The sequence below is a fragment of the Trachurus japonicus genome, chromosome 20 (genome assembly GCF_045865225.1).
Source record: "Trachurus japonicus isolate A0001 chromosome 20, Traja_1.0".
NCBI lineage: Eukaryota > Metazoa > Chordata > Actinopteri > Carangiformes > Carangidae > Trachurus > Trachurus japonicus.
This window is the reverse complement of record NC_140926.1, coordinates 9,522,589-9,594,677: the sequence shown is the minus strand read 5'-3', so window position 1 is coordinate 9,594,677 and position 72,089 is coordinate 9,522,589. Positions and strand designations below refer to the sequence as shown.

At 41.3% G+C, this 72,089-nt stretch overlaps 1 protein-coding gene and 1 long non-coding RNA gene across 2 annotated transcripts; one reads left to right on the top strand and one right to left on the bottom strand.

The window, feature by feature from the left end:
- Nucleotides 1-48,341: 48,341 nt before the first annotated feature.
- LOC146966439 (uncharacterized) lies at nucleotides 48,342-60,871 on the bottom strand. Its single transcript, XR_015034480.1, has 4 exons — nucleotides 60,650-60,871; nucleotides 49,679-49,782; nucleotides 48,855-48,911; nucleotides 48,342-48,492 (listed from the first exon to the last, which is right to left on the bottom strand). It is a non-coding gene; the product is annotated as an uncharacterized LOC146966439 (long non-coding RNA).
- Nucleotides 60,872-60,964: 93 nt separating this feature from the next.
- On the top strand, nucleotides 60,965-69,861 carry slc35b3 (solute carrier family 35 member B3). The gene is made up of 10 exons (XM_085763049.1): nucleotides 60,965-61,205; nucleotides 62,549-62,785; nucleotides 63,685-63,806; nucleotides 64,628-64,782; nucleotides 66,359-66,466; nucleotides 66,924-67,021; nucleotides 67,200-67,292; nucleotides 67,408-67,519; nucleotides 68,138-68,207; nucleotides 68,801-69,861. The coding sequence occupies exons 2-10, from the start codon at nucleotides 62,570-62,572 to the stop codon at nucleotides 68,949-68,951; spliced, it is 1,125 nt and encodes a 374-aa protein (XP_085619175.1). The 5' UTR covers nucleotides 60,965-61,205; nucleotides 62,549-62,569; the 3' UTR covers nucleotides 68,952-69,861.
- Nucleotides 69,862-72,089: the final 2,228 nt, after the last annotated feature.

Sequence of the window (72,089 nt, the reverse complement as noted above, 5' to 3'; positions counted from 1 at the left end):
TCACACGTATACACTGTGACCGCAGCATTTTGGGTTGAAATCCTCCACAGCAAAAAAAAAAGGGGTCCATTATGTGCTGCCGCCGCTGCCCCCTTGCACAATGTGATTAAATCAAACATGTATAGTGTGGTTAATGTGTGTGTTTGAATGGTATAGTGAAGTAGGTGGGGGTTGCGGTGTGATACACAGATTGTGTTGCACTGGTGCTGGGCTCAAGAGTTTTGGAAATAGTGCCATGGTAATTGCCACAGGCACAAATGTGCAAAGGCCTATGATTTTTTTTTTTTCTTTTTCATAATTTTATTCATTTACCTTCCTCTCTGGATAATTGTTTCTGTCAACCAGCGATGGCTTGATAAAGGATTTCACGCCACAGAAAACAGTTACACAGCTACTTTGGAAGGTGATTGCCAGAGACGATTATATTTATCACCTGCCTTAATATCCATAGTGTGGTGTAAATTGATTCATCCTGTGAGGATCACTGTCACAGGGAGCATGGTGTGAAGAGTTCTGCTCCCAATTGAGGCATCTGACATCAGACACATAACACTGCCAAATCAGCACAGACAACAGTCTCACATACTGACAGTAATGCTTGGATTATCACTGACGCTATTAAATCGTATTTAAATTACTGTCAAAAACATTAATTGACCGATTCCATTCTATAATTTTACTTGGTAATGTTTTAAATGTTTTAGTTGCATTATATAACATCTGCAACCACAGGTGTAACAGAACCTAAAATATTAATGTAGAGGGAGTGGTGAGGGTTAGGATTAAGCAAAGTCTTATAAAACTGAAAATAGTCCAGCGCTCTATCTTTAATCAGTAGTTGGCATTATATGGCCTTGTAATGTCAGAGTCTGGCTGTAGGCTAATTCTTGCATGTGAGCAACTTACTCCAGTTTTGACACGAAACAGTCAGGATAGAAATGTCATGTGTTTATATCAAGCTGAATTTCCTGTTACTGCAAACTACTGGGCCCCTAAATCAAAATATAATAATTTCTCAACATGTGTACTACAACAGTGGGTTGCACAATGTTGAAATGTGTGTGTTTGTGTTACATATCTTTTTCGCTGTTGGATTTACACTCATTTGTCTGTTGCCTCAGGTCATGCATCCATGTGTCTGCTGTGTCATTGTTGGACAGTAACGGGCTTTCAACACATGAGTAGACAACACTATAGTCAAGAGGTTGCAGTGTTTGAAATCTACGAGTCTGGTTTTCCACAAGTGCATTGTATTGCCCAGACTTCTTGTGTCGAAGACTGAGAATCGTTGGATTTACAAACACAGCAACATTCAGGAGGTGAAGCATCCAGAAAAAAGATTATATTATTATATGTATTATATCACATATAGAGGTGTTTTCCTGTTGACCTGCCAGTTCTCACACTGTCCAGACAGAAAAGTAAACTTCAAACATGATGAGAACATGTTACACTAAAATACAAAAATGCCGCACTCAACTTTCCATCCAAATAACAGACCTATGACAACAACTTTGTGACTTTGTGCAGCCAACATGGATTTATCATCCATCTTGTAATATAACATTTGAATTTAAATGTAAAAATGTATGATTTTACCAATTCGGTTCAAACTTAACATTTACATTTAACACTTACATTATTTGTTTTTAAATAAGGTTTAGTAAAAAAAAAGAAAAGAAAAGATTTAATACATAATTGGAGGATCCACCACTTTACAGTTCACAACAGCTGACAGGGCTCCTGACAGATCATCAGTTTGGGCCATTAAAAAGAAGAAGTTGCCCCTAAAAACGTCACTCACAAAGCTTTAAATTCCTCGGCACACCTTTACCTTTGCTGACAGTTTCCCACCCATTCAGACGAGTGGCCTGGAAGTCTTCTCCCCCTGCAGTTGAAAAACAAGTCGCTCTGCTTCCACTCAGAGAAGTCGGCTCTTTATTGGACCCTTTGTGGACCATCCTTTCTTCCCCCCCTTCATCAAAAGCTGGAAAATAAGTCAAGGCATAGTCACATTTCCCTTCTCTTTTATTGCTATTCTAATAATACTCCACATTCATGCCTCCATCTTTTCAATACACATACTGAGTGTGTGTGTGTGTGTGTGTGTGTGTGTGTGTGTGTGTGTGTGTGTGTGTGTAGACTATAGTGAGGCAGCATCTGTAGTGTGCAAACGCACTGGATGCACTGAAAGGTCTGAGCCTTCTCATTCTTTCCCATATGTTTACTGCTAGAGTAAGTCTGAATGGCTTTAACTGTGCTTATATAGATGGTCATATCCATTAAAAGAGCAAAGTGGCACAGTAAAGTTAGAAAGAGCAGAGGATAAAAAATATACAGTATATATCTGGCAAAGCTTCCTAAAATTGTGACTTTTAAAGGAGATGCAGAGGAGGAAGGCAGATGGAGGGAGGTAGTTTGCGTGTGCATATATGTTCATGTAGTGTGTGTGTGTGTGTGTGTGTGTGTGTGTGTGTGCGTGCAGAAATGTCTTGTTAAAACCTCTCCATACCAAAGCAGCTCAGGCCCCCTTTGCTCCGCAGAGGCCCGTAGAGGAGGTGGTGGCAGTGGAGGAAAAGAAGGATGTGAGCTGGAGCGTTGGAGGGCAGTTCCCTTCGCTGACTGGAATGAATGGTATGGAGCAGTAGTGACCATTCATGCATGCTCCTTTACCTCTTTCTCCCACTCTCCATCTCCCTCTGCCCGCAGTTTTCCCCATTTGAGAATTTTAGGTGCAACAACACAGAGCGAGGGAAACGAGGGAGAGGGGGAAAAGGGTGGAGAAGGAGACGAGAGGTTGAGAGGTATTTAAAAAAAGGAGGAAAGAGAGGGAGTGAGGTGAGTTAAGAGAATAAAAAAGAAAGAGAGGAGGTATGAGAGAGAGCCCACAGAGGACAGAGAGACAGAGAGAGAGAGAGGAAGAGAAGGAGTGAGGCAGGACTAGTCACTGGGCCACTGGAGTTGGAGAGCAGCACAGCGTGAAATAAGGCAGAGTAGCAGCTGAACCAGAAAGAACCCAGGCTGCTCATTACAAAGGCCTAGGCCCAGACTTCTACCCTGCACACAATGTAACACACAATCACACACACGCACGTGGATATACACACAAACGCACAAGACACGGAGGGGGAAACAAAAAGAGGAACTCGCGCACGTCACAGCATATGTCATTTGTTGGGTGCTTTTTACACGGGCATGCGCACACAGGCATGCAGTGTCATGTGCTTGCACAGCGTAGCCTTGGACAAAAAAATTTAAATAAAGTTTTTGTAAATGCTCTGTAAATTTCTGCTGTCAACAGAAAAAAGGGGAGTAAAAACTGCAGTGCCTAAGCAGCAGCTGATTTATCCAGATCTCCACCGTCTTCTTCAAATACCGCCTCGGTGAATATGTTCCACTTGTCCAAACTTTGGCACGCTACCCGAGAGCACGCAGAGAGACGGAGGAGAGCAGGAAGCCTCTCCCTCACGTTGTGTGACCCTCCTTTCGCATTGTGACAGCTGATGAAACATTTGGTGCAACTTGTTTATTTAGATTTAATGTCCTCCGCTAACATTCGAGCAGCTGCCTCTCAATACACAGTTCACAAACATTTCATTCAAGGGCACAAATAAGTGTGTTGCCAGACGGGATGATATTAATTTATAAGCAGAGGGTGTAAATCCAAAATCAAATTGCATCACAGTAGAAAAAAAAACAATTGTTGCAGTGCAAGAGGAAAATCCTTTGTCTTTATTTGTTTTAAATTAAAAAAAAAAAATGATTGAGATATTCTGCTGTGTATTTTGAACTGTGTGTTTTTTCTTATTCCATTTCATTTTAATTGTTAATCACAGTCTGACAGTTTTGCACCAGTCGTTGACAGTAAAACCAGTAAATAGGAAGTGACTCCATCTGCTCAACAAATAAATTGACTCTGATACAGTGCATCGCTTCATCAACATTTATAACGTACTGTTTCATCTCTTAAACACACACTGGAGCTGAGGGCCAGTAGTGGTGTTCAATCCAACAGGGAGATGTAAATATTAAAAGCAGATATATAGAGATGTAACACAGAATGGAGTGGCAATATGCTCAGATATTCTTTCACAAGTTCTCAAAAGACCCTCTCTCTCTTTTTTCTTTTTCTTTTTTTTTTTTGTACAATTTAAAGAGAAGAAGATGTAAACCAGTCCTGCAGTGGTTCCTGATCAACTCCTACCTTCCCCATTCTCTGACATATATTCTGTGAAATACTGCCATCTCTTGGTGCATCAAATGAGGACTTTTTACACTGGAGGAGCTTTGCTGGCTCAGAGCACTGTGACTTCGATGAAGTGTCAAAGGCCACTGGAGGCCAAGTCTCTGTGGAGTTCAGTATATAAAGTTAGATCCAAAGGCTGATTAAGCACCGAGAGTCACACAAGAGGAGCAGACAGTTGACACATTATTAAATCCTTCTTTTTTTAGTATGTGTGTGTGTATGTGTTTTTGCTAGACCGCTGATAACTACTACTAATTCTCGATATGCGTTCAATCGATTAAGAAATGCATTTCTTTTTTTTTATATGATGGTTTTATGCAGAAATGTGGTGGTAAATAAAAAATAATGGTAAGTACTTGAGAGCGCATCTCTTCCACTGCAAACACCTCTAGCACCCAAACCTGCCTAACTAGCACTTAATGAACCTGATTAAATAGATACAACCTTATCAAATAGATACTGCACTTACTGTACTGATACTTTACTACTGTCTTTCATTTCTCTGTCACTTTGGATAAAGGTTTCTGTCAAATGAGTGAATGTAAATGTAAGTTAAGTACCATGACTAAATCATTTACCTTACTGGAACACAGAGAAGTCTAGAAACAGTCAGAAGATATAACTCATTCTCACATGCACTCACTCCAGTAATGACCATGATAATAGAGTTTTTCCAGGAGCTGCTGCAATAAACTACTTTCACGATTTAACTCTATACTGTACACAGAAATTTTCAGTTTTCTCTTAAAGGATTTTACCATCCTCGGTGGACAAAATGTGAAAATGTACTTAAGTCTTTCAAACTACTCCATCAAAGAATCTGCCTTTTTTTACATCCTGTAAAGAATACTAAATGTCAAAACACGACTTAAAGGGTGTTTAGAAAAAGAAAAGAAAAAAAGAAATGGTTAAGTGGTTTCAGTCGACTGTGCTGTACAGTTGCTGCACACACACACACGCACCAAACTGCTGTAACCTGTCATGATGTGGAGGTTTTCGATCCCGCACCTTGCAGCATGCAGGAACGATTCGGAGGGTTTTCCTGAGCAGCTTCTCCGAGAGATAAAAAGGCACGATTTGTGTCTGCACGTCGAGGTTGAGACACGCAGATAAATGTGACATCTTCTGAAAAGGGGGAGTAAAAGTGTATTTCTCTTGCCGCTTCACAGTATATAGTACAGCTGTAATTCAATACTCCCCAGTCAGTGCTTTGCAGGGTTTCTTACAGAGGACTGTTGTGTTTCACAGAATGTATTTCCAGCATGGAACAGGTTGTTCATCACAAGGTCTGTTGATCTTAAACACACACACACACACTGAGCTGGGAACTTTGAAGTGTGAAAATAAACATTTTTACCTAACCACTAATCTTCTCTCTCTTTCTCTCTCTCACTTCAGCTCTCTCCCTCCCTCTCTCCCTCCCTCCCTCCCTCTCTCTGATGTCAGGCATTTTAACGTGAGTTTCATTTACAACTTTCATTTCAATTTGTCCCGTTAGTCCATTTGTTATTGTAGCAGAACCAGCGCCAGGGCCTCTGGTTAGTGAAAATGTCAGATTCTTTGATTTGATTTTATAGGATTTCAGCAGGGACTGAGGGGCTGTGTGGTTCTGGCCCTGTGCTGTGAGTGGAATGACTACTGTTTGCATTTAAACATCCATTTGAGCCAGATTCCCTCGAGGATTCATTTGTTTCACAGAGGGTCAATTACCTCTCACCACCCCGAGCCCTCCATACGAAAAAAAAAGAGAGAAAAAAAAGGGATTTTTCCTGTTTAGGTTAGGTGTAGGAAGAAGGTGCCTGACTGGGGTCACCCTTTTAATTAGGCACTATTTAAGACCAATAACAAACTGATTATTTGCTAAATGGCTCTTGCAAACTCGGCGGCTTGTGGTTGGCACGTTGAGCGCTACTCAACCTCGACTGTTTTCTGAAAAAGCGCAGATTACTAAAACGTGGGGTCACAAATCTGCTTTGATTGAGGTTTCTATGGATACAGATGTGTCCCCACTGACTTTATTCTCTCCCATAACCTCTCTCTGCCTCTCTGTTCCTCTCTCTGCCTATACCCCCTGTGCAGTGTCATTGCCAAGTGCTAAGTAAATATGTGCTCTTCATGTTCCTTGTTGCCTTTCAATATTTGGCAGCGTGGCAGCAGGGGATCAAAATGTGTGTATCTGCGAAATGTCAGTGGGTAAAAGGGGGATGAGTTTAGAAGCGGCACACACCATGAAGCACCTGCTGTAGAGGCGAGCAGCGGGGGGAAGCTTCATCTTGGTTTGATCCGAAATGAAAAAGGCTACAAACACAACGTCAACAGCGGCCCCCCCACTTCTTCAGGTCTATTTTCAATTTAGCCCCATTCAACAGATGGTGGTAGAATACCTCACCTTGGCATTTTAATCAGACTAGAATGGCATTTAGAGTTATTATGGTGATTATGTGCCACGGTCTCTTCCCTATTGTTGTTTATCCCGACATAAAGATGGTAATCTGAGGCCAAAAATCAATCAATCACAATTATTATCATTTCTAACTCACCTTAACCTGTCATCACTAATCAGATTAGATTTTATGGGAGACAATCCACGGACACATCTGCGTCTGTTTAAAGGACCATCATGACTTAATGTATTAAAAATGTGGTAATTGATAATGATGCTGAGATTATTAAGTTTAAATAAGAGCCTTTTCCGCAAGAACCCTTCACTCGGTTGTGTAATAAAAACAGTTGCCATGGAGGGGAAATGCGTCAGGCTGATTTTGGGGTTATGTATGACATCAAATAAGGTTTGGATTTTATGTGAAATGGCCTGGATGAGCGTGACCAGCCATGGGAACTATCTTTGGCCTCCAGGGACTGAAAAAAAGACAGGAAGCCCTTAAGAGCCACTGCAGGCTATCTCCTCCTCCTCCTCCTTCACCTCCTCCTCATCCTCCACGCCACTTGGCCTTTGTCTTTGGCATATGTGTGTGTGTCTCTGTGTGCACAGCCCTCTGACTGAGTGTGTGTGTGTGTGTGTGTGTGTGTGTGTGTGTGTGTGTGTGTGTGAGTTTGCATCTGCATCCTGTCCTTGTTGCCTGTCCCTGGCTGCACCATTGGAGGCAGCTGATGCTATCTCATGGCAGTATTGTGGCAGCCCCTGCTGCGAATTATCAAAGGCAGCTGTTTGGAAAATACCAGAGATGCCTAATAGGAAGCACTGATGGCCTGGATTCACTCTCTACCCAGCAAGCCCCCCCATGTCTGAGATGAAATGCAGCAGATCAATTATTGTAAGCGGCATGCAGACTCCATGCATGTCATATTGTCCCTGTGCTGTTGTGCAATTTATATCTATATCACAGTGAACAAGAAAAGAACATTTATTCTACTTAAGGGTGACTCATGTTCTTCTCTCTTCTCTCTTTGTCTGAATGTATTTTTGGCACAATTACTGCTAATAATTCCTGAAAAATTAGGAGGAAAAGACCTATTATTTCTATTATTTGGATTGCGCACCCAAGCTTATGGGGTTTGATTGTGTTTTGTTTGAACAAGTGAGTTAATGAATGCCAATCGCTGGATGCTGGTAGTTCTCGACGCATATCTGCTGATCTGGGGGTCCCAGCAGATCTTGGCTAAACACTGGGTGAGGCAAAAACAAATCTGTCTGTCAGTACGGGGTTAGGAGTCCTAATTAGGGGTCCTGACTCTCTGTCCGTGGCTCCAAGTCAAGCGTCAGTTCTCCCTGATTGGTACAAATCTCGTTTTTCTAAGCCTCAAAGGTTCGCGGACGGGGTCAGCGGCTCGCCATCCTGGTGATTTGCTTGTACCTTTAAAAGGCCATTGATTACGTAATTACAAAAGGGAAAATGTTGCACCGGTGTGGACAAGAGGGGGGGCAGTGGGAATTTAGGTTGTGCATGACAGAGAGGGCAGTTTACTGACAGGAGTCAGAGTTAGTTTGGAAGTAGTACCTATACGTACAGTAGTTTACATTCCCCTCTCATGTGCAACCTCTGTGTATTTTGTTTCCCTTCCCTGCTTTGTTGCAGGTTTGATATGAGCTACAGGTTTTTGGTTTATGTTGTGTTGATGCCATTAATATTAATCCTGCACATGTGAAATACAGAGAGACGAATGGCGGTGAACTCTGCGGGATCCACCCTGTGCCAATACAGATTTTAAAGGAGAATTCCGGTCATCTTCTAAGTAATGCTCTACAGGTCTACGAGTGCGACCATAGGAAAGAATCCAAGAAAAATATGTGCAGACCAGACCTAGCTCTCCTCCTGCTAGCTGTGCTACACTGCAGTTAAACAGCGAGGAAAACATGGATTTGGGATGATTTTGGATGGGAAAAATGGGGGGAAAAAAGTAGTTATATTCATACTGATGCCTAAATCCATGTTTTCCTCGCATTTTTGTCTTTGTTGATGGAAACAGTCCCGAGCTCGACAGTCGACTAGTAACGTCTACCCTGGAAGCTAGAGTTAACAGAGGTACGTGATAAAAACACACATGCAGCACTGCTCTCTCACATTAACTGAGTTATGCACACTCAGTGTTGTGTGGTAAGGAACTGGTGGATGTTGCAAAGCATGTGTAGTGATATTTTGAGCAGAAGAACTGCCCCCATTGCTTTGCTGTTTAACTGCAATGTAGAGCAGCTAGCAGGAGGAGAGCTAAGTCCAGTCTGTACATATTTTTCTCGGATTTTTTCCTATGGTCGCACTCGGGGACCTCGAGCTGTAGAGCCTTACTTAGAAAATGACCGGAATTCTCCTTTAACGTGTATTATTTTACAGGCCTTTGCTATTCATCCATTCATTCATGCCTGCAGGACGAGTACTGTATTTGTTGAATGGAAAAGTTGTGCAACTTGTTGGAGAAACCAGGTATGAGCTTCACAGCTTCACACCAACTTTTTGGTTACCATTAGATACTATCAGTTTCCTGATGTCTACTGAAACAACATCAAAAGGTCTGGACAAGCGTTCACACAGGTTTCTCATCACACACATCATTTATCCTTTACCACTGACTCACAATGGAAAGAGATGGTTTTTACTTCTGGGAAGCGCGGCCTGGTCATTTCTACACAATAACATCATCACCTTTCCTGTAACAGAGACAACCTGGTGAGATAAGAGTGGCCAAAGGTTTTTGGGAAGCCGGGTTGTTGACACGGTATCAGAATATCTTGTTCATGCGTGGTTTGATTTACTTCACCGAAACGTGTCGTCATATAATAACACTTTGGAAAACAATGTTTTTGACTTTTAGAGGTAGAAAACACTGTGACGCATTCAGAAAAGCCAGCTGCTCTGCGTGTCCCCCCCCTCCCCTCCTCTGTCTGCGTAAGTTATGGATGGCCTGGTCCACGACCGCTCACTGGGAGCAGAGGCCACATGCACAAAAGCAAAATAAACTGCAGGGGAAGGAAGTAGTCAACATTAACAAGGATCCAATAAGAAGATTAAATGTAAAACACTGGCGCTGGTAATTGATGTGCTCCAAACTGTGTGTACGTGTGCGCTCGGGCCTGTATAGGTGCGTGTGCCTGTATGAGTGTGTGTTGTAAATATAGGCTCGGTGTGTACGTGTGTGTTGACATAATTGCTCCCAGATCTGCGGCATAACTCCATAGGTTGATTAGCAAATGTCTCTACTGTAAATAGTTGCCACTAATCATGCAACACCATGGCTATTTGCATAAAAGGGGAGCAGCAGCAGACATGAACGCAAGACAGATTTGCTTTTGTTTTTTTAGGGCTTTTTTTTCTCCATGCTGCACACGTAATTCACAAAGTGACCGTCTTCCCATACTTATCATGTTTAACCTGGAAATTGCGAGGCTATCAGCACACCGAGCCTGGTCATTATGTTCGTATTGTTATTTTAGACTTAGCATAATGGAAAGGAAAGATTAGAGCAAATCTTGATTGTTCATTTCCTTATCCACCCACCAACCACTACAACTGTTTCTCCCACCACCGCTGTAAGTCATAATGAAGAGCAACATAACTTACTGTAAAAAAATGTGCTACCATAAAAACGACTGATCAAACACTGACACTCTAATAGAGTCATCTAAAAAATGAATCCAAATTGAAGTTAATAATCATCCATATAATACAATCTGTATCTGCACCAAAAAACATGACTAATGGTTTAATCTCTTCTTTATGTGTTAAACACTGATCTGTGTAAAAAACAAACAAAAAAACATCTTAAGTGAGATTACTACTTAGAAAATGACAGTATTTTCCTTCGGTAAATGTTTTTGGTTCTGCTATGTGAATAAACAGCAGCACTTTGGTTCCACCCCCTTAAAATGAGTTGTTGAGAAAAACAGTCGAGGGTCAACGCAGCACTGAAGAGAAGAGCTTCCAACTGTACCGATATTAATCATAACTAAGATGTACATGTACTGCAATGTAGTGTTAAATGGAGTTTCTTTTGTTTTGTTTTTTTTAAAGCTGTACCAATGTTATTTTTATAACCCGGTCACCTTGATATTATGTTTATGTTACTACATCAACAGGCCGCTCAAATTTAAACAGTAGCTATAGGTCCAGGGCTTTAGATTTCGCCCATAGGAGTGTACAAGCTTCAGGTGTACCAATAATACGACCCTTAGGAGCGTATCCAGCGGCAGCAGCTGCAGACCTCTGTCCTCATGGCTGCAGTAAGTACGAGGTTAAGGTTGTGCCTGGCTACGGAGAATAGAGAAACTACATAACAGCAGTCTCTTGTGTGAAAGTCCACTGTTGTGTCAAATCCATCCATCCCCTCCATACACTGCTCTATGTAGCTACTATGTCACCTGACTTCTCCCTTCGCTCCCATCATCATTACTTCAGCCTCCGGAGGTCACCTCACAAAAATAACTGAATTACGTTGTCATTGTAAGCCGCACAGATGCCTTATGAGGTCGATTTGTACTGGAGTACGTTCTTACTGTGGCTCTGAGAGCACAGCAACTTAAAAAAACACATGCAAAAAAGAAAAGAAAAGAAAAGAAAAAAAGACCACAATTAAAGTGTTTCCAGTGAACACAGGTGTGGGGTCGGAGGTGGGGGGTGATAGTGAAGGTGGTGTAATCCTAACTTTCTGAGTTGAACCCGTTGGCCTTTGTGCTGTATCATCCTCCCTCTGTTTCTCTGTCTGTTGTCAAAGTGATTCTGTATTTGCATTGTGAAGCTGCAGTGTGTTGAGCTGTCAGTGAAATGGCTGTTTAATATTACACTCACACTTTTCACCATTACATCATGCTTCACCTTCTCTGGTTTTTACCTGTTACATAATCGGATTAGCTGAGGAAACAGGATCCATTTGCATGTTCATCAGCTGGGTTACTGGTAACTGACTGTTCTGTCCTCACAACATCTACTATCCTGGTTTTATTCATCAGAATTTCTGTTTTGTGCTTTTTTTGTGGAAATGATCATAATTTCATGATGGCTGCTGTGACAAGAATGTGACATTTGTTGATATACTGTATTACTAATTCCATTTGTTGCACCACAGCCGCTGTGTGTGACCTTTTTAAACTCTGTATTTGTGCCGTGTGAGCTCTGGTCTAAAACCAAATACAAGAAATTCACTGTTCCACTAAGTAATCATCATTGCATCATGTGTGTATTTTTAGAAGTTCATCTTTTTCTTCTTGTATCGCTGTTTGTTCTCTAACATGGTTGTAAGAGCATGACTGACCAAAATAACAGTGTAATATATCATCAAACATCTGATATCACTTACATTAGCAACATTATCATACAGAAATCAAGAGTAAAAAGCCTTGTCCTCCTCCATATACTGTAACTCACACCTCGATATGAGTGTCCAAGCTTTATACAGACCAGATTGTTGGAAGTCTCCTGTGTGTGTGGGTAGTAAGCGTTACTGCAGGATCGGCGCTGAGTTTAGGCAGACTCTGTATCGCTTCATGATTTTCATTTCCAGACTACAACTGTGTATTTCACTGTACGGTAAGAGTCGCTTTTGTTAACGTTCATTACGTAAAATACAATAACACTTTACATTCAAACAACCGCTGCCATGTGAATCCATTAGCGCTCATCGGTTTGTCTGAAAATAGCCAGCGAAAAAAACTTAAAGCGCTTCTGTTTCTGCGAATTACAAACAAATTGTCTCTCCTCCAATGTAAACAAAATGCTTTTCAGTTTTCATAAACGGCGAGATAGCATGCTATACCATTGCTTTTTACATGCTGCCACTTTCAATGCTGTGTTAGGGTGACAGAAGCCCAAGGCAAAGTTAGAGAACACTAAATATACGCCATTGTAGTTAATAGATTGAACGAAATCCAAGACACTCTGAGATTATCTATTGAGACGCTGTCAAACGGGGACAATGCATGCCATCGCGGATCCCATACACTCTGCATTACTGTAAACCCATACACCTTGTTGTGGAGGAAAAAAAAAAAAAACAGAAACGCAGGGAAACGAGGATAAAAATAAATATAGGATAAAGATAACCTCAGGGCAAGGCGACTGGATTTAAGCAAACGATTATTCTTCCTATGCCATATGTTCCCTGTATACTGTAGATCCTAAATCCCATGTCCAAAGTACAATACAGCGTGTAAGGGTATGGATAGTGTCGGAATGTTAATGGTTTTCCGATAATTACCGCTATCTGTGCACTGTAATCCATCATTCACAACAGTTATAAACAAAAAATGTACATCTGTTTATTTTCCCTTTGACAGGCGCAGCAGGCTCTGTGCAAAGGTTGATACTGTCGTAAAGTTTACCCACTTCTTCTAAATAAAACCAAGGTAATCTCCGCTATGAACCGTGACTGGCGTCGCAGGATGCCGCATCAGAGGGTGGAGCGTCGCGGAGACAAGCATAGCAAATAATAAGAGGGAGATGGCTGTAAAAACAAAAAAGTATCGGAAATAGTGGTGGAATTGGCGGAAACGTGAGTAAACATTGCCTCCGCCCATTCCAACAACTGGATTTATGCTTCCGTTGAGAGGTTGTCCAAATCCTGTTGGTGGTCCGACTTAATTTTATACATCCAATTATACCAGGGGAAAAATTTACATCATTAAAACTCACAATATAAGTCACGCTATCTATTTTTTTTTTTCATTTTAAGCTCATATTTTCTCATCTGTGTCTAACTATCAATGGCTACTCCAAGAAAAACTGGAGCTGACACAGTCATTTAAACAAAACCCCGTCCCAAACAATGGCTCCTCTGCTGCTGTATAGTTGCCAAGCTTGACATGTTTAACCTTTTGCACAGGGTTTGGCCATCTTTGCTTTCAATTCAGCCACACGATGTCATCCTCCCCAGTAATGAAGACAGGGAAATCAATTGATGAATGAAAGATTAGTCTACAGACAGAAAGTTAATTAGAGGCGTTAGGCCAGAAAAAGAGCGAGACCAGATGGATGGGTCAGAACATATTACATTTGACATGTCAAGCAGCATAATTGCAATAATGACTTTTTATTGATGTTTGGGACATCTGTTTATTTGTAAGAAGACGTGTGACTGTTTCAGTGTGTGTATGTGTGTGTGCGTGTGTGAGAGAGAGATATATTTGAGCATCATGCATTCATAAAATGGTCTTTCTTTGTTTTTCTTTTTTTTTTGTAATTAAAATAACTTTCCAAAGTATTGGGATTACACCTTCTTGCCACGATTGTCCCTTTGATGATGATGCCAACTGAGACATTGAAATTGAAAGCCTCTTATGCTAATGGCAACATTCACGATTGCAGCTCACAGTTGGGGGTTACGTTGTGTAAAGCGTGTTGTGAGTGTGTGTGTGTGTGTGTGTGTGTGTGTGTGTGTGTGTGTTGGGGAGGATGATTTCGAATGCACGCTCCTTCATTTATTGTGTGATATCCAAGAAAAGCAACGTGTAATGTACATGATGCAATTACATGGACACATTCAACAAATAACTATGTTCTGCAGCACACGCTTGTACATATGCATTGTACCACACGCATTAACATCTCCTCTCGCATGCACACAGTAAACACTTTATACATTAGTGTTGATTATCACACCCACACACTGAATGACTGACTTCATGCATCCCATTCAAAGTGTATGATTAACTGTATTATGGCTGATCTGCAACACAGGCCTCCTTAGCATGAGTAATTGATTTGTGAGAATTATGGTTGTACACTGTCTTTTGCCTATTCATTAATCAAACAGACATTGTTTGACTAAAACAATGTAGTGAGTAATGATATTGATGAAGTCTCGTCTGCACACAGTTGTCTGGGGAAATGGAAATATAAAGCTTAACAGAGCAGATGTCTCATAATGCCGGAATTAAGTGATTAGAATAATCGCCTTTGTGCAAATAATCTCAAACAGCAACATCCGCTCTGCCACAGCTGATTGTGCATTCTTGTGATGCTGAGAATAGGCAGGCACATGCCTGTTTTATCGTTGCTTCAGCTAATTTCCCATAATCCACTCTGATAAGGCTCCATGGTCCTCGTCTACCTATGCTGCACAGTGATGTGATGCACATTAGTCAATTAATAGTGTGTTAAATGACAAGGTTCCAGTCAATTGAGTTCCTCTTGGGAACTGAGTTGCCATTGTCCTACGATTGAAAACAAAGAGAGATGGAGACAACAACAGAGATGCTGGGAAACGCTTTGCTACATTTTGATATCACTGCACACATGTCAGCTCCAAGGTTATTTATGCCTACCTCTATAAACTACTGATGTATTCTGGTTTATAGTGCTCTCCCATCTCCTGCTAATTATGTTCCAGAGCTCCCTCAACCAACATTATTAATATCTAACCATTCAATTGCATGCGAGTAACCTTTAATATGCTAGCACCTGTGAGTAAGTATGTATAACACATCTTATATTCACATATCCCATCCCCCAATCTCATCCGCTGCAGCCAAAAGGGTTCCGACCCACACATCAAATGGAAATCTTTAGTGCCACACATTCTCACCAGAGAAAAGAGGGGGGAAATGGCCCCCTATTATGCGACCCTCAGTCGAGACCTTACCTCCTGACAAGGGTATTAAAATGAAATAAATCAGCCATTAAGAAATGGGCGCTGGCAATTGAAACCTTATTAATGCGGCAAGCAGAGAGAGGTAGTCCCAGCGTGATGTGACAATAGCGCACCACAGTGCCCCCCCCTCTTTAATAATTGCATTTCGGCCAGTCTGGTTTTTTAACCCTTCCCCACACAGGGTGCAGATGACAGGTGGACACTCACTACAAGTAACTATTACAGAGAATTTTGAGTGTTAAAGCCTTTAAAAACAGAACAAAACGCCCATCCACGCCACTGCTCTTTCCGCTTAATATAATTTCAAGCAGCCGTTAATAGTGAGGGTCACTCCCTCAGTCAGCCATCAATACCACTGTCCACGTGTTGTCGGCGGCCAGGCCCCATCAATGTTCTATAGGTTCTTTTCCCATTACCTTCGCTGTTAGACTAGACACTGGGTGATGGATCATGGCCCTGTCTGGACCTCATTTGGGTGATGTATCACTAGTGTTCCCTGTGAAGTGTGTAGGTGATTATACACGGACACAAAGACAAACACAAACACTCATACAGGGTGAAAGACGACAAATCGGTCCCCAGCAATTTGAGGTTCCCACTTATGGTGGTGTCCTTGATATGAGCAAATGCATCACTATCACCATCGCTGTAGTGAAGTGCAGCCTCGGTAACGTTAAATAGACAAAATTCATAAAGGCAGCAGGCACAACAAATCCTTAAACCTGCACCATTTAGTCATTAAATCCAAAGTTTTTTCCTCTTTTTTTTTAATTTGACTTGTAAATGTGAATAGTTTGACAATTCTAAAAATATATGTAACATGAGTCAGATCACAGCTCTTAATTGTGTTATTTCCTTGCTCACCTTGGCAGAATGTGCTGTAGCAAAATAAATGAAGGCAACCAGGAGAGGTGTTAGTGCTTATTTGAAATTTCATCAGGAGTACTCCTTCACCTGTCACTGGTTATTGATATATTCATTAGAAGGCCCTATTCTCTTTCTCTGGTATCAGTTTCTCTTGACAGTGGCACTGTTGACAACATCAGTCAATGAATCACTTTACAATTATGATTGTTGATGGCCCATGACACAAACTTGGAGGGTATGTCATTATATGAACATTAAAGTGATACACAGGGATGCTGGGATGGAGGACCAGGGTGCTGCAACCCTCCCCCCACCCCGCTGATGCCTTCATTTAAAACAAGGCCCTGTCTTGTATGCCTTTATCCCTCACAATGATGTTATTACTTTTTCATGTTATTTTAATGTTACGACTTAACGCCGCTCCTTTTTCAATGGACGCGCCGCCGTAACACTTGATCAGACAACATCTGTGGCATTTCATTGATTCTCCTCATAATAGATGTCGACTTTACTCACTGTGTAATCCCTCCATTAAAACCCAAGGTGTTTAAAGGCTCGTTTTGATCCAGTACAGTTTGTATTATTATCACATTTATTTAGTCGACTATTGAACTGTCTCACCAGCTGTGTTCAGTTATTAGTCACATTGCACTTAAGGTCTTTGTGAGGGGTTATATGAAAAATAATCATTATCCTTAATGAAATTAAGAAAAATCTTAACAAAATATTGATATCCACTTCTGGTATATTAATAAAAATATGGAAATAGCAAGTACCATTGATGGGAAATAACACTTTTTGGCCATAAAACCTCTGTTGCTTGTAGCAAAATCTGTTTCTAATGTAATTAATGTAATTATTTAAGTACATTTTTCATAATGTTAAATAATCTTTGCTATGGAAATTTGTAAAACAGCATCATTATCCCTGTCACTGAGCACTTACAACATTTGCAAATGCTTGTTGATTTAGCACCCAGTCTAAGTACTACACACCACATTATCAGAATATTCCCACCATGCACTGCAAGTTTATACATAAAAATATAAAAAAAAAACTACCTGTGATGTTTATCTTAGTACTCATGGGTTACCTGTTTTCCCTCAACCTGCCTCATTGAGTTTTACTTCAGTTGTTTACTTTTACTTCAACATGTCAGGTCTTATACCAATCACTATGTGTCTGTAAGAGCAGTGAGTGAGACAGAGTGCACAAGTTTTTCCACTTGAGCTGCGGCCCCTCGTTCAGAGTGCGGCACGGTTCGCGGCCACTGTACATTTTAGTGGACGTTAAAACTGGCATCAGCGAGGAAATTGTTTTCGCTTCCTCTTCTATGATCTACATAACCACATAATGGAAAGCGGGTTCAGGAAGAAGCCCTTTGATTCTGGGAGACCGACGTTTGTGCCATCATCTGGCCTGCCATCCACCGACAACAGCGGTTTCTGGTTTCTAGTTTCCCATAATAACAGCATGAGCTACCAAGTTAGTCCAACCAAGTGTTGATATTTTCAGTGTAACCTGGATGAAAAAAAAGAGGAACTCTTCACGTATGTAAACATAATCAGTGTTGTCGTAATTTTTTGCAGGAATGAAAAGTTGTGGTGGACGTGATCTCTCTATGGGGTCTGTTTATTTTGTCATGCTATTGCTGCTAGTAAATGCGCCCCCCCCCCCCCCTTTGAGAGATAGACCCTCGTCTCCTTTCCACTTTGCTCTTCTTCCCAATAACTGCACAAACACACAAATACACACAGAAAAACACATGTGGCTGGCCTTGTTGCCATAGCAGGCTAACGGGTTGCGGTAACGGCAGATTTGATTGCCCGCCTGGCGCTGAAGTGAAGAAGAGGAGACAGGACTAAATGAAACTCCATCCATCTTAATGAAACACAATTATTTTCCACTTATTAATCATTGAAAAATCAATATGTCTCTTCTCGGCCCAGTGTCAGCTGGATTTGTCATTTGAGGCTGAGCTGTTATGTATCATCCTTTGATGCCAGGACAGTCATGAGTTCAGTCACCTGTGTCCTTTAGGAGGGAGAGGGGGAGACGGTGGGAAGGAGGGAGGAGGGGGAGAGAGAGAAAAAGAGAGAGGACCCTGGCAGGTTCCAGCGAGATAGAGACATTTGTAGTGGAACAAGGAAGAAGAGAGGGAAGAGAGGAGGAAGAAAAAGGAATAAATGAATGAAGCAGAGGGAAGAGAGAAGGATGAAGAGCTGCTCACTCTGTCTCTTCCCTATTCTGAGACAAATGGGAACTCATTAGTGGCTGTTGGTGTCTGTGTTTTTTCAAAGATCAATTTACTAAACACATTGTTCAGTGGCTCATGATTAAAGTCCAAGGCTTCATATTGACTTGTGAGAACGAATGCGAGGCTAAATAATTGAGCTTTTATGGTTTGATATCATATTTTTTATGAAAATGCAATTGATTTATTTCTTATTACCAAACTTTTGTTCAACTATTATTATCCAAACTAAAAAGTGTATTATAATCTATCAAATATATTTTCACAAATGTACAGTATTTGCAGTTCTACTCCAATCCTGTGTCTAGAAATTATACATAGATGCTACAAATGTGCAACAGCAAATGTGATGAAATGCACTTTTGAGGCCTTTTTTTATTAAAACAATAATGAAACAAATGTTTTGTTATAGTCATCTACTGTATGTATATGAAAGTAAAATAAAAAAAATAAAAAACTGAATACGTCAATACAATGTTCAGTGATAATGTTTGGTTTTTTTTCTATGAAATTTCCATTTTTGTATCCGCTCATGATTGTAACATGACTACATTTCTTTATGCTAATGTGACATCTCAAAGGAATTGGTTAACATTAGGAGAAGTTTTTTATTTATTTATTTATTTAGTATTGAAGTTACTTTAAGTACAAGACACACTGTGTATATCTTATTAGCATTTAACTCAATCCGCACACTCTCCCTCCTGTAAATTGTGGTCTCCAACATTCATCCTGATCACTGTTCAATCATAATTCATTAAATCATATCACTTTGCTTAGTGGGAAAAAAAAGCTTCTTACTGACCAAAACCCTGGGAGCAATGACATTTCCAGTTAAACATTAACGGGAAAAATATATAAATATAATTTATAATAAAGAGGGTTAATCTACACATACTGCTGTGGGCGACCAAACTGTCAGCCCGCTCTTTCGGTATAATGATTGTGATACTAGTGACTCTGTGCATCAACAATAAGCCAGGGAAACCAGTTTTGAGCTAAAAGGGGAAACATGTTTAAAAGTGCAATTTAATATCTGTAGGAGAAATGAATACATAACTTTTTTCTTCAAATGTACCTCATATTATCCGATAAGTTGCTTAGAGACAATAAAATAAGCCTGTAATTGTTGTGAGATCATTCGTAAATTGACCGAAAGACGCCTCAAAAAGTTGGCTATAATGTAGGTTCAGGGACAGATCATGGATAATGTTAAAATGAGAACTCTATGAAAAGGACTTTTGTCATCATGGTTACAATGCAAAACACGTGGTAGGGGTTATCGAACGCTCGCGGATAAAAAGAATCAGTGTGGACTGTTGGGAAACGAACAGCAGCCTCGTTCTGTCGACCCATCCAACGTCCCCGCCCTCCCTCCTGCTTACACCGACTCTGTCGCTCGATATACGACACCGGACTTTCCCCTTTGATTCAGCCATAATTATTACAGTCACCAGAGGTTGACTAACAAAAAAAACACAACAATGGGCCATAATAGGCTGCTCGCACACACAGGCAGTGGAGTCACGTTTAATAGCAGGAGAAAAAAAACATAATCTCTGTGTCTAAAGCAGTCTCACCAAGCTGCATATTATAGTAATGCAAGTTATTTAGTTTTAGAATAAGTTTGTGAGAAATAAATTGACTGTAAATTTGGGGAAATACTATTATCTGTGTTTGAAGAACCCTAGACAAACAGGTATTTCACTATATATTTTTGAATTAAAATTTCAATATAACTGTTCATAAGCACATTGACCTGTATTTCTGATATATTTGCATATACATAAGGATATTAACATTTAAATAATTTCCCAAAGATAACTGTTCCCCTCTCCTACTGCCTGTATCTGACATTTATAGTACAGCAGCCATTACTACGACTACTTCTATTATAACTTTTGCATAGAAATGTCATGGCAAGTGTTTTCATCCGTCATAAGTAACTTTCTCAAACTCTCAAAACAACAACACAAAAAAAAACATATGTGCATCTTTCTTGTTTTTCTCCTCAGTGGAGGAAAGAAATCCATCAATCTGCCATTCATCAATTTTATCGCCCATTCTCTCCTCCTCGGCCACCCCAAAACCCCAAAAGGAAAGCTTTTGGTGCTGTTTTGAAAAATCGTCCCGAGAAAAAATGATTCCAAACAGCTCAACCCTTTGTTTTCCCTCTCAATAAAGCAAGCGACAAGGCCGGCGCTTGATGTACGAGCATTGCGGGCGCCTGGGCGTGCTGCAGAGTGCATAAGCAAAGCCATGTTTCATGGCAAGCAGAGCGTTCCTTCCCTTCTTTACCTTCAACACACCACCCAGATGAGAATATAATGTTCTACAACACATAACTGCTTCAGGTCAATACTTGATTTGCTCCAGCATGTTGCAGAACCTCTGCTCTGGTAGGGGTCTGGGGATACATTAGGGGCCACAGAAACAGGACACAGAGGTGGTGGTGGGCTGACTGAGGGGGGTGGGGACATGGACTTGGGGCTAGAGCAACAGGGGGGTTTCTTCTCCGTGTCAGAGCTGGGGTGTCGATCGGATAAGATTCCCCTGAGTCCATGAAATCATTTCCAGGTACGTGAGTCTGCATGTTGTTGAGTGTGAGAGTGAGACATGCTGCTCTTCAGGGCCCATACATGCCATATATAGGCACATCACGTCAAACTGGTGGTCCATAAATATATATAGCCAAACTGTTTACATGCATGTCCAGTCCAGCGAAAACTTCAACTCCATCGCAAATCTGTGTGTCACCAATGAGCATCTCTGCAATTCCACTATGGGGTAATATTTGGATGCTGCCTGTGTGTTACCCAGGGACAACAATCCATGAGTGTCAGCAAGCGGCCAAATAATGGATGAGCGTGAGGCCGGTTGCTGACGATCCTTAAATATTAATGTTGTCGGACTGCAGTCCATCTCAACCCTGACACGGCGGTGAGAGAAAATCACTTGCCCTTTCAATGAGATAAAACACACTGTAGACATCGGTGTCCATACGACTCTATATATAGACAGATGAATGACATCATCTCTTGTGATGACACTGGATCTGACTGACATCTTGCTTCAGAAGATTTACAGTCAAGTTAAAAAAAAAAAAAAGCCCTCGGGCAAATAAAATAGTGGCAGGACTTTGTACACGGGATGGGTTTGAAATGTTTTGAGCCAAACTCCCTGAACTTTATTGTTCAGCTCTTTTGTCTTTTATTACTTTTATATAGAAGTTATATAGTTTATATCAATGTCTATTCAATTTGCTTTCATGGTGTCACAGTGAAGTTGACCTCTGACTTTTTAGCTATAATATGTCATCAATTCATTGTTTTATCCTTTAACATCTTTGTGTGAAGTTTTGTTATAATTAGAGCCGAGGTTTTTGAGTTATGGCCAGAAACATTTTTCGTGAGGTAACATTCACCAAGTGGACGTTTGTGACAAATTTTAATAAATTACCTCCAGGCCCAAAAACAACATGGCTCCAGACGCGGCCATCGCTGCGGCAGAGACATAATAAAGCCGTCACACTTTCTGTCTAGGCCCTGATTATTTTGGCTACTCTGTCTCCTGTCGTTCTCCATCCACACACCACAGGCCCTCAGTTTTCCCAGTGGTCTGTTTCCTAACTAACCCCCTAACTAACCACCGCCCACTCAGCCCCCCCTGCTTCCAGTTTCCTCATTATCCAAGACATTATTTAAAACTTGCCTTTTCCACCTGCTGCCCCACATCATGCTGCAGCGGACTTATTGATACGGTGCGGAATCACAGGTGAAAAGCAAAACTAAGTAATGGTTTTGTAACCTGTACAGTATCTTTCAGCCTGACTATTCAGGATAGTCCATCTAACTGCTGTGATATTTCCTGAAGAGGACGTAAAGGAGGTGAACTTACTGCCAAAAATCCTCCAGCATGAGCCATGAAACAAAATGTGAAGGTTTCTGTCATCTCAGAGTTTGTGGCCTCTGTAACAGAGCTTCCAAGCCCCATTGACCTGCAAACCTCCAGCTTGATTTACAGCTAGTTACACTGTTTGTTTCTGACCCTGAGTCAGCTCTCACCCCCCCGATGCTACATCTGAAAAAACCCAGTAGTCATCATTTCTTGGGACTCACCTCACCACTTGTAGAGTCAAACTGGAGAAAGGAGAAGCCGAGGTCCTCGCCAGTCTTCTTGGGTGTCTGCCCAGTGATTTAGTCTTACTGTAGCTGTCCACTGGTTCCCAGGCAACTCAGCCGCCGTTTAAATCCTGTGTCGGCCTCCCTAGACGACGCCTCTGCTCCCCCAGTTCCTCCCTGATCGTTGTGTATCATTGTGTCCTGCAGACTTTCGTTCTTCTGGTTACCCTACAGAAGCACCATGCACAAAAAAAAAAAAAAGGAAAAATGCACATTATTAAATTATTAACTCCACGCTGTTTGGAGCTCATATTTACTCTACAGAAATAACAATGGTGCACAGAAAAACATGTTTCGACAGGATTTGTTAATATTGTCATTATGACACATTTTATAACACAGTCTAGGAAAATTGCATGGATACATGAAAAAGCCTTAAAATAGCAACATAATGTCTGATAGTTGCCATTTTTAATGCAAAATTAATGAGGCTACTCTGGAACAAGTTTGCCTTCTGGAGGAAACTATTAATTTGTGGTGTTGGCCTGTAAAGTTTTTTTTTTTTTTTTTTCCTTTGGCTTATTTTAACACAGCTTGTCTCAGTGGTAGGCTTGAAGCTTCCTAAACCAAGTGCGGGAGTCTGTTTTTATTGTGGTGCTAATCCAGAGCCCCTGGGTCCCCTTGCCACATTGACCAGATGAAAGGCCTTGCCCAGATGTTTACAGCCTGTGAAAGTGGCAGGGAGCGAGTGTCGGATGCTGGCACAGCCGCCGACAAACAGAAAACACAGCAGTAAAGCCCCACGCTGTTTATGTAGAGTAAAGGAAACAGGAGGGGGAAAAGTGTCACAGGGAAATGATGTAGTTTTAACGTTTGAAGAGCATGCAGGTATGTGTGCACATACTGGGGTTTGGGTCAGGCCTATAGATACACCGCAATTAAAGACTAAAAACATACAAATACACACACACAGAAAAAAACACTATCTTCCAAATAGGTAACTGGTTGTAATGTGAAATGCACAGGCTCGGTGAATGAGCTCAGTTGGTTCAGGTCACAGCTCCTGAAGGTGTAACCTTGATCCCCGTTTGCCAGATGGCACTCACAGTGGCATTGCCATACTTAGCACATTGACCTCGGTGACACTGTGGAGAATTAGTGTGTGTCTGAACCTGCTTGAATGGATGCGTGTACGTGTGCATGTCTATGTGAATGTGACACTGAGAAGTCTGTCTAGCCATGCCAGTCTGTCTAAAGCCCAGGCCATCTGGTGCCCTCTGTCAGAGGACTTTTATTTAGCTTTTCCTAGATAGAACCTCAAAATTGCAGCGCGCACGAGGACGGACTTTCACCGCCAAGGTCGAGTCGAGCCACAGCAAAGCGGATTCTAAACTGAGGTGAATCTTTTTTTAAAGACGCGACGTAGCATTTTAGGGAAAGTTAATGTTTCCCAGATTAATTCTGAGTGGCTATAAGACCCAGAGGACCGGCAGCATCTGGGCCACAGGAAATATGTTGCATCGCTTTACTACTCAAATTAATTGTTTTTTTGTTTGGGGAAGTTTTTTTTCTTTTTCTTTTTTGGGGGCAGAAACAAGGATTAGGGCTACTTATTAATGACCTACAATGAAGTTAAGGCTTTCAGGTTGTGGTGGTTGGTGAAGGTTTGAAAAAAAATGTAGAAAAGTAAACCCATTTCAGCAATATTTCATATTATCCAAACAACACAAGTTTTGTTGCTGTGTGGTGCCAGAGGACAGTGTGCACCACAGTTTACATAAAGCACAAACAAGGAGAATACACAAATAAGATGCTCATCAGCCGGTCCCAGGACAGGTCACCAGTCTATCACAGGGCGCCCGGCGCATAGAGACAAACAACCACTCATCACGCTAACACTCACACCTATGGGCACCGGGTCTCTGGACTGTGGGAGGAAGCTGCCGTTCACACAGACAACATGCAAACTCCACACAGAAAGGCCTGAGGTTCCAAAACCACTTAAAATTCAAAAACAGCTTGTATACCAGATTTGGTTTTCACTTCTATTTTCACTTCTACTTCTTTTCAGATTTTTAAATATTCAACATGGAGCTTTCCCAATAAATTCCCACATATGTCATAAATAAACAGTTCATTCAGATATTTTAGATAAATATAATAAATTCAAAAGATATAAAGAATTAAAAAGGATTTCGGGGAGGTAAGGCTAAAAAACAGCAAACCTGTAGATAATGGGTTTTAATTTACTGTTTCTAAGCAAATATTCAAAGTGAGACCAGATGTGCGCATCCTTATTAACCCCAGTGTTATTGACCTGATCTTGTGCTTGATTATTTGTGCAAAGTTTGGCCTCTCAGGGCCGTTTTGTTTAGAGCGGAATTATGTAGATGTTTCCTCATTATTGCAATAATGTCTTGTGTACACTGGGATGCTAATAAATAAATGGTGTAAAGACGGGTCTGTGTGACTTCAAAGTAACATTTTCTCCCCTCGCCTCCTCTCCACAAACTCCAATTAGAAAGCCTCTCTAAATGAATGTGCTGCGTGTTTGCTGCAGCCACGCTCGCCGTGTGACTTAATCTGGATTGAGCAGGGCACCTTTCATTAGGTTATGCACGACCGCAATGTGTCTTGTCACTTTGCGGAGAGAGTAGCCGATAAAATCCGTTGAGCGGAATTAGATTGTCATTGATGTGTCAGTGAGATCGTGAGAACAACAGATCGATGGTTGAATCACTGCACGATATGTAAGAGATGCAGATGATGGACAAATAAACAACAGGAATTCAGCAGGGGAGGGGGGAAAGTGTGAGGATCTGTGCACAGCTGCACACGTCTGTATCACTCTCATACCCACATACAGCATGTGGAAAGACATGCATACACACACACACACACGCAGACACACACAAACAGGTCTTTTCTCAAACTTTAGCTTGGAGCGATCTCACAACGCTGAACAACAGAGAGTCAGAGAAAAAGGGGGGAGAGAAAGAAGCAAAACCAATTCCAATACAGCACTAATGGGCCACATCATGCCAATACAATAAATAATGGCCCTTTCAGCTCACTCAATAGTGAGTAAATGAAAATTTAACCTTTCATTAAATGTGGTCGTATTATTTCCCCACTTGCTTCCCAGCTCTATTTCCCTCTGACACTCTTTTTTTTCCTATTGTGTACAAGAACCATGTGCAAATGTTGTAATGTATAGAGTTGTACACCAGTGTTTAGTGGTGTATTGTCTGGTGTAATGTGCAGTTGTCATAGGGTAGGCCTACAGTGTAGTGAGGTATACGGATAAAAGATGGGGGTATTGTTATCTCATATACGGACTTAAATGACACAGTGGAGGTGCGCTAGTTATTATCATTAATACACTACAGTTTCATATCGTGTACCTCTTCCTAAATTTCCACTTCCTCCTCCAGCCCGTGCCGTTGCATTGTTGGGGAGAGGAGGCAATAAGTCTCCAGGCGTCCTGTCTGCTGGTAGCTGAAACGGCTCTGGGCCTGCTCTCCACTGTGGCCAACCTGCCCTCTTAATTAATTAGCGCTAGCAGGAAGTTCTGGCCCACAGGGGAGAGGAGGGTCCTCCAGAGGACTGGACAAGGTGATAATGTCCTAAAGGGGACACCAAGTCCTGTGTGCTCAACCAGCAAGCGGAACCCATCCAGCTTGAAACGAATACCGTAGGAATCATGGCTGATTTCTCCTCATGCATCTGCTCAGCAGGCCGCAACGAATCTGGAAACTTTATATTATAACTGTAGCTAAGCAACCCTGTCTCCTACAGTAGAAATGATGATAACATACTAATGACCTGTGCTACAGTAGGTGGGTGTTTTTGTTATACTAGGACACTGAAATGCAGGACTTGACATTGGAGACTATGTTTAGGCTACATAAGCACTTCAAATGAGACCAGAGATTATGGTTTTGATGTGTTAAAAACAGTAAGGACAACTTTTTAATATTTAACCAAGACTCGTATAATTTCCCCCACTTTTAACCCAAGAGTGCCAAAACGTAACCAAGACATGTTCAATCATGCTACGAGCTCATATTGTCTCGTAAAAAAAAAGCAGACGCTGTTGGAAAACAAATGAAGCACGTTATCAGTGATTTACTGATTTGCCTAATATCAACATTATGCCGGCTGAGGCAGAGATTTTCAAACCGCGAGGAGTCGACTGGGAGTCATAACGCGACGGCGCTGCGTGAGGTGAATTGATGCAGTTAGGACCAAAAATTGTGCTCCTTCTCAGAGTCATGAGTCAGTCAAATGATTATCTCCTGAGTTCATATCCACTCCTTATAAACTCCAGAAGTTGCCTGCGAATCACAAAGTTTTAAAGTTCTCTTGGGAATCACAGTAATCCATTTAGTAGCGACTGAAACACTTAATATTAGTTGATATTAGGGAAATATCATGGTTACGGTTAATAAAAAAGGCAAACATTAATTCCCAGTCTATAACATGCATAACTCCAGTCTCCCTAATTCCTAGGGCTATTTGGCCGATAAGCTCCTCATGGGAGTCTTCCAACACTTACATCGAATATCAAAGTACTGTAACCTAGTGCATTTAAGCTGCATTTCTTTTGGCACTAACTGGAAATGACGGGGCTCCAAAGAAAAGTCACAGACAAAGAATGAGGTTCGTTACAGTGCGACGTTGTGGCATCAACCTGCGTTTTAATGGAAAATTTACACTCAATTAAATTAGCCTCATGTGCCTGTTTACGTTATCTATAATATGGACTAGAAGCCGTTTCAGTCTATTATGTTCTGTGTTGATTTGCGCATAATAAAAGTCAAACATTCACACGTTTTGAGTTATTAATTGAACTGTGCACGCAGATTCTCATGACCCATGTACTCTTACTGTAGCAGGTGTGTGGTGTTGCGATTTATCATTGTTTTTGCTTGTGTGTATGTTTACGTGCACTCGAATGTGTGTGCAAGTGTATATGTATGTGTGTGTGTGTGTGCAAAACTTCTGTCTGTTTCTCCCTGTGTCTCCAATAATAAGCATGTGCACCTTTTTCTGCCCGCGGCCTTCATACACAATTTAGCCAGAAAGCCATAGCTGATCATGATTTAGCTTTTGACACAGCTTGCCCTGAAGCGGGGGGGGACTAATACAGATATCTGACTCCCAGAGCGCGATGGAGGGAAGGAGAGAGAAAGTGTGAGGCCTTTTATTGACTAAATGATAAAGAGGTTGGTAATGATAAATAACAGTCATTTTATTGTGGAATTCCCAGAAAAGACACACAATATATAAAAAGAGAAATAATAGATGAGGAAGTTGCACGCCGGGGTCTCGGCGCACTTGCTCCCTACAGAGCCGCCCATTGTTAAACTCCTATATTCCTCAGCTGGGGTGGAGGTCACAAATTGGGTTAGAGGACCTGCTGCTATGAATACTAAGGCTGATGCAGAGTGGCAGCGTCATCCCTGTCTGTGGCGCTAGGAGGAGGGCCCAGCCAAGACAGCGCCAGTCTTGCCCATGGGCATCTCTCTCTCTCTCTCTGTCACTATTTCTATACTGCAACTCTCTCTCTTACTTAGTGCATTTAGTCTCTCCCTCTCTCTCTCTTTTTCATCCTCTCCCTCTCTGTCTCCCAGCATGCTCCTTGCACTGTTTTCCCAGCACATCGGGGTGGCAGGGGAGGCCTGTCTCTGCCGCTTTTTCTCTCTCCGCTGCCTCTGCCGCCCGACTCTCCAGGTCTATCAGCCATCACCAAGACAAGATGGCTGACCCTCCGAGGACAGATATAAAGTCCTCTGCGGTGCAGTGTGACTGACATAACGCGCGGGAATCCGAGGGCTCATTTTGGTTGGAGGTGATGATGGCGCCGTTTTGCATTTACTGTATGGAAGAGCGATCCCCTCTGTTAGCAGAGAAAAATACAGCTTGTGTGAAGATATTAAGACCTTTGATGGATTATGGCGCCGGCTGACCATCACATAGAATTAGAAGATCTTCGCCTTACATTTTTGTTCCAGCTCTGCTACCCTATCTAGTGGGATGTTCCCAGGAAGTTGTGTTGGTGAGAGAGACTGGTGGCAGCTAGTATGTGTGTGTGTGTGTTTGCCTCAGGATACCTCTGCAGCTCTGCAGTTCTTGAATACTGAGTGGAGAGTGGCCCAGAAATGAGCAGTCAAATCCAATTAAATTACTCAAATTAAATTGTACAATGGTTATGGAATACCTGATCAAATTACTCACATTCAGGGGATTTCGACAGCAACCAATTAGTTCAAAGTATAAAGTTCACACGCTCAAATTAACACCAAGAGAGGACAGGGCCTTTATTTGAGGGAAATGATACATCATAATTACATCACGTTGGAAAAATCACAAATTACAGAGCATGCATTTAATAAGAAAAAGGAACTGGTTAATAGGTCTTGATAAGACAAATCTAGCCCTGTCAACGGTGCAATGTGGCTAGGTTGGCTAAATTAAAGAGGAGAACTTATTATTGTTTCAAAAGAGCTTAAGGGCTGATTGCTGCTCAGTCAAAACACAGGCACTCTGAGCGTGGTCCTCCCTGTCAAAAACAACGGCGAAAAAACCAACATAAAAGAGAAGGGGAGGGGAGGTGTAAAAAAAAAAAAAAAAAAAGAGGAAAAAAAACTGTCAGAGCAGACTGTAGTTAACTCTCCTCCTCTGGTAATTGAAATATGTTGAACAGGCTGGTCCGACAGTTAACAAGATTTAATTTTGAAGTAGGTCTTTCTCATTAGATTGGCCAAAATAGACACTTTGTCATTTCCTCAATGGTGATGGAATTCTTTAGAAACTCCTGGCTTAATTGTGCAAGGGACTTCCTGACCTTTTTACATTTTAAATTTAGCTTCTCAAGGTGCCTTTCCAAGGTGAAACACGTGAGTAATGAGATACAAAATCAGCCCGTTAATTGACTTTCAGCAAATTTAGATCTGCGAGACCAACGTATACATTTCTCCTCTTTTAAAAGTGAACCATTTTAGCTAATAAAGTTATTAATCTTGCCCATACAGTAATTATCGCTGTAATTATGCTGTAATTGCACATACATCAAGGCCACCTCATATAGCCGGGCAGAGCGTTTCCTGATGATTTTCCTCACGTCATTGTAAAGACACTGGTGCTGCCCAATGAAACTTATTTCAGGGGAACTGGTATGAAATCATCACGGGGAAATTAGTTTGGATTAAAAATGGTTCAGGCAGGAATTTGTTATGATTTAACAATGTAATCATAACTATTTCCAGCTAATCAAAATTCACTAAATACTCAATATTGACCTTTTCAATGATGCAGCTGCTTTCACACCTCTATCTGTTTGTTTTTCCCTTCTTCTACTACTATCTTACTTGTTGCTAAATGCTCCTTGCATCCCTGCTTGCACGGACGGCGCGTGGAGCCACAGAAGTACCATAAACTGCGTAACATGATAATGCTGCTTTAATTACCCCTTGGTCAGCCCACTTACAAACCTATTGCCGCAGCAGTCAATATCCCCAAAGATCCATTCATGCCTCGGCTGATGGTTAACTTGGGAGCCTTTGCTGAGTGCTTTAGCCTAATTGATATCCTTATTTAGCAATGAGCCAGTGGGAGTCGGAGGGGAGTTAAATGGAGCAGTTTACCAGGCAGTGAGCATGCTAAACCAGATCCCTGACACCACCGCCACGGTGAGCCGCAGCCCGGACAGTGATTTATGCTGGCTAATTTACTGTTTCAAATTGATTAACGCCTCTTTTGTTTTGTTTTCACTAATGATTGCTTTCACCATTTATCTGTTTCTTTCTTGCTTTATTTTTTCACCCCCAATAATCAGAAACTGAATCAGGTTTATTTATGGATATATGACATTTGACTGCTCCCAGGACACTAACAAACACAGGAGACGACCAGGTCACAAGAGAAACTGAGGCTTTAGCCGGTTCTTTGGGGGAATTTAGACCGACCCACTACAAACACATTCACACACCACCAAACATAATCAACAGGACCTTTTCTATGTACTGTCTCTGTATGTATTGTCTCTGATTTGTTTACACATGATGCAATATTTGAGACATGACTGCAAACGCCGCCCGCAGAGCTGCAGCAAAATTTCCGCGCCGCTTTCACTTTCGGCTGAGCAAAACAACACAGAACCCAACCTAGAATTGGCCCTGCGAGAACAATGCATATCTAACAGGTCAAACAAAGCTATCAGGAGCAATGGGAAAATCAGATTCTTCTTTTAAACTGGGTTTGTAGGTCTCTTCCTCCTGCCTGTCTCCCCAGATATGTCTCCCTTAACAGCTCAAAGTAATTAGCAACGACCACATGCCAAAGGTAGGGTAGCTACCGTACACAGAGTAGGCAGACCTTATCTTTCATTTGAGACAATGAGATGCACTGTGGGGGCTTTGAGGAGAGCTGGGAGCTATAAGGTAGGCAGCAGGCTCCCCCTCCCAAGGTTGCTTCACTGAGACAAGTTAGTCTGGGGACAAAGGATACCCGCTATATGCGAGCGCTGCACGTTCTGGGAGTTTAATTATCAGTTTTAGACACAACCCTTTTTTTTCTTTTTCTTTTTTTTACGCACTGCAAAAAAATTTGTCTTCTTCACATTTGAAATAAGATTCTTTCAAATTCCAAAAAAATATTTGTGGCCAAAGTATTTCTGCAAAGACAACCCTCTTTTGAGTGATGCCTCCATAAGTCCTGCAGGGCTTCCCATTAGTTACATTGTTGAGCACAGAGCTCAGACACAAAATGCACCCGCGACGGGGAGGGCAAATATGAGAGGGGAGGGGGTAAGAGAGGGAGAAAGAAAACACAATACTGAAACGACTGCACAGACTTCTTCTGGTCTAATGTTTCTGAGACATAATGGTCGTTATTGTGTTATGATTTTGATCCTACTCCAAAAAGAACAGGTGTAAAAATTATCTCCACGTCTCATATTTTTTGGCGCATCAAAACTGCAGTATTATTATTTACAGTATTACAGCAATCGGTGCAGTCAGTCTTAATAATAGCATCCAAAGAGAAGAATAAAATCTACCCATATGGTCCATATGGTCTTTGTATAGTTAAAACATACCAGTTACTCCAACTTTACTTCCTTTGTCTGACAAATGTCTGGAAAATGCAACGCTGCTCTTTTTTCTTTTCCCTTTTTTTTCTTTTTTTTTGAGGCATGAAGTCAATACTCAGACAAAGACAGTGAGATGAGAAAAGGGAATGACGGAGATTAAAAATGAAAGAGAGTGCCACTTTTTGTCCAGAGAGTTGTTTAAGCCCGCAGCACCTGACTGGTCCCTTTTTTTTTTCTTCTTTTCTTTTTTTCCCGTCTTTAGCTACAACTGTCTGGCAGCATTTCATCAAACTCAAACTTAAACACACTTTATACATCAGACAGATCTTCTATAAGTTAAAAGGTCCTCTAAAAAAATGAACGTTAAAAAAAAAAAGTTTGCTATATGGCACTTTTAAGTTGCTGGTTTGATGGGTGGAGAAATACAGGCGACACTTCTGCTGGCTCCAAACATGACAGGAATTCTTACTATTTTAATGAGACGTAGTGAAATTCAATTTCCACCTTAGAAAGTTTTGAAACCAGAGCTGTGATGTATTTCAATACTCTCAACCTGATGCCATAAACTGATAGCTGAGAACTACTGTAGACATCGCCTTTGCTATTCCCCCACGCAGCATTTGGATAGCACTAGAAACCGCTCAGACTGTTGCATACAAACACTCTTTGTCAGGCTGCAGCTCCAATTTGACATTAACACACAGAAACATTCCTGACTTGAGTGAACCGCCGACTTGACACGAATGATTTTTGCACATGCAGGAGGAGAGAGAGAGTGAGAGAGAGAGAGAGAGACAGACAGAGGGAGAGAGAGAGGTGTGGTTTTGGACAGATGAAGTTAAGATCAGTGCTCAGGGCTAGGTTGCTATGCGCTGAAATGCTAATAAGCTTCCTGGCTCTCGGTGCAGGTCGGCTAGCCTGTGCCGACTCGTCTTGACACTTCACACACACGCTGTCTTCCACCATTTTTAATCATTTTGATAGGCCTCCCTGGGATGTCATCCATTTAATTTGAAAGGGTTGAGCCACCCAAACATTTTCACCATCTTTAAATAGGGGTCTGCCTCGACATGTCTGCTGCATTGTGCCTCAACAGGGTGAAGAGCAGCAGTGTAAAATGCTGTTTAGGTTTCAGAGGGTAGTATTAGGGTCGGAAGTTGTGGGAAAGATGTTTGAGTGATGCTATGGTGGAAAAATAAAGGTAATAGGTGATTTTGAGAAATACACAGTTCTTTGTTTACATGCTTATTTACTTATCCAACCATTTAAATGCATCATATTTTAGCTGGAAAAGCAGATTTAACTGACAGAGGTAACAAAGACAACATATTAAAATGTGAGGCTAAATAAATAAATAAAAAATGATTCGACATCTGCTGCAATCCCACATGGAATAAACACAATAAGGGTCAAATATAATAAAAGGCAACATAATGCACCACTTAAGCTTTCAAATCAGTTTTGAAAATCGCTTTTTTTGTATCTGAGCAACAGTTTGAGAGTGTGTATTCCCTGACAAGAGTTTAACAACCACTGTCCTACTTTATATATCTTATAATTCTCTCTGAAAAATCTCAGAGCCTGCAGCAGCCAACAGAGTATGGTCAGAAATGAACCCTTGCCATGTTGTATGATTCATAGGGAAGAAATGACATATTTTATTGGAGTCTGAGAGATTTATTTACTGGCGTTGTGGTGGACGTGTAGGGGACACAATCACAATCACCGGGGATTTCACCATCCAATTTGCCAGTGTACTCTTCTATAAACATCAGTCAGTAGAAATGGGACAAATTCTACAGAAAATAATCATAAACAAACCATTACATTGCATTTTGGTAATTGTCAGGAGACGCTCTTGACGATGACTATCCGCTTAGAGTCAAAGGCAGAAAAGCCCAAAGGGCAAGTGGGGATGTCTGTGTGCTAGATGATATTACCGTGACTCTCAAGATAAAGATATCATACATTATTGGTTTAGACTGGCAAAGAAAAGGAGAGGGAGAGACCAGCACAAACAGATAGCGTGGGCGAGAGACAGACACATGTAGACGGAGAGGGAGAATGTACAAATATATTGCCTCTTAGCAAAAGGCGCAGATAGCTCTGAGCCCCTTGATGTCCCTCTATGTGAGACAGCTGGAGCTCGCCATGAAAACCCACATTCAACCCCGCGACAAGCCCGCCGCTTGTTAGCTTCTGATCCGCTTTTATATCCCCTCTACTACTTGCACCCTGCGCAACATGTACAGTAAAAACCATCATGTACTCGGGTCCAATTTAGCTGTATGCATCTTCAAGACGTAGTAAACAGAACTGTTGTGCTCGCTTTCATCAAAAAAAGAAAAAAAAAAAAACACAACAGTTGCAATCACGGTCACAAAGCAGCATGTAACCAAAAGCTGGGAAGGAAGAATTGACATAATTATTAATTAGTCGATATTACTGAATGGAAAAAGTCTGTCTTTGGTTTCCTCCCTAGAGCTTAATCGAACACAGCCAAGATGAAGCTAAGCTAAACAATACCAGGCAGTTAATCTCCACCACCATACAGTTCAGATGCTGATAATGTCCACGGGTCTTAAATAAGCGAGCGGGCCCATGTTTTTTAGATTTACTTGTTTGCTGTTGTTTGCAGTCTTTAAGTGGTCTTTTATTAAAGCCAGTCATCTTCCATAGAGCCCTAATGCATTTCACTATTCCGATGCTAATGATGGCCTAAGAACACATTATTCAGCATTAGTTTCATTTCCCTTTGAGCCTCAAATGGCGACAAACTGTCTTGTAACCATTAGTGCTTTAACTTGCGTAAGGCACGCCACCCGCAACCCTCCTGACGACACGGTGCAAAACGACAAAGGAGCCAATTCAGCTCACTAATCAGGAGCAAACAGCTGAACAGGACACTTCAAGTTTCTGTAGCAAGTGTTGATTGTTCAAAAACAAATGTGTAAAAGTTGCACAAGTTTGAATCTGCAGCCTGACATGAATGATGTGTGTGAGAGTGTGTGGTTTGTGCGTGTGTTAATATGTTCTCATACTTATCTAAAAGCATCTTGGCATGTGAGCATTAGTATGTTCCTGATGGTACAGGATGTTCCTGTTTGTGCTTTCATGTGTTTCAGTGCATATGTTGGAAAAGTTTATAGCATGTGACTATGTGTGCGTGCGTGTGCATGTGTGTGCATGTGTGCATGTGTGCGTACAGGCACAAAAATCCCCACTAACCTGCTGCTTGGCTACACACAGACAGAGTGGGACTGGTCATATTACTGTTCTTACCCTGCCATCTGCTGGCTCACATCATTCTAGGCCCTGCATCGATCCCTCCGTCATAACTACCCCCTCTCTCTCTCTCTTTCTCTCTCACACACACATTCACAAACACACACCTCTGTGTCTTGCTGTTTCTTTGTTTTTTTTCTTCCATCCCTCTCCCTCTGTTTCCTTATTCTCTTCTCTTACTAAGTTCATCTTTGTCTCTTCCTTTCAACCCTTGTTTAATTTCCCCTTTTACATCTTGTGCCCTCCGTGTGCCTTTCTACTCTTCACTGGGGGGAGAAAGCAGAGGGAGCAGAGGCAGGGGGAACCAAAAGCGGAGCGGGCGTGTGATTGTTATCGAAAAATAAGCATGGTGTTTGAAAGGGATTTTAATTGAGGCATTTGTTATATTTGAAAAGGTGAACTCCTCCCGAGGGTACGGAGGGAGAGGAGTGGCAACCCCATTCAGACCCTCAGACATTCATAAAGAATGGCATCTTTTTTGACATCCTTTTAAAACCATGCAACCTTAAATGGCCTAAATATAGAAGAGGGGGAGGCAGATACGGTAATTCCCTGCACCTTGGGGGGGCACCACCAGGGTACAGTGTGGCTGAGGACTCCCAGTAACAATGAGACAGAGTCCAGCCATCCCCGTCCACAAAAAAAAAAAAAATGAAAATGTCCTCTAAGCCCCCAAAGAGGATGTCTCTCCATCTCTTCTCTCCCTAAACCCCCCATCGCTCTGCCTATTTATAGCTTTTTACAACACTCTTTCTTTGTTCCCTTTTACACTTCTTTCCATCTTCATCTCTCTCCCTCGTCCTCCCCTTCGTTCTGCCTGTGTCTGATGATTGTCCTGCTAATACCCGCTGTCCAGTTTGTATTTCTACGGCTTAACTTGGGAGGAAGTCGACAGAGTTGTTCATTTGTTGTTGTTTGGTAAGGTCAGCCCCTTTATGAGCCCTGCTTCCACTGGAGCAGGCGACCACTGATGTTGTCTTTTACTATATTTTGACTGTCTGGCCACTGAGTTAAACTTAAGACTGTTAGTTTATTGTAAAGTTGGACAACAGCTCGAGGCGGCGCACAGTAGGTTTGTAGGTTTTCGTCCTCGCGTTGTCTCTCCAGATCCATCCCCCCTTTGCAGATGTGTGCCCTTTCTGAGGGAGACGGTGCCCACATGTGCGGCTCCGCACTGACAACAGAGATCAGCCTTTAGCATAAAACTTCTTCATCCTGTCATTCGATGTCTTTTGCAGTTTTTCTGTGACAAAGTTTTCCTGTATTATTAGTTAAACGTTTTATCCTCATGCTTTGGGAAATACCTGCAGGCGCTGCTCTGTGTAAGCATCCTTGATGATTTATGCAATGTAATTGTAACCAAGGCGGCATCCTTGATGATGAAGTTATAAGACTTTGTTGGAAGTACCATACCCACAGAGGGTGTTTATCATCAGCCTTCATTTTTCAGTGTCAGAAAATCTACAGTATCACAGAAAACTCATTAAATAAGACACTGAAATTCTGTAAAAGTTAGCGACAGATGGATGTTGATGAAATAAGCTTCTTTGTCCGTTCCTGATGGGTAAATGAAGATAATATTCCAGCAGAGGGGAGAAAGTGATGTCAACTACATGAAAGAGCTTGAACGCTCAATAATTGTTGGGCTCCAAAAACCAGGGTTTCTGCTCCCTAACCTCCGCTTGCATGAAGGAACTGGTCCAATTAATGTGTGTGTGTGTGTGTGTGTGTATGTGTGTGTGCTGTTGTCGGTAATCTCCTGCAAGATTGCTTGGCTTCAAAAATGCTACTTCACATTCCACGTCGGATGGGATAGGGCATGTTGAGCTTCATGACTGAGCTTTGACTGTCTAAGTGGTGCAGTGTCAAACAGAAGGTGAATGAAATAATGACAGATTCATTATAACATCTGCAGAGTGGAGGTATTCTGGGAAGCAAAAAAAATGTATGCGATATATGCCTACATGTAAAAAGCAGCACATGCATGTACAGCGCACCCCTGCACGCATGCACAGCAGTAACGCACATTTATGAGCACATAAGCAAACAAGCACAAGTACTTCTGAGCTTGCAAAATCTGCGATAACAATGTTGATAATGATCACAGCTCAGTCATAATAACTCATAAAATACGGCCCCAGTTATTCTTTGAGATGCTTTCCAAGCAAAATGCAGTCTTTGTTGCATTTAATTTAGACTTTTTACAGTGAGTCATAAAACTCTCCAGTCAAAATCAAAGGCACGCCGGCCAAATCTGACATCCACCGGTAATGAGTGGAATTTTGACTTGAGCCTTGTGGGATGTGGTTTGAAACTGCGTGTCTAAACATGGTGCATTTTATTGGTTAAGTTCTAAATTAATGTGATTAGTTTTTATTTGACCTCCGTTTAGTTTGGTTTGTGCACTTCACCTGGATGTGGAACAACACGCTGTACGGTCCTCCTGACTGACGGCCAAGGGGTTACGAGAAACAACCTGCGCTGTAGATAACAAGCGCGCAAACACTTACCACACACTCACACGCATGCCTTGCTGCAAGTGTGTGTGTGTGCATCTATCCGTTATCATGCATAAGCATAGATCTGCAGCCGTGGATTTGCACAAGCAACAAGATACAAACATATTTGTGTTCAGTGTGCAGACAAAAACACATTCCCACTGCTGCATGCACGCAGAGACACGGACGTAGCCATCCAAACACACAACAGCCCTTCAACAGTTCATTTGTTTCACAATTATGCAAATAGTGCATACTGAGCAAACCTCAAAGCTGCTGCAGGAGCACTGTAGAGTAATGCACGGCTCTGTCCCTGCTTTAGTTTTTTCAGATTTGTATCCTTTAGAGGGTGTATTTAACTAATTTCAACAATTTATTTGGACAATCATTTACCCAATGTGCCAAAAATCTAATTTAATTTTGTACTATTTTATACTTGTACAACGAAAACAAGCTGCCATACTGGGCTGCACAGCAGCGCTCATTTGCAGCAAAGGCACATTTCTAATATCAGAGAGCATGTTCTGAGCAAGTGACCAAGTTGAGGTGTGATCTGTTATTTAGACAGGTTGGATGCACTTCCTCACAGCCTGAAATTTCCCCTGGGGCTCTCTTCCATTTCTCACTGTCATGGATTTGAATCTTTCAACCACTGAACTCTTACAATTACTGAACATTCATCACCTGCCTACCTTCTTTGCTACCTAGATACTGTATGGAGACCAGAGATATGGGACAGACCTGGTGCAGCCGGGAATACCAAGTAACGCTGCTGCTAACACAGTAATGAATTCTCATATCCTGGGATGGCATGGATGGATCTTGTTTTGGTGTGTGCATGTGCATGTTTTTGCATGTGATCAAAGAATTTGACGGGTTCAATTCCTTATATGTGTTGATACAGTTTATCTTTAAATTGCAAATGTTAAACATTCTGCAAGTTGATGATATAGGGTAATGTCATACATTAACTTTCCATTAATTGATTCATGACTTATCTCAAACTGTAAGTCCTCTGCAATAACACCAAATGATCTGTGGTATCACTCATGGCCCACTGTAATTACAATGGCTTATAACCAAATGCCACTGTATATCTCCGCAGCTTTCCGCTCATGAATAAAAGGGCTCCTCTGTGAGGTAAGAGGATTTGCCCGCCATGGCATTCCCTGTCATGCCCTCCAGTCTCTTGTGTTACTCATGCTCATTTGTAAAAGTCTCTTAATGCTAACCCAGAAAGCATACGTATATTATAATCTCATCACCTGTCCATATATACAGGTGTCACCCTGCCTCGCCACTTGATTTCCAGGAGGGCAGCCGTTTTTTCCTGTGGCAGCGATTGAAGTCGCAGCGTTATTATCAGGCAAAATATATTCATGATAGCAGAGGTCCAGGTGCCCTCGGGGCTTTGTTATATAATACCAGACCTCTTTATCAAATTTAACAGTTTATTGGAAACAACTTGTACACATGATTTAGGCATGGGGCGGTGAGGCAAGGCTCGGGGTATCCTCCTAACACACCTCCCGTACAAACCTCACACGCAACCCCTAAACCACACACACACACATACTAACAACAAACTAACAAACACACATTTTATCACACATCTCCTCCCCCTGTTGCAGCAGCTCTCCTCTCCCAATCATATCTAACGCAAACCTCTCACTGGATGAGGCAGCGCTTTTTCCTCTGTGGAGGTCGTTTCTCTGGAGAGCAGGGCAATAACAAAACCGTGATGTGACAAATGGCCTTTGTGCCCAGCAGTCAGATTTTGGATGATAATAGCAGCTATATAATACACACACACACACACACACACACACACGTACACACAAATAGACACATGTATGCAAACAGGTGTGTGTGCAGCCTCAGTATTAATTTGAATGCATATTAACATCAAACCAGCAACTGCTTATAATCTGGATTTGGCGTTTAGCATGCTACCATTACATACCTTATAAATAAACTAGGGACTGTTGAAGCTAAATAGCTTCGCTTTCTGTATGTTGTGCTTGTGTTATACGTTTTTTAGTTGTGCAATGTTTTGAAGTATATCAGTAAAATGTTTTGTTTCCTTTCTGGTAGTTCTCATACATTCAGAAGCATCACCAGTTTTTGCTGGTGTCAGTAACAGGAAGTCCACTTTATGAGCTCAGTATTACAAAAAAAGATGTGAAACATGTGACTGAATAACTACAGTAGTGCCTGCAGCCCTAATATTTATTAAAATATTAGCTGGCATTTGATATATTTCTTTATTACCAAATTAAATATAATCCTGTGCCATATAAAGACTGTATAGTTCTGGACTGCATTTTCAACTTCACCACACTGCATTATCATTTTTCATTATTCTTATAAGAGAGGAGCTTTAGTTTGTCTTTATATTATATCTGCCGTTTGACTTGAAATAGTTCAGAGACTAACTACACAGATCAACTCCAGCGTCACAATATCCTTACAATAACAAATCTTCCTCCCTCTTTAAGATCTCCTATGGGGACGGTAAATAGAAACCATCAGTTGGCCGGCTAATGATTTAAAGGGATGGTCAGAGGTCGTACGTGAGCTATTAATGATACCTTTTAACAGAAAGCACGCACCAGAGCCGTCCAATCAGAGCCAAGTCAGAAGTCACCCGGGGCCTCTAGAAGAAGAAGAAGAAGAAGATGTGTCTGGTTAAGGTTAGAATGAGGAAGAGCAGAGACTGAGCGATCGGCTCTCATGTCTGTGTCTGCTCACGTGTTTGTGTGCAAACAAGGAACAGGTCAGCCAACTGCCTGTTCGAGTGTGTGAATGTAAAACTCACTGGTTTGATGTACTTTGTTTTACAGTCATAAACTAGTATACCTTTGTTACATTATTTTTTATGTTAGTAAAAGTAAGTTGTAGCCATAAAAAAAAGAAAGAAATATGATGTTTTCACAATGGTTTTATGTTTTCAAAGCTCTCCAACAAACCTGTACCATTATAAAGTCTGAAAACTCAGCTGGTATTTTGGGCTGCGACTATATAGAACATTTGTTTACTTCATCTGACACTTTCAAATTTGGAAACCCTCTTTAAAAAGGAAAACAAAAAAAATCTGTTTGACAAAAAAAAAAAAAAATGTAAGCAAGTAGTTGAAAATCACTGGAGCTCCAGATTTACCAGACACTATCGCCTCTGGTTAAAGCAGTTAACATTCTACCCTACTCACATTTGCCATATTCAGAGTACTGGTTTTAAAAACCGCCGGCATGCCGTATAGCTTAAAGGTTTTCACCGTGGTTCTGCAATTGCGGAGCTTTAAGTATAAACATTCATTAATCCTTTCAGCCATTTCTGCCCTCAACAGGAGCTTCCTCTACCACGGAGGTTATCTGCAAAACGAGGAATAATCTTCAAGCATGACTGACCCAAGACCTCTGTCAAACGTAATCTTCGTCTGTGCGCTGTTCTTGTTTTTATTATTATTATTTTTAACGTCTTCTTCCGCTGCCTCTGCAACTTCGATTCTGTTCTATTGTATTCTATTCCTGTTGCCTCTGACTAAGGCTCCCATCAGTCCTGTGGAAGTTAATTATGGGAGCCAAGCTGTTGAAGGGTTCAGGAGAAGCTTTTTTGCCTGAATACTGGATATACACCAAGTCTGGCAACGCCACTGAGCATTGTCTGCTGTGATAAAATATGGACGGAAATGCTGCTAGGCAAATCGTTTATCAGCCAGGTTTAGTATGCACATGTTAAAATGAAAGACTGCGCTATCTGCATAGGTTGTGTGAGCTTAGTTTAGTGTAGCCAACACCGTTTGTTGTGTATAAATGGCATGCTGGCTGTCGCCCCTGTGGGACGTGATCAATCACACATTGCCTGCTTTGCTCTCTAACAGCTATGGGCAAATCTATTCAAAATATTCAAACTAACATTTCAGTCCCACCTTAACCGCATGCTTTGTTGCTTTGTACTTTCTGTGCCTTTGTTTGGCAACTGGGTTCGAATTTTAAAACCTGATTTTTCCTCTTGCTTATTCCCCAACATTAAAAAAAAAAAAAACAATCAGTTCAACTTATCTGGAAACTCTTGTGAAACTCAGCGACACATCACCTGTTTAGTATCTTAACACTAATGGTGTATTATGATAGTTAAACGTGACATATTTCTTTAACCCGTGCGAGCTATTACATGGAGCATGAGCCGGCATGTTTGCTCTGTCACAAAGTGGCCTCTAAAATAACTCTGCTTGCTCAGTTTAGTCTCCCGCTCCCAATTTGCCTTAATTAGCCAGTTCAAGCTGTCAGCCACTGAGAGCAAGGAGCTGTGATGACTGTCAGTCTGTGGTGAGGAGATGGGGACGGGGGATGAATGGAGAGATGGAAGGAGGGAGGAATAGAGAGAGGTTCAAGGAGGTGGAGAAAGGTCAGGCACAGATTACACTGGCAGTCAACAGAGCTGCAGGCACAAAAGAAGAGAAAGGACGAGAAGGAGAAGGAGGAAAAATCCTGCTGTTGACGGCTGGTGTTGTAATATACCTTCAAACTTTTTAGATATTTTTGTTTTAATATGAAGAAAATATGTCAAAATATGAAATATTTACACACGTAAAGAGCAGAGAAAGACAAAGTCAGCAAGGAGTAGCAAATCTGCATATCACTTTAAATTCACTTTGACATATCTTAATGACTTAATCATTGACCGAAACAATGTCATTTTCATAAAAAAAAATTTAAAAAAAGCTGCAGTCCCAGTGTTTTTTGTCAAATTACAGGGGGGACCATTAGCACGCGGCTATTATCAAGTAATCACAAGAGGTGTAATAATGAAGAATGCCCTTAATTTTTGCAGAGGGCAAGGTAGACACCGGTGTCCAGCCCTCGTCTTCAGAGGAAAATATGGAGGGAACTTAGGTGTTTGATGATGCGTTTAATTCACACAGGAATACATTAATATGATAGTCAGTAGAGCAGCAAAGCCCTCAAGTAAGGTTCTCTCATTAGTATGTTTCTCTATTTCTTGTTTTAATTATTCAACAAAAAAACGAGGAGCCACATGACAGATGTATTGGCTGTGTCAAGAAGGAATGATTTGAATTTGAATTGTGCATAAAATCATGTCATTACGAGGGCTCATTTGTGTATGTGAACAATATATTTTGCCTCTAATGAGTATTGGCTCTGAAGCACGAGTCAAAACCGTGGGATATGCTGTATTTCAATTTAATATTTATTCTCTTTTTTTAAAGGATGTGGTCACATTTTGAGCGTCATGAATATGAAATGTCCACACAATGTTTAAAAACCACATTATTCCGAGTACGAGCAGGGAGCTGCTAATGCAACACGGTGAGCTGGACCAGACAGAGGCTGAGGCTTCCTACCACACCACACCACCACACCCCTCGGTGTTCTCTGACTTCAAAAGCATACCATTCAGAGTGTGCAATGCCCCGTGCACGCTTGACGCTTGCACAAGTCATCCTCGGTTCGTCTTGGTGGGCTATTATCTCACTTTGCCATTGTCACAACTGGTTGGAGAGGCTTTCATCATGCTTATGAGGCCAACACCTGATCTCACACACTGGGGTAATTGTCTTCAGAGGAGCACACAGGAGCCAAACGGACCAGAATTATTAATGACAACGCTGCTTTTAATCACTGGAGACAATTTGTATATTTAAAATATCAACAAGAGCATTTTTCATAGCAGCCGGGCTTCATATATCACAGGCTTGTCAACACACAAAACAGCTGTGCGTTCAGGAAACAAAGCCAGGGTTGTGTTTTGGTACATTTAAACATCTTTAAGCACTGACAAGTGCTCAGATTTGTCATAAGCAGTAGGTTTAATGTAATATATTATCCATTATCTTTTTCTGTGAGGCCTCAAATCTCTGGTAGCAGTGTGTGTCCTTTTCTAAACCTCAGGTCCTTCACTGATTCTCATTATTGTCTCTTCTTAACTTTGCTTGACACAGTTAATCACTCTGGGTTTCAGTGCTTTGACTGGAGGTTAACACCAGCCTCCTGCAAAAGGCAGGTAATTCATTGCTTGCAATTAATCACGCTTAAATGCATACCCTCACAGAGTGATCATTTAGGAATGATGATTAATGAAAGCGTCAAATAATTCTCACAATCGGCTCCTTATTGGGCAGCTGCGTTAATGTGGGTCACGGCTGTCAAGTGGTAACGCTGCAGTAACCCTCGGCCGTTACTCCAATCATGCTGCTTACGCACCCTGAAACAGAGGTGGAGGTCTTGTAAGTTAATTCAAGTTGTTGTTGTTCTCTTTTTTTCCTTTACTCTTGTGTCTTCGTTTCCTCGTTCTTCTTTGAAAAGCCAGCTGCAGTGTGTGGCGGAAGCAATTTCTGGGAACCGGCACACATCAAAATACAGGTGCAAGGTCGAGAGGACAAGCGCCGCACCTTGTGGGCATGCGGGACAACGCATGAGATAGTTGTGTGTCAGTGATTGTTGAGTCAATTAATTATTGAACTTGGCAAGAGATCAATCGTTCCAGTAAGGTGATCCCATTTCCAATTGGCAGCATATTGAGACAGTAACCTATGACAGTATTAATCACTAGCACAACAGCAGGCTAATTCCCACATGTAATTAGTCTACATTTTAATTCATTGAAAACTAGCACTTTTCCTAACTTGCTTAATTATGTACTTACACTTAATTATAGTCGGGTTGCCCCCCCACCACCACCACCACCCCTCCACCCCCCCCTCTGGTTTGTTTTCGGTGCCACAGATGGAAAAACATATTTATTTTGGGGAGGAAGGAGATAAAATAAAAACTCCACCTGGGAGAGGAGCGGGAGGTCTCTGCTGAGTTGCGCTGCGTCTGGTTGGAATTTACTGGATTAGCTCAGTCACAAAATGTGAGATGAACCACACTGTCAGTCACCCTCAGGGCAGAGCAGGAGAGGAAGAGCTGTCAATCAAAGCGGGTCTTCAATAGTCCCATTCACATTGCTTCATGGAATCAGTCTCCCGCTGTCTGCTCTTTGACATTCAACGCACTGGGGCCACGAGGATGGAGAGGAAAAAACATCCTCAGATCTTCCCTCTCTCATTCTTTCTTTCTTTCTTTCTTTCCCTCCTGTCTCTCTCCCCCTGTACTTTAGCAGAGTGTGTTTAAAGTAATGACACTGTCCCTTCAGTGCGAGACAGTCCTGAGAAATAACTGTAGCGCAGACCAAAAAAAGAGTTGCGGCAACTCTTTAACAACAAAAGGCGTCCAATAAAAAGGTGATGGACTGAACTGCAAGAGTTATGAATCGTTTTCATTCTGATAAATTGTTTATAATATTCTGCACCAAGGCTGTAAACATAAAGACTTCCCTGAACAGCGCCTGTTTTGGCCTTCCACTTTCCTTGAGATGCATTATGAAATTCACACTGAGCTCATCAATAAAATATAATGCATTAGCTAAAGCTCAAACAATAAATGCACTCCATTTGCCAACAGAGTCAATGAAAATGAAAGCAAAAAAACCAACAAAAAAACCCCCACAACAACTACTACTAATCTGCTGAACAGATAATACCTTCCTGCTCTGAAAGATGCTGCGGGATGAAAAATCCTGCTGCAGTTTGTTGTCGTTTTTATGTGTTTTTCTCTCCTCTTGTTTGTATTCCGGGGATGCCGCCTGGCTCCGAGTGAGGTATACAGAGTCATTGCTCTTTTGGCTCCAGCCCTGACATGTCGTGCCCTCAAGTGTGGACTCCTTAGCCACGATCTGATCAGCATCTTTATAGTTTATCAGCCTTGGGGTTCAATTTTGGCTTGGATGCTTTTACAAATGAACGCAATCACTGGTGAGCCTTCGCATCCTGATTGCATTGAGAGAAGCGGGTGGAGGAAAGTTTAGTGGATTACCGTGCCACTTGAGAATGGAGCACAAACACATCGAGGCAGCCACAGAGGAACCCCCCCATCTCCCCCCTCCCCTCCCTCACCACCACCACCACCCCACTCCCCTCCTCCCGTCTGGGCTATTGGCACTCGCTGCTTGTACTCTGTCTTATTTCACTAAAATAATATAATTGTCTCCCATCTTATTGCTTGTAAAGCCATCTTCTGTCCGCAGGCGATGTGTGTGATCAATGTACTATCTAACAGAATCAATTCTTCCAGGAATACCTTGTGTTTGTGAAATGATCCCAGGCAGCTGCAGCGAAAAAGATGTGGCAGGAAGTGGGAATCTGTGGTAGTGGGATTAGTTTAGCGACTCCGACCCTCTACTTCACACTGAGTAGTAACGGCTCTTCACCCATTTCTCATTCAGCGCATGTGCATGAGTGTGTGTATGTGTGTGTGTGTGTGTGTGTGTGTGTGTGTGTGTGTGTGTGTGTGTGTGTGCAAAACAGGCTTCCCAGGGAATTCACATTTATATTGCCAGTTACGTGCATCATCTCTTGAACATTGAACATCTTCGGAGGAGGTTATTCCACTTGTAACTGCTACAGTACCAGGGCCCCTTGAGGTGTTTTCAACCGCGCATGGGAAATGGTAATAAATGTTATGTCATCTGTTTGGTAATATAAAACAGATTTTCCCAAAGTTTACTACTGAAGAGTGAGAATTTGTCCTTATCATGTCCAATATTTATATGTTTTTATCACGCAGGCTATTTATCTCATCTGTCAGCAGTGTCATCGCTGTCGAATATCGTTGTGTCAAATCCTGGAAAAACTGTTTACAACCAGGAAACGATCGCAACTTAATTTACTGGCAATAGAAATTGCGCAATCGACACAAAAACCCAACAAATAAATATGAATAAACCCCAAATTCCCCAAAACTGCACAGCTCAGGGTTGCAGTAAAGAAAAGGTGCCTATCACATCACAGACTAAAATGAATAAAATAAAGTTGCACTGCCAATCCTGATTGCCTGCTCCCAACGTGCACCCCTTCTGTAATTCTACAACTAAACAATGACATCAAAAGTCAATTATGGGAGACCTCTGGGGCGGATTGGGGAGAGTAATATGCCAAAAAACTATTACAGGGGGAAACTATGGGAATAGACCCCTCTGGAGAAGCAAAAAAAAAAAAGAGAGTGAGAGAGGAGAGAGACTGAGTGGGATCAAGCCAAAGGGAACCATTTGGCAGGTCAGGTTGGAAGCGATTGTGAATTGAAACCCTCTGTTAGCTTTTTATCATATCTTATGTTTTTGTGCGTCGGTTCTGAGGTGTAGAATTCACACACAAAAACACACCGAGGTCCCATGCACGAAAAAGGCCTGAGAAAAGAGCATGACTGATATTTTGAGCATGTTGTTGTAATATGGTGTAACTACTACTGGCTTGGCAAGCCTTTAGCAAGAGCAGTATCTGGCTTAATAGGCATGGAGATCTTTCCCAGGAGGCACCATGACATATTGAGTTACTTATGCTGGAGAAGAAGAAGGAGAAAAAAAAGAAAAGGACACTTTATGCAAATTCAGGTATGCCTTCGCAATTGTCATTCAGTTGTTTTGTCCAGTGGTTTAATTCGATTTAGGGGAAAACAGCAATGCCAAATTGTGTCTTTCGATAACATCGCTGCAGTGATTGAGTTATGCATTATTGCATTTGTGACTCGAGTTTGTTCTGTTGCTCCGCAGTTTCAGCCTTTACCTGAGAACAGCTGAACCAGCAAAGAGAAGTCAGGTCCAAAATCCTTTCATTTCCTTTGTAAACCACGTCATGTTCCATATTAGGTGGATAAAGGATGTATGTGTCTGTCTGTGCACCTTTAGATCTGGCTGGAGATTTTACCCTCCTCCCCCTCGTCCGCTCTGTTTACTTTCCTACAGTCTCATCCTCATGCCTCTTGTTTTGTCTTTCTCTCTTTATCTCCTTTCTCTCTATCTTGTCTCTCCCTCTCCATCTCTATCTCTCCTCTCCCCCCACCGTCCTGCCAGGCTCTGCAGTGCCGGCCTCGGTCCATTCTTTGGGTAGCACAGGAAGTGAAACTGTAACACAGAGTTCACTGGTAATTGGCCACGGTCACGCTAACCAAACAGGAAGAAATCTGCAACTGATTAGAATTCTTCCTCCTGCAATAATAGCCCCCCCCCCTCCTCCTCCTTACACCCTGCCCCCACGAAATTAATTATATTTGGGAGTCTATTCCCACTATTGGTTTTCCTGTTTTGAAGCTACATTATAAAGGGACAAATCCTAAAACAACACGGCGCAGCTAGTTTTTTCAATTACACAGAGACAGGCTAAGTCATGAAGGGCTGAAGAGGCACAGGCCGGCCATCCATCTATCCATCTCCCCATCCGGACGGGTGGGAGTTGGGGGTGGGGGTGGGGGTGGGAGGGGGCTACTGGCGGGTCAGATCAGTCAGCAAGACACAGACTGCTGAATAATCTCCTCATGATTCACTCACTCACACAGACACATCCGCACATGTAAATACACACAGGGATACATCGACCTCTCTGCTCAAAATAAACCCATTTTATTTCCTCTGTTTTTGCGATTTGTAGAAAAACCTAAATTTGACAACAGCTAAAAAAAAAAAAAAAAACACAATTTTGTCAGCATGAAGTTGTTCGTCCTTTCAGCAGATGCTTGGGAGAAAAAAACTTTGCATTCAAAATATACAAAAACATTCACATCATGTCCAATTTCTTAGTCTGTTTAGGATTTTTTGAGTCGAGATCCGACATCGAGTCCGGCTGTTTTTTTTGGGGTTTTTTTAAAGCGCTGGGATTTACAGGACTTACTTGATTCCTGAGAGCTACAAGCAATTAATGTCAGAAAATTAAAAACATGGCAATTCATGTTCCCAATTTAAAAGGCAAATCGGCTCATGTGGCGAGTATGGCAGCCTGTGTGCGAGCACTAACTCACTATTTGTTCAGTGTGTGAAGGTGATTTTTCACTGCTGCTGTAAGGTTTGTAAGCAGCCCTGTAATTGCACTGACAATACACCCAGAAAGTTCTGCATATTTTATTTTTTCACATCGTAACACAAAATATTTAAATATATATATGTATATATGAAATACATTTTGAGCCATGTGTTGAGTGGTGAGTGTGAAGTGCCAGCTGGCGTCGTGGGGCCACAGGAGCCAGGAGTCCACCGGTCTGTTTCTGTTACTGCAGAAATGTCCCAAAAAAGAAAACAATGAGCTTGTACGTGAACGCTGCCCACTTGAAGTCGTGTTTTTTTTTTTTTATGTTGCGTTTCGAAACAAGTGCATCGCTTGATGTGACATATTCATTTTCATAAACGTGGCAAAGCACACAAGAACAGCAGGATGCCACGGTGCACGATGAAACGTTAAAATACTGCGGTGTTCAGCACCTTTCAAAGTAAAATGAAAATAAAATTGAAGAGATACATTTTCATCTCATCTTCACAGAGAGACACAGAAAGCCAGGGCTGCTTAAAAATAAATGAATGCCTAACAATGTTTTTGATGTCCTATATTTAAATTTGTACGGTTACTTACATTACTCCTACTTCCCTGGTCTTGGAACTAATCCGTTTGATATGGAAATGGGGTGCTCTGTTTCATGACGGAGTTGGGGAGAGAGAGAGAGGGAGAGAGAGAGAGAATTTCCAGGTTTGCTCCTACTCAAAATGTGCTGAAAACAGATTTTCAGAATCCTTTGGCTTCATGGTATTGGTTATAGGGGATTACACAAACCACTTAAAGCACAACAATGAGCTGTTCTTTTCAACCAACAAAAAGTCCTTCATGCTGGACACATTCTCCACACTCGAGAGGTTAATCAAATTATGTCAATATTTAGATTGTGTCAGGCACCATCTGCACACATGACATTATACGAACGACACAAACGCTTCTTTTCTCTTTTTTTTTTTTTTAGAGCAGGAACAAGTTAATAAAAATGTTTAAATTGTTAAAATTAAAATTGATTTTAGTATTTATTTTAATTTAATAGAGTTTGTGGTAATTAAATATACACAAAAAGTGCAAAAGAATTTTAAGAAAGGTTACAATTTCTGTTTATTGCTGCCCCATGCAAACACAACTTCACTCTTCTAAAAGTACCCACCATGTTTCTTAATAGAACTAAACTTCCACTGTGATGTAAAAACAGTTTGTCTCTTCTGTCAGAATAAACAGTTGTCTACAACAGCAGTGTATCCCTAAGCTTAATAACATAAATCACAGATGTGGTATGAAGCTCTATCAGCACGTTCAAGCCAGTACTGTATCTCCAAGATTCCTGCTCTCTACCCAGGAAAATCCGTTTCTGCTGCAAACTCGCCTTTTTATCTTAAACAGCATTGAAAATCATCACTTACCAATTCCCTTCTTTAGCTAAACAGACATTCCAGCGTGTGTTGTCTGTCACTGGGGTTGAAAATTGGGGAATGGGCTGGAAATTGGAACCATCGAGGATGCCGTCCTGGAAAAAGAGGAAATCAAAGTTAAATGAGATCATGCATGCCAAGAGAATGTTTAACCAAAGGGCAAAAAGGAAGCTGGAGATAACAGAGAAGAGAAAACCGCTTAATGTTGTGTTACTGCAGTCTGTTTGGAGTCATGCATGCTTGTGTGTGTGTGTGCATGTGTGTGTGTGTGTGTGCATTTGGAGGGGGAGAGGGGGGTGTTACCTGTCAATACACATTAGAGTGTCATTTTATACTTGTGTAAATGTATATGTGTGTAACTTTGTGTGAATACTTTCAAGTAAATAGAGCAGGAGGTTTCTGTATCTGATGATTGATGAGATTAACAATACAAACATGTGCACACGTGTATGTTTGACTACACAGAATTTGTATATACACACACATATATCTATATATAGGCTATCATATTTATCATTTTTACAATATGTGCATCTACTCCCGTGTGTTTATATATAGGCAATGACAGGCAATGCAAAAGTTCATCCCTTAATGCAGTGTCTAAAAAATGTTTGAAGTGGTGCACCACACTCAATTCATTTTGAGCCTGTGATTGCACTGAGCCCCAGTGATGCAGATTTCCCATGACAAGTTCACTTCAAAAGACTGGAATCCTGCCCCACCCAGAGCGCTTATGGTTGGATGATAGACAGACAGATGCTTTGTTTTAACATGAGAGGACATCAGAGCATAGGGAGCAGTGAGAAGTATTGGGGAAGGGAGAGGGGGGTGGAGAGGGGGTTACTTTTGTGTTTATGCAATTTTCAGACAGTCATGAAACACTTGTGAAAGCTGCAAGAGTGATGGGAAAAGGTTGCAGGGCCAGAAGTCAGGTGACATACTGTATGTGCAATAATGTTATTTACCTTCTACATACAGTATACACAGAGTAACTGAGACTGGGTGCATAAAAGTGTATAAAGTTAATATTGAACTTCTACTGAGACATAAGGAAACAACAGAAATGTGTAAGAAAATAGCAAAAAAAAGGAAAAGAAAAAATGTAGGAATTATAAGATATTGTCATCAAAAGATAAAAAAATAAAAGCAGTTCAGAATAAATCACAGATTAACTGATCTTTGATTAAAAATTATGTTTATCACCCGAGCTGAGAATCCTTTTATCTGCCGCTGGCCTTTCAGCTGACATCTAATCTTTGCACTTCTTCGCTGATGGAATCAGTGAGACAGACAGGCCGGGATGGAGCATGTCTGGATTATGTTTATTTAATTTAACCGAGCGTTTATCCTCCCAGGTATTGTTGTGCTTGCGTATGTGTAAGTCGAGGAAACAGAGTGATCATGGGAGAAACGGGGATGACAGGAGCAAAAAAGTTTCCAGTTCATGAGCTGAGAGGGTGAGAGGCTGAAAGGAGGGGGAGGGTGAGAGGGGGGAGTTACACTAAACGGGAAACATGCAGTCAGCCCACGCATGTCAAGGCCAAAAGACACGTTCGTCCAGGGAATGAAGGGAAAGGTAGAGAAAGATAGAAATCTCACTGGTATGCACCTTTGTGCTGTGAAAAAAAACACATGTAAAAGATGTGAGACACCAAAACCAATCAACTAATTTTATGATCACATGAATAAACTACATTTATATTGCACTCGCTCCACATAATTAGAGGATTTTCAGATTGATACTTCCCATAACTTTCACTTGTCTCTTGCAAAGAAATGTTTTAAAAGTCACTGAACAGACCAAGTTCCAAAAAAAAAAAGGTTAAAAAAAACATGAAGTTGTCAATTTTACACATGGGTGATGTCATGTGAACAGAATACCTGTAGGTGTTTGCCATCTTTTCACTGAATCATTTGGCGCTGCGCTTTATTTCTTAATTCTCATTGCCATGAAACACTTCAGAAAGAATATCAACCCAGGAGCGATATTTTCTGCAAGCAAAAACTAGTTCAAAGACATTTTTTTTCCTAACACCTCCCCCCAAAATCCTCAACTTACTGTCTTGGCATCTAGGCAATTTCCAATTTGCAATGACTTTTACTTGATTTTTTTTTTTTTTTTACTGACTTTGTTGCGGCGCTGAAGCCTCCCCCCTCAGGCCACCGGGTCATATAATTATTATGTGCGAGAAAATGATAAACATGTTTTAAAGTGAAAATGATGTTTAATTGTGGTTTACAGTTGGTACACCGTACGTAAGTCAAACTTATGAGACATTTGCATTATTTAAACAAATCTGGCCAAGCTGATTTATGTCAAGCACGATCTCCAGTGACTCGCGTCGCTTCGGTAACACCGTAATGTTCTGGACATATTTTAGAGTACGAATGGCTTCATATTCTGAGTTTTTTTTTTTCTTTTTTCTTTTTCTGGGGTATATTCACAAGCCTTTTGTAACATTTTACAATCATGTCTGGCCAAGAGACATAAAACAAATATCTGTATTGTCCATATGTCTCATAAAGACGCCCTCAGACTTCCCATATGGAGCCTGACCAACCTCAAGGTTTCACCTCAGACTGTACTTGTACATCAGCACTGATTAGAAAACCAAAGACAGGAAATAGAAACCAATGTGCAGGGGTGTCCTCAGAGTACCCCAAAAACAACTGCGAGTGCACTTTGGCTCCTTTGTCACTTTCTTGTAGCTCGACACACACTCGAACCGTGAGTGAGCTGAGAAAAGAACGTGTTGTCGGCCTGACTAAAACATTGGCAGCTTCTCCTGCCGGTGTGTAAAGCTGACATCCAGCTTCCTGAGTAAACTCATTTCAAGTGGACGTTTTTGCACAAACAGAAGACTTAATATCCAATGTGTGTGTGTGAGAGAGAGAGAGAGTGTGTGTGTGTGTGTGTGTGTCTGGGAGCTGATGGCAAACACTCACCTTTAAAATGTAATTTCACTCTTACGTCGCTGAGCACAGATAAGACGCTCAGTAGCCGTGGTTAAGCGTGAAAATATTATGATAAATTGACTTGTGTTAGTATTTTTCCACATTATTCATGGCAATAAAAACACAATGTTTTCTGATGGTAATGGTGCATTCATCTCGCCGCATCGCTGACAAAAGCACGGTTACTTATTATGGAAACAGTGCTATGATGAATGTGTTGGAGCAACTCAAAGTTAATCTAAACTGGATTACATGTTGTTTTGAATATACCTCCCTGATATGCCCATCTTTAATGTACTATCAAGTGCACTGAGCAGAATTGCTTTAGTCTCAAAATTCAGAGCGGTGCAGAAAGAGAGAAAGGCTTTAAAATACTGTCTGTGAGAAATGCAAAATTTATGAATGCCCCCCTAACATCTCGGCTTGATTTATGTGAAATAATAATACACTATTTAATGCTTAAACATAGCTCCGAGCGATCCCTGGCTATCAAGATGTACAATGGAGTAATGGGGCTGGAAGACAAATCACCTTGTGGACTTGTGATGCTTATTTAAAGGTGCTCAGGCAGATATATTAAACTATATGTAATTGTACACTAACTCTGTGCTGTAGGCAGAGGCAGCAAACACAGGAGGAGGCCAGTCATAATGCAGATGGAGTGGTGTAATCAATTTGACTCAAGAATCAGCATTCACGGCAGAGAGGTGGGAGAGAAGAGGAGGAGGAGGAAAGACTGTGATCTTCTATGTTGTCATCTTATTTATGATTTTACCTCCATTCTATACTTTCTAAAGAAAGGGTTGGGAAAGTTACCGTGAAATAAGTTACTAAAGGCCTTTATAGATCATAAAAAAAACCTGCCTTTGTTAGAGTTGTAATAAATACTTCATAAAGTGGAAATAATACAATACAGAGTGAATCGTTCATTATCAGGAACTGCAGCAGTTTGTGGGTGTGTTTCCTATGAACTTTAGCACCAGGTGTTCTGGCTTTATAGAGGAGGACCAGGTTCAAACAGAGACAGTGGTCACGCCAATTGTCATTTATAATTTATTGCCCTTGTGTAATTAAAGTCAACAGCGAAAGCAAAGCCATAGGCCGAATCACCCGGATCACATGAATCGCCCCCTGTTTTACCACCAAAGAGAATAAGGTAAATAAACGGGGGTAATTACAATGGTAAATGAAGCCTCTTTGAGCGAGCTATGTGGGCTGTGAGCGGCTCACCCAGGATGTACTAAAAAGATGTGAACAACAGGCGGTCCCTTAACTTTCCTTTTTTTTTCTTTTTTTCTCATCTTCCCTCTGTCTCTAAAACCCGGTCATGCCAAGAAAAACACACTTGCGTACACACAGACACCTACTAGGTGCGCACACTCTCAGTCAAATATTCAATGACACTCAAACCACAACTCTCCTCCCACCGCCATCCTGGTGCGTTCATGTACAATTATAGCTACTGTGATCCACAGGTGTTGAATTCTTCTGGCAAGCCATAAAACATCATATGCATGATTTGTGCAGTCAGCCAGGTCTGTAATTTCATTCTCCTTTTCTTTCATTTTCCCTTCCTGGGCCACACAATCCATTTTCCTGCTTTATGAGAGTGCAGACACCCGGAGAGACTTTCAGGATGATTACATGCCCCCCGTGCCATGGGGGGTCTGAGGAGCCAACACGCCAGCCTAAGAGCCGTGTCAAACCTGGGTGAAAACATCTATTTGAATAAGATTTTGTGTATTTGAACTGCTGGAGGTGCGCTTAATTTATCCTCCCAGACATTTGCAGAGATGCTCCAGTGAAAACTATCCACTTCCACGAGATATATCAGGCGCTATTAATATACCTTTTACACTTCCTGGTCCACTTTAACATTCACAATATATATGAAATATTTGTGCGCAGGTATGCAGCCCGCTGTCAAGAGGAGCGCCGCTGATTTAACGTCAGGAAACATGCCCTCCTGGTCCTCTGTGTGTGTGTCTGACAGAATAAATCAAGCACACCTCACATGGCTCATGTATTTAAGGCGATATTCATATACAGTGAGGCCTGATGTCACAGCACGTGGGCTGGTCTCTTGGCAGAGAAGTGTGATGTCCTCCAGGGGAAACTAAACAAACTCTGTCTGCCTCTTTCTCAGTGTTGCCTAACCGTGATCAGGGTCACACACACACACACACACACTCTCACACACACTTCCTGGATTATAGTTTCACTCTGTATAAACACTAATGCAGGAAAAACTACTAATTGTGTTAAATCCGAGCCATTATTCGCATAGGTGTAGCCTACATGTAATATTATGCATCATAAACATAATGCTAATATCTATGTAAATAACTGCCTCTCGTGGATTTGCGATGAGGCGATGTTAGTAAATGGGCGCATGAGGGATAAACGAATGTGAGAAGCTAAATAGGCCACAGAACAAATTTTTGCATATTGCACACACACTCTGTAGTGTTTTCAAAGCTGTCAGCTCAAAGAACTCCTCCAGGTTCAATCCATAAGTAAATAATATGCAGACATAAAGCACAGCATTAATCCTGGTGTGTGATTGACATTTCATATCTGTGACAATACTCCAAATAATTAAAAACAGAAATCTTGAAAGGTAATAGCTTCTCAAATCCATTAAATAGTTAAAGGTTATGAGAAAAAACAGGATTATTGCTCACAGCAAAACTCCTAATTAAATGACACTATGTAATTTGTTTCTCAATCCCTTTCTCTTCATAAACACAGTGCAGGTTAAATGAATGGGCAATGAAACATGTGTGTCATTTACCGTCACTGAGGAGACACGAAACAACCCTTCTCCCTCTACCCCCCCATTTTCTGTCTATATGTATTAGAGCAAAAAAAAAAGTGAGTATGGCAGATTGGATAAGCAGACACACAGTTCCTGGTAAATTGTTTGTTTAATTACTTTTTCTTTCCTTTTCTTCTAGACACACTTGCAAAGAGGGATGCTTCCCCCTCCTGGCTGCTCATAAAAAAGACTCTCCGGTCTCCTGTGCCTGCCCTGAGAGCCACCTACTCACTTGTTACTGCTTCTGACCTGTGTGCCGACAAATTGATTTAACAAATCTACGAGTGTGTATGTGTGTAAAACAGAGAGAGAGAGGAAGAGAAAAAGAAAAAGAGCACAGAGATTTTTAAAACGAAAAAGTTGAAGTTCATGATAAGACCTGCTGTGATGTTGTGCATTGACAAGTAGGCCTACAACTTTGAATGCTGACCGGTGGCATACAATCATAAATCAATATATATAATCAATCTATTTTGTTCATGCAAAAGTTGAGGCCTAATGAGAAAGTGCTGTATGGAGGTTATTATACTACGGACACATAGGTCGGCCATTATGAGTGGTCAAACTATGACACAATCGCAGAAGTGGCTGCCATGATTGGGGGAAGAATATGACATTTTGAGGGCTGATATGAAAATTACTATCACAAAACCACAAAATACTTGGATGATTTGGTGGAACCACCGAATGTAGGCTATTTCCAGTTAAAAAATGACCTAAATGATCAATGGTTTCAGCTAAAACTCATATGAACCAGGAGTTAATTCACCTTCAATTCATAATGTAATACAGGAAATGGATTTCCCTGCAGCTGATGACATAAAAATCTTTCTAACAAGATGTTATAAGCGGTGTGGTATCTGTGGTTTGAAATCTTGTTTTGAGTTTAATGGACTGCTGTTTACTCCATGTCAATTGACCCCCAACCTTAATATGACACTCTACTCTGATCTAATTATTTGTAGCGGAGATGCTAGGAGGTGGTTGGGGTGGATTGTGGGTATACAAAGCCCCTCCAGAGACCATTAAAACCAGTATAAGCAGCCAGCATCCTGTCTCTGGTTAAGTTAAGGCGTCAAAAGCAGGTTAAGGATACAAGAAGATTGTGTTTTGGGTTTTTTTGTTAAATCTAAATAAACACATTGTGGCTGAAGTTACTGTGACATTAAAACCAGACCACAATATTTTCCATAACTTTAACCAAAGCTGTGATTTCCTTAACAAAACTGTAAAAAAAAAAAATGTAATAGGCCAAATGCTGTTGTCAGTGCAAGTGGATATTGTACTGCAAGCTTGGATATTTGGACGGTAAACAAATACATTGAAAAATGCGAGAGCCTAGCAGATCAAAGAAAATAACATGGGAGAGGATATGAGTGCTTTGAGAAGTAATATAGCCGAGATAGCATCTGTTTTCCGTACCATGCAGGAGGCTTGAGACAAGCCCAGGAAAAAGACGAGGGAGAGTGAGTGCACTTTAGCCGACTAACAGACCAAACACAAATGGGTTATTAAGAATCCCTCAGTGTAATATCTGGCTGACATTAAAGAGTCTCCTTTTGAAATGAGCCCCACTACTGGGGATAGGAGGCTTATTATGATACCGATGGTCAATAAATAATATGAACGGATCATCATTCTTCATATGATTTGTTTACGATCAAGGGTGTGGGTATGAACCAAAGAAGAAAAAACTACAATTATTTTGTTGCAGGAGGACACATTAATCCCAAGAATACAAACAATATTAAAATGTTAATAATGAATAAAATACTGATTGTTAGTTTCCTGAGTCTCAACTCCATAATAACCAGAATTTAAAGTGGTTTTAATGAAGAGGACGGCAGCTAAATCCATTCCACATTGCTTTGGTCATACAAACTCATATCAACAGACATGTATTAACCTTCTCTGAGATAAAACTTTGAAATATACGTAAACCTTTATGTTGTATACATAAAAACAGTGTCTCGAGGATAACAACTGTCAAATCTAAGACACAAAACTCTGTGCAGGGCAGTTGTCTATTTTAATTTCTATGTTCCATACACTATATCAAAACCATTCATAGGTCGTGCTCCCATATGAGCCTGCTGAAGACTGAATAATGTCCTTCCTGATCCACGCTGCAAGAGGCCATATTGGATCCAGATTTCTCTGGTTCAAAAGTCATTTCATTCCCCTTCATTTCTCCCTCTCTCCCTCGCTTTATTCCTCTCTGTCTCTCTCAGCCCCTCACTCTGCCTGCTTTATTTATTGCAGGTCCAGTGGTGTGGTACAAAGCCATTACCCGCGCATATGTACCTTTTTGAATAATCAATAAATAATTATTTTATTATTTAATAGGATCGTATGGGGAAAGGAAATGGGTTTTATTACATAAATCCATCACGCGTGATGAATGGGTACACTTGTAAAGTTGGAATGGGGAGAAGGGAGAGAGTGGCTGGACAGGCCTGCACCTGCGCTCGACTACTGTGCATTGCTGAGCACTTTCTCCATGCGCGGTTGTAAATATGACATTTTTGTCTCTTTGGGACTCTCAATTGGAGTGCAAGGGGAATGGGGGAAAGGGGATTGTAAATTCACAGAGATTAATTAACCTTTTACATTTGCGATTCAGCCCTGCATCTTTTTCTGTATATTCTGACCCCTATGAACAGAGGGGTGAGAGACCTGGCCGCAGACGGTCCAGGGAGCGCAGACGTCTCATTCCCAATGAGTTATTAACAGAATTTTTTGAATAGATGGAAAAATTGTAGCCTGGCCATTTAGTGTCATAAAGGCCGGGTTGGTGAGGCGGCAGGGGCCTCCCAGGGACAGGAGGCAATACCATTACAATCAAATCTGAGATGGAAGAGGGATTGAGCTGTCCATTCTGAATTTTTATATTGTTGGAGGGCCGGGGAGGAAATAATGCCATCCTGGAGTGTATTAACCTCTGGCTGGGGACAGAGGACAGGGAGAGAGAAAGAGAAAGAGAGAGAGAGGCGAAAGGCAGAGGGAGGAATTTAAGATTGGACGCCAGGGAGAAAGGAGGGCTATACGAGAGGGAGGAGGGGGATGAAGAGGGAGAAAAGAGTTTCGTGCCTTATACTAGCAAAGCCAAAAGAGGGAGAATAGAGAAGGTGGAGGAGTAGGGAATAATGTAATAAGGGGAGAGAAAGAGTGAAGGAAATGTAAGGGTATGTGGAGAGGAAAGCTCATATGGACATGGAAGCAGGGCGGAAGGAAAAAGGATGAGAGTGAAAGATGAGGAGAGTCTGGAAGGAATGTGGGGATAACAGGGATGAAGGGAAAGTATAGAAAACTTGTACATATCCTCAATAATATACTTTAGATACTTTTTTTTTTCAATTTTTAATTTCATCATTAATTGGACATGGTGTCTCACTATAGCTATCATTTTAAGATTTGCATTAGTGGCATTATCACTTTAGTGGCATGGCATCTGGACAGTCAAGGCTAGCAGTGCAGTGACCATCCATGTACCCATCAATTCTTACTCTGTCACATATCCAGGGTCAGGTAGCAGTAGGTCAAACAAAGTAGCCTTATGATTGATGTATACAGTATATCCTATATCTTGCATCTGCCCTGGGGTCTCCGACTCCTACTGCACGAATATGACTGTCAATTTCCATCTCTGTCCAACCCTTGCTTATGAACAAGACCCAATGATATTTAAACTCTCTCACATTGGACAGGAACTCCAATCCTAACCCCGAAGGGATTGAGCCATGACTTCAGGCATGGAGGTGCTGACTCTAATCCCTGCATCTTCACACTGCCTAAACTGCCCTACTTCTTGCTGAAGGTCATGGTCTGACAACACCAACAATGCCAGATTATCTGCAGACAGCAAAGACATAATTTACAGACCCAGAAACTTACACAAGAACTTGATGGCGCATGACAACGGCCTGAAAACCCCATAATCCTACAGGAACCCCCAACAGACTTGGTCACTGGCCACCTCAAAGTCCTCAAAGCAGATGTGGACTGAATGGGCAAACTCCCATGACCACTCAAGAGTTTGCCCACTGGTCTGAACAGAATCAGTAGTCAATCACTTCCTCTGAATCTGAGGTTCAACAATCAGTAGGAGCCCACGCAACCAAGTGGTTTAATATCTTGATTTGAATGAAATTAATTTTTTTAATGGAAACCACAATCCAGGTCTTGGCATGTCAGCTAAGAAAGACCAACAATACAAAGAGCCTTGAGTAGGAGCAAATCTCGATCGAAAGCTTTTTAAGAAGCTTCTAAGCCCTGCTCTTCCTTCTGAAACCAAAACATATGCCTGTCAATCCGCTGATATCTGTTACAATATGATGCATTATGTCCACGGAAACCTAAAAATGACCTCAGCTGTTTTTTCACCCTGAGCCAATAGAAAGCAGAAGCAAGACATTGATTTCCTCAATTGATTAAATTCCATTCTGAAGATATTTCTTTGCTCAGATATAACGTGTCAAAGGTTATGTAACCATGCACTGTGAAAGCAATTTAACATTTAGGCTAATTACTTGTGTCAATAGCTAACTTAGCTAAATAACCTAGCCTATTATTAGCTAGGTTATTTAGCTAAATTAGCTATCATTTCCAGCAGATCTGTGAAAGCAACACAGCTATCCAAGTGCAAGTTAAAATGTGTTTCTGTGTCAACACATCACAGATAAAGAAACTGCCAGAGACGTGAAAGATAAATAGGCATATTAATCACTGCTGCACTGCTGCATTGTGAATAAGTAAGTGAAAGCAAATTCATGTTAAAAGCAAAAAAGCTATTTCAACTAGCCTACTTCATACAGGCTATATCTGGGAAGTTTAACAACATCACACTTATTTTATGCTTTTATGCATAGGCCTACATATAAGTCCATAATGTAGGTAACATAGAGACATAACATGGAAAATACTGAGTTATTGCCTACTATGAGAAAGTGTGTGTGAGAGAAAGAGGGAGAGAGAGAGATCACATCATTAATTTGACTTTCTTAATGCCCACGGTCAAATATTAACAGCACTATTTGAATTCATTCCTCTGATTTGCTTTCTCTGGAAGAAGCCAACCACAGTGCTGCAAAACCAGCCCTGCCAGTTCAGCTTGTACTGTACCAACCTACCTACCTCCCTAGTGTGTATCTGATGATGTGGAGGTGGTGGTGATGAGACAACACACTCACCGTGCGTGCAGTGCAGTGCACCCTCAAGAAGATGGACTCTGGTGTCGCTGTGTTTCCTCCAGATGTTCCTCAGGTAAGAGAGACTGACTGCTGCAACTTCCACAAAACACATGGCATTGACTAATTCACTTCCTATCTTGTGCTATACGCGCATAGAGTGATATAACTGGGGATTTAAACCCGAAATGGCGCGCATTTACCGGGCTGACAACGTACTGTAAACTTTTCTACCTGCTATGTGCGTGCGTGCGTGCGTGCGTGCGTGGCTACGTCGACCAATAGGCTCGCGGTTCAAAGGCCAAACCGGAAGAAAGCGGAAGTTGTTGGCTTGCTGTAGCAAGTGAAGGCAGCTTCTAGCAAGGCTACCACTCTTCTTTTCTAATCGTGCATTTTTCTGCTCGTCGCTGGAAAGAAAAAAATGTGACAAGCGCAGGAATAAAAAGCGAAAGATGACGCCGGCAAACGCAGGGGACCTATTTTCACCGACATCGCCCCTGAAGAAGTGGATAAGCTAACATTAAGAAACCCGGAAGTGTTGTTGGAAAGTCTTGAAAAGGTAGCGAGCTTTCTGCTGTAGCGTCATTGTTTGGGTGGAGAAATTAAATTAAAGCCAGCGACGACGACGAGTAGTCGTGTCATAAGCTGGCATTGACTTTTAAAAATCGTTAAGTCTTAATTTGTGCTCGCTAATTCAATGACAGCGTCCACGTATCGTTAGCAACCGGCTGCTGCTTCGTGTAGCGTCGTTAACGTCATGCTTTTAATACGTGCATGCTACATGTGCTAATGATGGATAGTTAGGGTTTTTTGACAAACATGAATGAATTGTTTTCAGATCAACGATTAAACGCTGCAAAGCATTCATAGATATGGTTTACTCACATGTGCAGTCATATGCAGAGCTAATGATTCAACATGTGTGTGTTTGTGTGCGTGTGTAATCCACCCTGAACATGGAGAACACACTGACTACGATTAAGTAATTAGTAAGAAGAGAAAAACAACCTTGTTTCTCTAACCATTGCTGTCATGCATATAACATGCAATAACGATATTAATGTTTTGCATTTATCAAGTAAGGATGTTGTGGAAGGATGAATGGACGGATACATGACAACTACTATAAAAATATGTAACATGATATATAGTTAGATGCATGGTGTTAAAATAGCAGAATAAGGAAATATCAGTTCAATAAATGATAGCAGTATTTTATGACATGATGCTTTATAATTCTATGAAGCCCTGTGTTGATATTTTAACAGTAGTTTGCATGGTGACAGCAGTTCCTCTGTCCAGATTGCATGAGTCTGAATGTATGAAAATTAACTGTATTAAGATTGTGGTTTTTTTTATATACTAATCTAAAAACAGCCTTTCAAAAAATTGCAATATATCACCTTGCTTAAAGTATTACTTTGCATGTCACCCCCCCTCCTTTGATGCACACAGTATTACACACTTTACAGAATTACAGTGGCACATCTTTGTACATTTATTACATGACATTGTCTCTTTGCATGTTCAGATAGCAGGTAAAGTTGTGTAATCTGAACTCTCTGATGACGTCTTTCTTTCATGTGTCTATATTGTCACTATGGTTACTTTTGTTTGATGGCACCATAACAAAGTACAAGGTTGATTATCCATGTGTAAACACAACTGCTAAATGACCTATTGTACAACCGTATTTTTAACAGCTCTGACAGCTCTTGTGCTTTGTTCGTACCAAAGATCCACTATGTGCTTAAAACAGGGTTGCAGGTGTGCTGGTTTTAAGGATATATTGTGGTATAAAATAGTACTTTAACTTGAGAATCTCACCTAGCTCGAAGCGTAGGCAGGAGAAAACAACATCCATGATGAAAATTGTTTAATTATCTCTCTATATTTCCACAGCTCCCGGCACGTGTGAACACAATGAGTGCCAAATATGGCCTGGTGAGCTACAACAGTTCACGGAAGCACATTTCAATATCCATCCCTTCAACCACAGAGGTGATGTCGCCCCACATAAAGTCTGTGGAGGAGCTGAGAGTCCTGGGAATCAACCTGAGCAGCTTCAGCGCCCCCTCGCAGTTTTTAATCTGTGTGGCTGGAGTTTTCCTCTTTTACCTCATCTATGGGTACCTGCAGGTAAAAGACAATGCACACACACACACGTGGTAAAAGATCAGTTGAAGCTTGTTACAGTCAGTGATAGTGCTTTTTTTCAAAACTGTGTGTTTGTTTGCACGGATAAACACAAAAAAAACTGAACATTTTGCCTTATTTATTTATTTGCACAGTTAAAGCAGAAGTAAGCGGAATGTTTGTGTTAATATAAGTCTTAAATAGTTATATCTTCCGACAGCAATCACTTATATAGAGTGTTTGGTCCGAAACACGGGTCTGTCAGTCACTCTGCTCTGCTGTAAACCGAGGAGAAAACTTTCCTTGTATCCTACAACCTTTATCCAATGAGGAGAGAGAACGGCATAAAGGGGCGGTCCTCTCTGTGTGTGCAGCCAAGGGATGCGCGTGAATGTGGTGATGTAGGGACGAGGGCGGGGACTGCTACACGGCTGACGGCTGACAGGAAGTTAGCCAAAATGACCGGATCGCTTACTTCTGCTTTAAGAATACACATACCCAGAGTAATACAGAGCTGTACTTATCGTTTGCAATTTGTTAGGGACACCTTACTAAAACTAAAGATATATAATGCAAAACTCCTGCAATAAAATCAGTCTTCAGGATACAGTATAACATTCAGTTTTTATTACATCCACCGAAGATGTCATGTTGTCACCTGTGACACTGGAAAGAGATTCTCACATTTAGTGTTTAATGATGGTAGTGGATCACTGTAACTAACCAAACTCACACATATTGACTTGAGATGTTGTGGGTGTTAAGTCTATAGCAGATGATTTACATGTTGGTTTTGAGGGCGTGTAGGACAAACCATGTGACATGTGTCAAGTTTGTCTTTTACAACATGAGCCTCAGCAGGACGTGATGGATTGATGACTGTGTGATCGTTTATTTGCCAGGAGCTGATTTTTTCTGTGGAAGGATTCAAGCCTTTCGGTTGGTACCTGACCCTGGTGCAGTTTGGCTTCTACTCCATGTTCGGACTAGTGGAGCTTCAGCTCACGCAGGACAAACGCAGAAGGTACAGCTAGTGAAATAACCAATAAAGGGATAGTTCACCCAAAATTCAAATTTCACTCATTATCTACTCACCCACATGTCGATTAAGGGCTGGGAGAAGTTTCAGAGTCCTCCGTGCCTTCTCTGAGTTACAGCGGGGCTCCGTGCAGCACTGCATGTCCATATGACGATTGCGAACGGAGCTCACTTTTCTTTGTCCAAAAACACACCAAAAAACATCCAAATACCTCCATAGTGCTCGTCTGTAATGTCCCTCTTGTATTGATGCCCCAACATGAGAAATTGTTCAGAAAAAAATTAAATAAGTCTATATTTTAAGCTTGTTTGTAGCAGAAGCTCCCAGTGTTGCTCTGCCGGAATCTTGCGTGATTTGCAGAGCCGTGAACTGGGTGTCAACGCAAATCGCGAGAGATTTGCACTGACACAGGCAAAGCAGTGAACTGAGACACTGGGAGCTTCCGCTACAAACAAGCTTAAAACATAGATTTATTTAATTTTTTTCTGAACAATTTCTCATGTTGGGGCTTCAATACAAGAGGGACATTGCAGACGAGCACTATGGAGGTATTTGGATGTTTTTTGGTGTGTCTTTTTGGACGAAGAAAAGTGAGGCCCATTCGCTACCGTTATATGGACATGCAGTGCTGCACGGAGCCCCGCTGTAACTCAGAGAAGGCACGGAGGACTCTGAAACTTCATGAGGATGAGTAGATAATGAGTGAAATTTGAATTTTGGGTGAACTATCCCTTTAGGTCGATAATTCACATCGTTAACTGCATGGATAATCAGTTTCAATTGCTTTATATTCTCCTGTCTTGTAGGATACCAGGGAAGACGTATATGATCATCGCATTTCTTACAGTGGGAACAATGGGTCTGTCCAATACCTCTCTGGGCTACTTGAACTACCCGACACAGGTCATCTTCAAGTGCTGTAAACTCATTCCTGTCATGATCGGAGGAGTTTTTATACAAGGTGAGCTGATTGTACTATATTTACATTTCTACCCAGACGCCAGTTGATACAGCTTCACATAGTACATATGCACTTGTGCTGGTGCTTCTTGCTTTCTTTTTTTTCTCTAATTTTAACATAATGTTGATCTTTCGTACGACATGATTGATTGATGTTCTCTCTGCTCTGTGGCCATTAATATTTCAGCTCTCTCTTTAATCCTCTTTATCGCTTGTTATGAAATGATTTGATCTGTGCTCGACATCTCAGCTCTGTGCTTTGAAGTCGTCTGTTAGAGTATATTTGGTCAAACAAGTCTTGTCAATTGTGCCAACACCGCTCTGGCTTTTAAAACTAAAACAAAGGTGTCCTATGGAGTTGATTTTTTTTTTTTAAATCGCATAAGAAACACACTAATATACACGTTTCATTATTGAAGCAGTCTATAATTACGTGTCTGAATAAATCTCACAAATTAAAAGCAAATTATTTACAGTAATGCACTTTTATTTAGTAGATTCCTTTAAAAAGTGCCTCAAATGAAGATTGCATCATTATTTAAAGTTCTGATTTTACAACTTCCATGATTCACTTTGTGCAGTTAAAATGACTTGACCTTAATCACTCAAGAGATCTGGACTTTGGAGGTTCGTCTTACACCTCATTCAGCCATTGTCCGCGGTTGCTTTGAAGCACTGACCACCTTTCAACTCTGGGCACCTCCTTCTTCTCCACGCCTGTTGTTGTCGGCTGTCAGAGGCCAGTCAGCGCTGCTCACTGCTCTGCCTGCTCTGCCTGCTCTTGGTTCTGTCTGTCCTTTCATCCTCACACTGGGCTTCTCAAGGTTCTGTGTCCTGAACGTCAGACATGTTTTGGGCATTTCTTGCCTCCTTCCTTTTCCTTCTCTCTCTGGATGGATAGATGTGAGGACCGTGGTCCCTCAAGGGCTCCTGTGGAAAACAGAATTTGTTCACTTAGAATGCAAAGTGGAAAGAAAGTGGGAGAGAGGGAGGGATGGTTGGAGGTACGGGTGTGGGGTTGCATCTGATGTGAGGCCCTTCAAAGACAAGTCAGGGAATCAAAGCCGACCACAGCCAACCTGATGCTGCGTCCCCTTGTCAACCTCAAGGCATCCATCCATCAACCTTTTTTTTCTCTTTTTTTTTTGGAAGACGCCTTCATCCTGTTGTTGTATTTCCTCACTTGTTCTGTTTCACACACTGTTTTTTTGTGCATTGTTGCACGCACAACCTCAGAAACCACGGGTTGTGAAGAGTATGCGTTGTCAAACTTTTTTGTTACTGAATCCATTGTTAACTACTTTTATTTCTAAAATAAGAGGGGGTGCATCATTTTAAAATTTCTTTTCAAGATGTGCTTGAGGAAAGTTGTTTCCAAGACAGTGCAATGTCCGCATTTAGTTGCTCTGTGTTTGATATGGAAAAGGTTTTGAAAGTTGTATTGGTACCATACATTTCAATTTAGATTCTCACTGACAACCTCTTTACTTTTGTTTCCTATGTGAGGCCAAATTTTGACTGAATTCATGAATTTAGGAAGATGAAAAATGACTCCCTGTTGTGTATTTGTGTTGCAGGTAAACGCTATAACCTGGCTGACGTGTCTGCTGCTCTTTGCATGAGTCTGGGACTCATCTGGTTTACGCTCGCTGACAGCAAAGTGGCCCCAACCTTCAACGTCACAGGTGAAAATCTCTTGGCTCCAACAGCAGATGCCGACGGACTCGCCAAAATGCTCTGATATTCTTGCTGCAGTCAAACAAGTGCCCACACCATCATGCTGTAGTTTATTCTCAAGGTTAAAAATGTGGCTGCACTGAGACGGTGCAGCTCTGTGTTTAAAAGAAAGTACAGGAAAAACCACAAACACATCACATGTCTTGTTTCATCAGAACCCAGGTTATTCATTTCTTGTTACATAAAATTTTGTAAGTTATGAAGTCTAATACTAGAATTTGGGTCTAAATTCTGTTCCTCAAACACAAAATTTTTGTATTATAATCTAGGATTATCGGTAGGTACTTCCATATATTACACAATCTAGTTTTTAACTGCATATAAATAATGACTAATGAATGGGTTTGTGTAGTTTTATGCCATAACCTAAAATATGTGTTATGTGTGTGTTTATGTTTCATGCAGGTGTTCTCCTCATCTCCTTGGCCCTGTGTGCAGACGCTGCCATTGGAAATGTGCAGGAGAAAGCCATGAAACTCCACAATGGCTCAAACTCTGAAATGGTACTGTAACCAGTGTATTATCATATATAAGTACATAATACAGTATAAAAATCAAATGAGTAGATGTATACATACATATATGAAGGATGGATGCAGAATATAATGTTGTTGCTGTAAGAATTGCTACTTATTATAGTATTTAATGTCACTGAGTGAATATATGTTGTTGCATTGACAGGTGCTGTATTCGTACTCCATTGGTTTTGTCTACATTCTGACTGGCCTGCTCTGTATGGGAGGGCTGGGGACAGCAGTGGCTTTCTGCTCAGAGGTGAATATACAGTAGCATAATAAGAAGCTGCATACAATTCAAGTTATGTATTGTTTAGTGACTTGTGCATATTAAGTTTATTAAACAACTTTTTAAATTTTGTCCTCCCCACCAGCATCCTGTGAAGACATACGGCTACGCGTTCTTCTTTTCTCTTACGGGTTATTTTGGCATCTCTTTCGTGTTGGCCTTGATCAAGCTGTTTGGTGCGCTGGTTGCAGTGACAGGTTAGATGAACACTTTCTTTGTTATTCTCTTCTGTTTTGTTTTTTCCTAGTAAGAAAAATATATAACTAAAGGGTGACATGCAAAAGGTGCATTTAGAGATGGCTCGATGAATTCATGTTTGTTTACCTAAGAGACGAGTTCTAGATAAAGGGTGAAAACTATGACCTGAGCAGGTACGTCCCCTGATTTGAATCCAAAAAAAAAAAAGACCTTTGAAGTATTTTAAAGCAGAGGGAAGAGCAACAAAAGCCCTGCAGCAAAGTGCAGCTGAAAAGAATAGTTTGTGAAGAATGACAGAATATCTCTCCACAGATACAAGACTGGTGTCATCCAGAGAGATCGAAGCTGACATCAAAAATAAAAGGAGACAGATTAGGAAAAATAAAAGAAAGTTGGTTCGAAACTATGAGCATTCAGATAGGCTATAGTTAAATAATACAATCTAAAAGGATAAGATCTGTAATTGTTTCACATTTTTGTAATTTAACCAAGGCTAAACTCGGTTTTATTGTCTGTCTGAACCGGGTTAGAAAGTCACATCTGTTGAGCTTTTGTTTCATGTTTGTAATTAAGTAAATAAACTTACACACAACGTGAATGTTTTTGCTCTTCTGCAGTGACCACCGGGAGAAAGGCCATGACTATTGTACTTTCCTTCATGTTCTTCGCAAAACCTTTCACTTTTCAGTAAGTACTGGCACCTTTTGACTTTGATCAGTTTTCTTCTCGTTTAAAGTGAGTCTGCAGTGTGACCGCTGACCTCTCCTTGGACAAATAATACTTGATTTGGCTTCCCTGCGCCTGCATTTCATGTCCTCAGTCCATTTTCAGACTCGGCTGCTCTTTCTCCTTGTCCTTCACTCTCTCGCTCACCCTCTTAACTCGTCTGTGCTGTCAAAGGGGTCTTGTTTTATAGCTGTACCTCTCTTGCTCTGTTTCTCCATCATGACTTTCGACATGCAAACTCACACTTAGGATACTCAAGATAACTTTTTTTCGTATCTTCACGGCCACCTCCCTTCTCCCTGCAGCGCGTGTTTGCCCTCCACTGGACTCACAGTCACTTCATTGCTGCAATTTTCACTTTTAAAACCAAGAAAAAACAAGAAAAGTTTAATCAGAAATGTCTTTGTTTGACAGAAATTTGGATTTGTCTACATTTTTTATAGGAAAACTTTCAAGATTCTTCTTAGCAGTAATTAAAATGTCACAAAGAAAGTGTTTACTACAATAAAAACTTATCTTTAAGACATCTAATCTATCCATCTCTCCCTCCTCAGGTACATCTGGGGCGGCCTTCTGGTGCTATTTGGCATCTTCTTGAATGTTTACAGCAAAAACAAAGACAAAATGAAGCTTCCTTCCATCAAGGACCTCAGGAGCTGGCTGCTGACAGGAAAGAAAGTCCGATTTCTCTCACAAAACGTATAGGAGCCTCCCATAGGCATAGTGGGAGTTCCTGCACACAGACAGACTAGACTGTACGTCTCTTCAGTTGTAGAGATGACCCCAGTGTCTCAGGGGATGTGCTGAAGCATGTGCCTGAGCTACAGGGCCTTATCACCACCAACATTAAGCCAAGGATGTGTATACAAGGTGTATACAGCCCAGCCTCACAGGACAGTTACACAAACACTACAACTACCATGAGTGATGGAGTCTCTGCATCCTACCATTACGCCACTGGTGTAGAGAGGACTGGAGTTACTCTGTAGCAAAGCAAAGGACCGGAAACTTGTTTTTAATAGGGGATCAATGAGCAGTGGGAAATGGTAAAGCAGCACTTCAGAGTCCCACAGAAACATTGTCAACGTGGAAGGAAAACACACCAAGAACTCTGAAAAGGGAAGCCAGCGCCTTAGCTAACCAAATCGCACAGTTTTGCACTGGATGTGGCTCCTGAACTAAAAACCCTCGGGTGGTTGGGAAGAAAAGAAAAAAAAAAGAAAAATGAAGGAAAGAGGACAGAGAGAGACATGTTAATGTGTCATGTCTAAAATGAATGTTTGATCCCCATCCTAAAAGAAAATATATATTGAGAAAAAGGCATATTTGTCTCTGCACGTGCCAGAAAGACCGAACAAAAAAAATTTGATTTAAATAATAATTGTCTTGATAAAAAGTGTATTTTTTTTTTCTTTTTAATAGTATATTGGTAATTTATAGATAACTGTGCCCTCAATCATGAATAATGTGTGACGGTGACTATCTGGGGAATATGACGACATTTGCTTAACTGTATATCAACGTCAACTACCGTTATTTGCTAACCATGTGTTCGGATGAAAGAGTACCACTCTTTTTACAATAAAACAAGCTGAGACGTTTCTCTTAAAGTTCATCTCACTATTGTGATGTATGTATGTGTGTGTGTGTGTGTGTGTGTGTCTCGTCTTGCCAGCCAGCCCTTATTCTTTCCCCTTGCACCGCTTGGGAGAAGAGTTGAAATGTTGCCAAACTGTGTGTGTTTATCCATTCAGTGGCCTCGGGCATGTTTGATTAGGAGTCCAGGAAAAAAAAAAAAAAAAGATAGCACTGCTAGACAGAAAATAAACAGCAGTCTTCACTGTGCCTAGGCTGTTTGGATCTAACCTGTGTATGTGTGTGTGTCACTGACATGAATGCCAGTCTGCATTCTCTGTAAATGGTGATGAAGCTCACACCTGCTTCCTTAGCAAAACACCACTTTCCTCCGCTGGGCCGTTCAAGTGCATTATGTTGAGTTTTATGCCAAGTTTGTTTGTTTTTTCTCAAGTGGTTAAATTTTTTTCCCTCACTAACATTAATATTTCTACCAGTGATGTATTTACATATTTTACATTTCTTTAATTGCTGTACATTAGGTTTAAATTGGTTAAATGTAGTCCAGTGCATCTGAAGTCACTGCCCAAGAGACCTGTGCTCATCACTGTTTATAATTTCCTTTTGATGAGCACCTTTATATCTGGTGAGAACAATTGCTGGAGTCTACAATGCTTTCATGCAGCCTAACTTTACAGGTGAGACATCCTAGTTACCAGTGGTTCTGTGATGCTAAAAGTTGCTGAAGATCAAGGGTGTATACAATATATATGCAGCATGTGAATTATTGTTCTGAGCTGCAAGGTTGCCAACCGATGAGAGAGACGCTGCTTTTTAACTTTGGCCTTGATATTTTATTTCCCCTGCTGAAGTGACCTGGGGCAGGAATCCAGCGCCGATGCTCCGTGTGCTGACCGTGCAGGTAAGAAAATGATTTTCACTACAGTTTTGTCACTGCATGTCTCGATACTGAAAACCTGATCATTGGGATACACTGAGGATGTGTGAGCGGAAGTGTTTTATTTCATGCTTGATGATAATGTTGTGTGTGTATATGTGTCATCTCCATAGCATGGTGTGAAATGACAGAGACTTGCCAGCTCAGCAGGAGGCAGCTGAGTGTGGCGCTCTCGGTGATCCTAATAGAGGCCCAGATATTACAGTCTTTTCTTCTAGGCGGGAAACCTAACGCTGGTCCAATTAGTAATTTGGTATTTCATCAAATTTGGCAGCTTGTGTCTGATGACAAACTGACAGAGATCCTCTTTCCTCCAGGGAACCTTTGGCAGTAGGTACAGCTGCACACACACACACACACAACCAGAGAGCTGCTAAGTTTCTTTTTGCACAGATTGGATGCATGTAACTCAATTGAAAACAGAGAAAGATGTGTTGGATGTGTTGTTGTTTGGCTGTAGATTCAGGTTTCACACATGCACAAAATAGAGAAAAAAGCAGAGAAAAAGAAGTCCTTCTGTGATATAAAGCGCCTCGATTAACTGCAGGTTTTTAGATGATTGATGAAGGGTGAAAGAGTCGATTATAGGCCGAGGTCACGTTGCACTCTTAAAAACATTAGTTTGTCATTATATACACCTTTTGATGTGCAAAAACAGTGCTGGCTCATTGCTATGGGAACGGCCGTTCTCCTCCAGCTCCTTGAAAGGTCATAATGAGATGGGAAAGCCCAGTTGACCCAAGGCAAAGTACATCATTTGTCTTTTAGCACCAGGAGAGCACACCTAACAAAGCAGGCTGACCCCTGTTAGGACTGTGAGGATTTGGGCCATTTTTCAAAGCAACATACCAGTTTACCATGCACTGATGTCAGCTGTTTTTTATTGTGTCAAACAAACTTTTGCTTTTTTTCCCCTTTTTTCTTTTAAATCATCTGTTGAAAGTATTCTGGGTAAGAAGACTGAGTAAATGAGCTTAGTTTAGCTCAGTTTAGCAAAAAGACCGAGAACAGGAAAACAAAACTAGCATGACTGTGTCCATCAAAATCAGTGTAGGTACCAGATATCAATTTAACATTTACATATTGTTTGTTTAAAGGTGCTGTATGTGTCGAGTTAACCAGAGAATAGGTGGAACCAGCACTTAAGTGTCTCCTCTAGAGGTAAGAAATCCTACAACTGACTTTACTAGCAACGTTAGCTTTTTAAGAAACGGCTTTGTTTATGGCGTAGGCTAACTGTTTGTTGTTAATTATATTTTGTAGCAGCCTGACGACAGCCACTTCTTACGGCCCCTATGGGCTAAATGTCA

What these genes read in the sequence shown, in the direction of transcription:
- slc35b3 (XM_085763049.1), top strand. Translation starts at nt 62,570, where the DNA reads ATGAGTGCCAAATATGGCCTGGTGAGCTACAACAGTTCACGGAAGCAC. An exon ending in CCCAACCTTCAACGTCACAG is followed by an intron (nt 66,467 to 66,923) that starts GTGAAAATCTCT and finishes TGTTTCATGCAG; the next exon opens with GTGTTCTCCTCATCTCCTTG. An exon ending in CAGTGGCTTTCTGCTCAGAG is followed by an intron (nt 67,293 to 67,407) that starts GTGAATATACAG and finishes CCTCCCCACCAG; the next exon opens with CATCCTGTGAAGACATACGG.